We start from the raw sequence: 60948 nt of genomic DNA, 5'->3' as shown, positions 1-60948 counted from the left end.
TATTTTTATGTAATATTGGCGAGAGGTAAACGATGGTGATTGTTTCTTTTGTTTGGAGATTGATTACAATCCGTGAGTTAAGCTGGGTACTAAAGAAGAATCTGATTGTGATACGTGAATTGATTGTTGCCTTGTACGTTTGGTTTTGGTATTTGAAGATTGATTACCATCTGTTAGTTGGGTTACCAAAGAACAAATCAATCACCATATGTAGAAAAAGAAACTACATTGCACATGCTTACACCTCATCTACTTGTGAGAATATATAGAATTGGAGCAAACAAAATAAGTGTAGACGAGAGATAAAACATCAATGAGGATCCCTAATGTCTTGACTAATATGTTGTCCTCCAGCTTGAGAAGCACCTACAAGAAATTGGGAGGTGGGAGGGAGGACAAAAATAAATCCAAAATGGAGACTACCAACTAAGACATTAGGAGTAGAGACCATTTAGTTGATAAGAATAAATAGAAAACACTGTTAAAAAGGAGAAACAGATTAGAATACATTGAAAAACCAAAAGGACGATATAAAAGGGGATTCACCCTGCCCCCGGGGCCTTGCCACCGAACCGGCTCAACGGTCCAGTCCCCGCGCGGTCGTCTTCTCCTGTTCCTCGAGCCGCGTCGCTACAGAGCCGGGCTCCCGCCCGACCACGTCGCTGGCATCGAAGGGGAATGGATAAGGGTGACGCCCTGCCTTCCCTGCCCCCATGGCCTCACTCCTCCTCGATGCCCCCTCCCAAATCCACTTCTCCTCCTCGCTCGCTCGATCCCGTCGATCTGGACGAAGTCAGACGCCACGGCCAACATGACCGAGCCCGTCCACACGGCCACTGCCCTCCCTGCGGGCTAGGAGCTTGTCGAGGAGCTCCGAACGCCTTTGCTACTCCGTCTGCGCCAACAAGATCAAGTCTAGCACCCCCGCACCGACGTCGCTGCCGTCTTCCTCAACCTTGGGCCACCGTGACATTGTCGTTTGATCCGCGCCGCCCCGAGCTCCCATGTCTTCCCCTAGGGCGCCATTGACACCGCCATGATCTCCTCTTGCCTTTCCCCTGTTTCCCCTCTCGTTTGCTCTCATTAGGTATTTCGCCGTGGCCGAGAACCGCCGTCCACCATGGCCATTGCAGGGGTAACCACCGAGCTCATCAGATTGACCCCGTGGCACATGCCCACTCCTATGCACGCCCATGCATGAGCCTGCCGCTCTTCTTCCGCACCCGCGGGGCCACTCCCTCTCCATGCCCACGCCCGTGCTACACTGCGTCGGTCGCGTCCGCCGCTGCTGTCGCGCTCGCCACAGCCACCGCACCACTGTGCCCCGCACGACACACACCCTGGCCGCGCGCCACACTCTCGCTGGCTGCGCTCGCCCCATCTGCTGCCGCCTATCTCTTTGCTCGCCCCGCTGTCGCGCCCCTGCCTCGCGTCGCCTCCAGTCGTGGCCATCTTCTGCCGGCCGCCCCCTCAGCCACGCCGTCCGCATCTCTGCCCTCCACCGTCGGCTGCTCGCCTCGCCTGCTGCGTGCTGCTTCCTGCTGCTATGCGCTGCTCTACCGCTGGTACGCTGCTGCGCCATGCCCTCGACACCGCCGTGGACAAATGTGGCAGAGGGATTGTTAATGGAGTATGAGAAGGAGGTGGCGGAGAATGTGTGGAGAGGCAGGAGGTCTGGGGTGGTGTCACCTGGTTGTGATGGAGGTGTTTATGCGAGAAGGAGCCGGAGTGGAAGGAGAGGTCACAATTGAAAAGAATCGCAAAAAAAAAATCATAACCCGGAGATCTCATTCCAAAAAAAATGTTAATATCGATGGAGGGGTGATTTCCTTCAATAGGTGGAAAACATAGGAAATATTGGTTTTTATCAAGGAAAGGTAAACATTTGGGAAAGTTAGGATTTTTGAACTGATTTCTATGCAAATGAGGTTTTATTGTTTGGTAATGTGATATCAGTACCTGCCCGTTTGTAACGTGTCTGATTAGGAAAGTTTGCAAATGTTAAGAAACTATTTATTGGGAGAAAAATTGTGACGTGCCTGTTATTTGTTTCCTAAAACAAATTTCACTAATAAGAGAAATCGATTGATTTAGATAAGTTTGGAAAGTTAGATTAAAATATATTATTTATTTCCTAAAAATCTGTTATTTGTTTCCTAAGATAAATTGAACCAATAAAAGGAATCAATTGATTTGCATAATTTAAGGAAGTTAAATCCGTGATTTGTTATACGTTAGGAAAGTTCTGGTTGTAATAAAGAGTGAAGAGAAAAATAAACCGATGGACCAGGGTGGGAGGGGGTGGTGGGAGGAGAGACGGAAAAAAACCAGCGAAAATAAACCGCAGAGACTATTCACCAACTCGTCCATTAAGAATAGAGATTTATTGTTGCTCCAGACTCTTCCCGTCTCTCTATCTCACTCCGAAATTAATACAAAGAATTAGAAAGAACTGTGTGTGTGGTGCATGTATCATCTTGCCCTTGGTACTATTTGCTCTTTGGCCAAAAGATCCAAACAAATATAGGATTGGCTTGACTCCTGTCCACCTCGCTATCAATTCTATTTGATGTTTTCAATACTTACAGTCTTCAAGATGCCGACCACGTCGACTAGCCGATGGCACCTATTTTTCTTTGTGCATAAACTTAGTCACATGGCACCTATTTTTCTTACTTTGTGGAAATTTATATCAAATCTAACTATTATGCGAAGGGCTAGCCGACCGAATACGGGATTTGGCAAAACTATTGCAAAGCATAACAATATAAAACTTTGTCGGAGATTCCAATCCTCCAACTAACTTGTGAATAAATAAATTTAGGAGAGAGGTGAATGTGAGGATGACGGACTGACAGGTACATGCAAAAGACACCATTGGCAGCAAGCGTACCCAATAGGCCAATACTCTCTTCGCCCCAAAATACATTGTGTCTTAGATTTTTTTAAAGTCAAACTTTATTAACTTTGATTAAGTTTATAGAATTTCTTACCAACATCTAGAATACCAAATCGATACCAGCAGTAGTTTGGAGCATGCGTTCATGGTCTTCACACACGTGGTGGTCAGAAACTGCATGAATGGACGGGATACCATTTTACAGGAATTTAGCTTGTTGTTTATTTCTCAGGATTATCCACGTGATGGTAAAAGAAATAACCAAAATAAAGATGCAACACACATGTGAAGATTACCTCCATGAGAAATAACCATGGCAATCTAGAGATGAGAGAAATGTTTTATACCCATAGTTAGATGAAGAGACCATGAAGAGTTTTCTTGATATCTCGCTCGTTGTCTACTCTGCACACGATGCCAGGCTTGCCTTTGACGTTTTAGAGCCACCATTGTGTCGTACAGCTATAGTACACAGTGTTATATTTTGCGTGATTAAATTGCATGAAAAATAAATAGAAAGACGATATTTGTTAATGAGATTCAATGATCAATGCTTTATCTCTAAGATATGACTACATAGACTCATCGACTGTACTAAATCAACATAATACGGTCAACGTAAAAACTGGGCGAGACCATTAAACGCATCCCAACCATTTCACCATGAACAATTTGGTCAAAGATTTGACACTTCGATCTGTACTGGTGCGGCAGAACTCCCGCGAACCTCCTCAACTAGGGAGCGGGAGAACGTTCACAGTCAATTGGTGCTCCATATATGTACATGAAAGCCGAGGGTGTCAAGTAATATATACTGCATGTAGTCAATAAATGTAAATTTCATGAGATATTTTACAAGAATTGTTCATATAAATATTGCTCATTAATAATGCCATACAGCAAGACCACGTGCTATATATCTCTTTTATTTATTTATTGCTGGTCCCCACACTCTTCTAATCTCTCACTCTGTCTCTCTCTAATACTCCCTTCATTTCAAAATAGATGACCCAACTTTGTATTAACACAAAGTTAATACAAAGTTGAGTCATCTATTTTTGGAACGGAGGGAGTACGATGAAATGGTCTGTCTCTGTCTCTCTAATACGATGAAATGGACCGTAAATATTCTTTGTTCTTTGGCCAAATAATTCAAATGAATATAGGGTTGGCTTGACTCCTGACTACTCCCCGGGATTTAAAATAATGGATGTTTCAAACATTGACACGGTGTTCAAAATGTAATTTTGACCACTAATTTCTAGTATTATATATGTATATATAGTGATAAAAAAGTTATTAAATTAGAGAAACAATATTTGAGACACAACCTACACATAGGAATTCTAAGAAAAATTCCTCTAGAGTCATTTGGTTTATAGGAATGGATTCTTATTTCTATGTAGGACAGAAACCAATAGTTCACATTTCAAAGAAAAAAATTAGCTTAGACCCAGTGGAAAAATTTCTATCCTATGAATCATGTAACATCTCTTTTCCTATAGAAATTGAAATACATGCTATCTCACTTTTTTTTTATGATTTTACTATTCCTATCCTATAAATCAAAGGAGGCCTAAGGAAAATCCTTGAAGATTAAAAGTAGAAAACCCATCTTTCCAGCTTAAACTAGCTTCACTAGTTTGCTGAACTTCAATTTAGTTATAACCGCAGAGCCCACATTTAGACCCTTCTCGTACGTCTTGACTTCATCTATCAGAAACTACCAGCCTTGGGGAAATAGTTGGCTTCCTTAGAGCATCTACAATCGGACCCTTAAATCCGTCTCAAACGTCTAGGCAGGTCGCCCGGTCACTGCCCGGTCACGATTTTTTTTACCCAGGCAGACTTCTCAAACGGCTCTCAAACGCCCGGGCTGACCGGCACCCCCCATATCCGCCCGGCGCGCCCGCCACATCGGACCCAACAGCCCGACCCCACTTCAAATTGCATCAAATCAACCAAACCCTTTCTCCTCCTCCCGCCGCCGTCCAACCATTCCCGCGCCCGGACCCTCGCCGGCCTCCACCCTTGCTCCCAATCCTCACCTCCGGTCCTGATCCACCGTTGGAGATGTCGTCTAGCCCGAGCCACACCGCCGCGACAGAGACGCAGTCTGCCTCGTTTGTGGGAGGCGCAGTGTCGTCGGCGGTGACTTGCAAGGCGGAGAACGTCGCCCACAAGTTGCGGCGACGCCGGCAGCGAGAGAGGGAGGCGGTGGCGGCGGCGTCGCAGGGAGGTTCAGACGTGGTGGAGCAGCTGTCTCCTCGGCCGCGCCCGGATCCCTACACCCCTTCCCTCCGAGCGCCTACGCGGATTACGCTGTCCGCCCCTTTTGGGACACAGGATGATCCGAGCATCGACTGGGCCATTTCGGAGAGCTTTCCGCCCACGCAGATGCCGGTGGTCGATGTGTCTGACTCGCCGCAGCTCGTTCGGGCGAGGATGAGTAGGGGCTCCGGTAGTGCCCATGCTGCCCCCAACATGTTCGACGAAATGACCGAACAAGAGTCCGTACGTTTTCTTTACTCTTGTCCGATCATATTTTTGCATAGACCACTAGTTCATTTGATCATGATGAATGCTTGCAAATTTGAATCATATATGAGGCGTTCTTGTTGAACATGATCAATGACAATGAAGAACAACCGACCGAAATGGAGTATGAATTGGAGGCCAGCACCGCATTTGAAGTTGGGACAATATCCGATCCCAATCCGAGCAAGAAAGAAGAAGACCAAGACGCTGAAGGCAAGAGGTCCGGCATTCTCAAGATTTGAGGACATCTTGTTGGTCAAAGCTTAGTTGGACACAACGATGGATCCAATATGCGGCACCGAGCAAAAGGGGAACACCTATTGGACGAAGATTTGGAAGGAGTACCACGAGCAAAAGGAGTATGTGGTGCCGCATCCTATCGTGACCACTCGTAATGTGGCATCATTCCAACATCATTGGGGGATCATTCAAGGGGAAGTAAACAAGTACGTCGGCTACTACTCACAAGTGACCAAACACCCTCAAAGTGGGATGGGAGTCGCAACTCTCGTAAGCTCGATTGCAGGACCCGATCTAGTATTTGGAGGCCCGTCGTCGGGGAGGCTAGCTGGTGTCCCTGCACAGTGGTGGCATGCTTGTTGTGTGTGTGTGTGTGTGGGGGGGGGGGGGTGCGGTCCAGTGGAGGCACGGGTCGGCCTCAGCTTGCCGCGTGGGAGTGTCTGTCCCGGGTGAAAGCCTGGTCGGTGTTAGCCGGCCGGTGGCGACGGCGTCCCTGGGCGTCATTATCCTCCTTGGAGGCATCGTAGGGAATTTCATAGCCTCTATTCCCGGATCAATTTCTTTGGGTGAAAGCACAGATCCTGTTGCAGGGTCAGGCGGTGGCGTCGTCTTGAATGCCGTTCCCCTCTTTATGGCATCGTCTTGAAGACCTTGATCCCATTGGTGCTTCCTACGACTGGACTTGCACGATGACTTCTGTGGCTACAATGATGGTGGTGAGCATGTCGGAAGCGTGGCATTGGTCGTGGTAGTCGGCTCTTCTTCTCCGGCATGTCCATGGGTTCCCTCGACCGTTTGTTGCTGTGAAGTCGAAGCCACAGTGGCAGGCACCGATGATATACAATGACGCGTGAGAGGTGGTTCATTTGGCGATCCTTTGTGATGCCAACCTTGCCTACTCTCTTCGTAGTTTACCGCCGGTGTTGGAGTTGCGTTGTCTTGTGTGGTTTATCTGGTGTGTTGTGTTGTAGCTATTAGGGCTGCTGTTTTTTTTACCTTCTGGTCTTTTGGTTTTAGGACTTTCACCATCTTATTGTTTTCCATTGCTCTTTGCTATTATCAATGAAATGCCGGCAATGTTGGATCTTAAAAAAACAATATGGCAATCGCATGAACAATAAACTTGTCAACACTATGTCTCTAAAAGAAAGTTGCCATGACAGGAAAGGAACATGAGAGGCATTTTGTGCTTAGATTCAAATCAAGAGTAGTGCGAGTAAATCATATTTCCATACATTATGCCTTAGCCGAACGAGATTCCAGACCCCATTCTCTAGTCACAGAATGGTATTCCGTTGGCGAGGCGATCTTGCCAGTACAAGGTTCTCAATGTATACTAAGCGTTCGCTCCCGAATGTCTCCTACTCCTATTCTCAAGTTAGCATTGTTCTCTTCTTGCATTGTTTTGTTGCTAACAGCTTGTGACGGGAGAACTCTGTGAACCTCCTCAACTAGAGAGAGAGAGAGAGAGAGAGAGAGAGAGAGAGAACACGATCAATTGGTCCTCCATCATATATGTACACGAAGGCTCAGAGTGTTTGATATAATGTATCTTGTGGTTACTAATATAAGAATCAATTTCATGAATAGTTTACAGGAAATGCCTTCATAAATATTGCATTTATGCCATACATCAAGACCACATGGTATATATCTTTTATTTATTTGTTTACTGTTGGTTCAGATTCTTTCCTTAGGGCAACTCCAACACTGACCCTCAAACCACCCGCAACCTTCCGGACCGCGTTGTCCGGATGTGTTTTGCCATCTAACACGAGTCTGTATCGGTCCCCCCAAAACCCCTTTCCCGCGCCCGCATGCTTTTCCCTCTGAAAAGGTCACGCCGCTCCAGAGCACCAGTGCCGCATTCATGCCGGCTCAAAGTGACGCAACCTCTCACTGCGCTTCGGCATTCAAATGGTGCGCCGACCGAGAGTGCCGCCTTCATCGCTTTCTGGTGCATGCCGCTGCCCTATGTTGAAACGACAGCCCGTCCGTCCGCCTGCCTACATTAAACATGTGTGCGGCTGCCGAGGAACGGCGAGCCGACACCACTCGCCCGTCCATCTGCCACTCACCATTAATTGCGTCGCCAGGTACCTTGCCATCCGCCCGCTATATAAACCGTATGCCTGGCCATAACCGCATCCATCATCCTCCGCTCCCTTCATCCTCGCTGCATCACGCCCGCCATGGCCTCCTCGAGCTCCGAAGCCGTCTGGGACAGCATCTCGTCCGAGCAGAAACATGAGATCGCTGCCATAGTTGCTGGCAGGCAGGTCGGCAGGCAGACAAAGGTCGGCGTTGTGGACGTCCCGATGGAGGACATGACAGACGATTAGCCGGCTCCACCCTCCTCGCCGGCCAATGCCAACACCTGGGTGAGGCCCATTCTCACTACATGGACATGTTGCTGGAGGAGTGGGAGACCTTGTTTCGACAGGCGCAGGCCAAACAGGAGTACAATCTCTGTCTTCTCGATGAGTACCGGTACGTGGAGGAGCGACTCACCACCGGCACGACAATCGCGTGGAACGTGGACGTGGACGAGCAAGAGGCGCTCGTTTACTCCTACTATACCATTTGCGACATCCGCTGCGACCGCTGGCTGTACCGTCAGTGGTAGGCTACATGGAATTCGACGAGGCGGTGGATGAGGTATTCGGCAAGAGAGAGGATGAAGACGAGCTCTCCAGCTCGGTCGCGCCCTGTCGCCATGACCACTAAGCCTACACGTCCAAGGGCGCCGCTAGCAGGGAGGAAGAGTAGGACATGGGAGGTTGCCGGGCTCGGGTCCCAGGAAGGCCACCGCTCCTCCCCTCCCGTTGAAGCCAAGCTTGCGGGCTCAAAATTGTCGGCCGATTAGCCTCTTGGCGCTGATGTGGAGGCGGGTAGCTTCAGTTCCCGGGGCTCATGGCCGGGAGGAGGCGGAACCTCATTTTCCGGGTCTCATGGCCGGCCAGAGATAGGGAACAGGCGCCGACCGTCATTTTTGTGAAAGTAGTTTGGGAAGCGTAGAACCCTTTGTCTCGGGCCGCATTGTACATATTGGGCAAAAGCCTTGGTACACAAGTTACAGAGAGAGATCGACCAAAGGGGTCGTTACAGAGAGATACAGGAGAAGAGGAGATAGAATTTAGGTACAAGTTAAACAACCTCTCCTAACCTTATACATCTCCTACATAGTTATTCCCCCCCCCTCCCCCTCAATCTAAACCTCAAGAAGCTTTGCCAATGTTGAGATTGTATTTTATATTTATCTTTATCTTTACCTAATATTAAAGGACACAAGATTTCATAGTTCTCCATACACCACCTCTTTATATCCGTCGATTTTGTGTTAACCATAAATATCTGACGACTATAAGATTCAAAAGAAGATCTATGTACATTCTGTCTATTGTTTTTTATTGCATATCCAAGAGAGTTATCGGCCACGAGACTCCCTAGGGGCTTCCAGCTCCTGCGTAGTCTGGATGGGACTCCTCCTACGAAGGAGTAATAAAAAAACAGGTACGCGAGCAGGGTTAGATCTCCTCACCTTGAGAAGCTTTTCTTCGTCGCCCTTGGGTCTTGCAGCCCCGCCTGTGTCGTCGTGCACATCGCTATGACAAGTATGTTTCCCCCCAAGTTTGCATGCATGAACATACGACTAAACTATTACTCTTATATATTTTTTGTTATTTGCTCAGTCAATACATACGTACGTACGTACATACATACATACATACATACATACATACATACATACATACATGCTAATATAATTATTTGTGTATGATATTGGTACATATTCAACTATACCATTTACAATGTTCAAAAATATTTTGAGTTTGGTATATGCAAAATTGTTTACAACCTATTTAACGTGTAAGTGATAATTGATAAACATAGTTATGTGTAGATTCATCCATCTATTGCAACTATGCAATCATGCATGGCTAGAATTTGTTTTTTAAATTTCCAAACATTTTTGTGAACACTGGTCATATTTTTTCTCGGATGTGATATATTAATATTTTTGGAGATATTTAGATATATATTCATATATTTCTAATTGTTGAAAACACAAAACAATTCCTAGAAGAAAAGTTATTTTTTGTATTTAAAATTACTACCACTACCTCTCTTTTATACTTTTAAAGCATTGATCATGAGTGAGTCTATCACAAGAAAAGGAGACCCGATTTCGAGGATAACACTTATTCTCCCGTTGCAACGCACGAGCCCTTTTGCTAGTAGACAATAAGTAGTAAAGTTCATCTATTAAGAGCCTGTTCGGTAATCCACCGGCTTCATAAAATCCTACTCTCCGACTCCTCCAGGAGAGACATAACATGAACAAATGGGTACGCCACTTATCGGTGGCAGTCAGTGGCGAATCTAGACAGAAACTGGAGGGTGGGCTCAAAGCCTGTATCATGCCAATATCTGTTGGGTTGGGCTTGCAAGTGGCTGAATTGGGCCATGAAACTAGTAGTAAAAAAAATTCTTGCAGTGCTGGAGGGGGGGCTCAAGCCTGTTGAAGCCCCCCTAGTAGATTCGCCCCTGGTGGCAGTGTGCTATAAATTTGACGAACTCCTTCATTTCCAGGATCTACGGAGCAGCTCATTCCCAACTCTGCGATTTCCATCTACAGATCGCTCTGCTCCGCTCTGTCGACTCTAGGGAGTTGCAACGCTCGGGCCAGCTCTGCCGGCTCCCAGAGCAGAGTTGTGGAGTGGGGTGGATCCGAACAGGCCCTAAGCCGGCATTTATCTGTTTGATGACAGGTCACCACTGATGGTATTAGGAGTTCGCGTTACAAGATGAGTTTGGTCTTGTGACCTCTTCTAGGATGGCTGTCCAAAATCACACGATATAAGTGTTCACTGTTGTGCTCATCACTTTCATATTTCTACTTCTCACCATATCATCATTCAATTCCGAGTTCACTAAAATTGTAAATAATTTTGGACTGAAGTGTGTCCTGTATTACTGCCAAATAGGTAGTCTCCAAATTACCGAAAATATAGTAATCAGAATTAATTGTAAAATAATAGTCTAATATGCTTTTGCCAAGTATTAATCAAAATTAGTCCACAAAGAACAATGGTGGAAATTCTAAGTGAAATATACAGGCTCAAAATAGTCAAATGAAATATTCCTATCCATAAACCCCAATATAATCCACCTATGTGATTACAAAATTTTGATTAGACATTTTAATTTGATCAGAAGAAAGATAAATAAACATAAATAATTAAATAGCTTTATGGTGTTTGAGCTGAAACACCACACATGGTGGAGCCTGACCGAAACTGACACTCACTATACCAATGCCCAATTCCATTCACGTTCCCTCCCTACTCTATGCAGTGCTCTCCATCCCTAGTGAGCTTGTTGCCACAGTCATCGCTCTCCTGCGAGCAAATTACTGAAGATATGAGATTTCATGAAAATTTAGTTATTTCTGACTGAATGATAAAGTATTATTTCCAGTGCTTCTATAGATCAGAACAAACGCAGATGTCAAATACTCATGCATCTAGACATTCTATTGACAATCAATTGGCAATAACTACTCTTTAGAAGGCAAAATATATATGGAGAAATAAAGTTGTGGGATTTTGAGGTCCATCGATATTCTCACGGGCCGCCACAACTTTCTCTTGCTAGCGGGGTATGTATTCCTTCTTTAGATATTCTGCTTTCTTCTTATCAAATGGTCATGGCATATCCGTATATCATCCTTGACTACTCTGTAACTTCAGGTCAGATTGCGTTTCTGTGAACTGATGGTTAGTAATGCTCCGTTTGCGGCTCCAGATTTTAGCCTAACAATGGAGGAAATGAAGTTAGTTATGAGTATTAGATGGTTGGGACAAATAGCAGCACTACAAGGTTAGACCCTGCGAATTGACTGACCTTCTACCATGTGTTTATACATTTACATATCCTAGCTCTGGATAATACTAAAGATCTTGGGTTACTTTTATACTACCAAAATTACATAAACCCTTTCTAAAAACTTTTAGCACCAGGACATGTGTGCGGTCCCCTTTTAAGAAATTAATGTAAATCAATTTATTAACCAGCAATGCTCATGTTTGAAAAGAATATAGAACATATAGAAGTTTATTGGATTTTCAAATTGATTTGGATTAATAGTACATGGGAAGTTGAAGTGCGAATAATAAGTTATGTATTACGATGGATACTGTAAAACCAAAAAATCACAAACCACTTTATTGTATAATTTATCCAGTATATTAAGATCAGTGTGAAAGACACGATTCGACCAAAAATTAATTTAACTACGTACAACCATAGTAAATTAGAGCATAAGTTCCTACCCAACCTATCTATCACCCTATACGTACTACAAACTTCGTTCAAAATACATACTCCCGAATCACAACCATCCAATACTCCTAGTCTTATACATACTGCATATATTATCACTTGATTTTGTGAGGGATAACTAACCAGATAACGATGAGAAAATCAAGTAATCTCTGGTTATACATATAACTTACTAAAAGGGTCCACTCCCTAGCCCATTGAGCATTTTTCAATAGAAAGTAATGGAAGCACTAACAAAAAAAGTAAGATTGTGATCATCACGGCTGTAGTACAGACAACAGAGAAGCTTACACTTAATTAGATTTAGAAATTAGAACTGATTGCCATTAGTCCCCCTGTGTTGTAGGTACCATGTTACCTTGAAGGTAATATGAACAAAATAAAAGTCTTACTCTAAAGTCTCGATGAACATAATAAAGATCTATGTAGGGAATATAGAGTAACCAAACAAGGAGAACTGATCCAATTGAAAGGGGTCATGTGAGGAATGAAATAACTCCATTAACACGTCAGACCAAGATGAACCAATCTAACAACAGTCAAATAAATAGAGGAGAGGGTATACCTGAATTCCACTGCAGAAACAACACGTGATTACTTTTCATTCTTATTCCCCAATAGTTATTTTTATCAGATGGATCAAATGAACTCCGTTTTATTAATGATTGCTCACTACTGGGGCAGTTTAGTTGTGTTTCAGGCCAAAAGATGAGCTCGAAAGAGTTTATTAAATCTGTCTAGCACTCTAGCTAGGATGGGATTACACCACCCATCATTCTTCACATGGTTTGTGGAACAGGATGGCGCTGTCGCACTCCTGCAATTGACGTGTGGTTAAAGCATGACCAACAGTTGCATTCACCTCAAAAGAATAACAATAATTGGCAGAGACCTAGAGGAAATGGGGTGAGAGATAGCTCAGATTAAGCATCCGTATTTGGTTTTGCAATAATAATAACATGATTAGAACATAAATTACCTAAGACTCTGTTGTACGGAATTGTTCTAACTCCATCGACGAATTGGATCTGGGGAAAGTGTCTCCTAACACAGGAAGTCTGCCACAAGACTGAGCATCAATTTTATGCCAACAATGTATGAATAAAGTAATCCTTACTGAATACAATTAAGAAAAAAAGTAGTACATCAATTTTGCGTTTAAAATAGAGAGTCCTGCAAGTGATGTTCCAATGGGTAGCCAATGGATAAATCTACACCCATGAGGGCACCTCGTGTGCCAGACTTACTTCAGAAAACGCAAACAGTTTCAAGAATCGAGTGAAGGATAGACCAAGGTTGCAGCATCTGAAATAAAATGTGGGGAAAGAAAATTCGTTAGACGGCATAAGAACTGCAAAAACACGACACCATCATGTTTCTAATAGAATTTCAGATTCAAACAAAGGCGGTACATGACAGCTGCATTTGATTTTGATCCAATTATTAAATTCAGTTGTACTTTCTACAATACTAATAGGTGGCCTGTAATGACTTGCAGAAGTGTGAGCCGTTGAGGCAGCAGACAAATTATATTGCTAGCCTGCTAGGGGCAGGACGGATAGCAATACAAGCAGACTTTGCACAACTGGAATCAGACATGTCATGTCTCACGTGTTCACCAGCTCGTCATGGATGAGACTAATGGTGGTAGCGTGGTGGAGTGCCTGCCATGCATCCAGGAACAACAGGTTCTTCTCCATTAGCACTAACCGTGATTGGTTGGGGTCTGAAAACCACAAACCAGCGAGAATTGAAGAGCAGATCGGTCTGAACAAAAAAATAGTTTTCGAGCATTGGATAATTACATTGGGGCGGGGAGCAGCAGTAGCCGGCGCTTACAGGGACATGCTGAGCGTCATCCGCACAATCGCGCGACGGCCGAGACTGGCAGCGTCCGGCGCCACCAGGTTGGCCCGCGCCACCATTGAGACACGGTTGACCTGCCCGAACTAGAGCTCGGATTGGCTGCACCCATGGCAGTTCACTGTGGCTGCCGCCGCAGCTCGCCAGAATCCGAGGGAGGAGATGTGTGGGTGGACGGCAAGGCAAGACCGGCCCGCGGGCGCGTCGTGCCGGCGCATCGGGTGGAACATGGGGGCGACGGCAGAGCGATGGTGGGAAGGGGAGCAGGACGGATGGCGGACGAAGGTATGGGGCAGTGCAGCGGCGCTCTAACCCTAACTTCCATCGCTAACCATGGGTCCTGCGCGTTCGGATTGTATTTTCCTTCGGGAAGGGATGTTTTTTTAGGTAAGGGAAGCGATGTATTGGGCTGACGCGGGGCGCGGGACGTTTCGTTGGCAGAGTTTTCGTCCGCCCCTAACATGTTTGCTTGTTTAATCTCTACTCTTATATTTTTAATAAAACACTTGATAGTCTCGCTTTCAGGTTTTCTTTAGTCCCACCTCTCCTGATTTTTTTGATATCTCTTCCCACCTCTGACTTATCCATCAGAAATCGGAAAAACCTCCTCCTGAGGCCTCAACCCACACCCATCCACGTACCAAAAAAATAAACCTGCGAATCTCTACTCCTAATGAAGCAGTTGGTAGTCTCGCTTTCAGGTTTTCTTTAGTCCCACTTCTCCTGATTTTTTTGGTACCTCCTCCCACCTCTGACTTATTCACCAGAAACCGAAAAAACCTTCTCTTGAGGCCTCAACCCACACCCATCCACGTACCAAAAAAATAGACCTGCGAAGGTTAACCAACGAAAAAAGACCTAGAAGGTTAAGCAGAGCTACGAGTACGAGAACCACGCCCAGCCGCCATAGTGGAGTCCTACGCCGCCACCGAGATCCGAGAGGAGCCGCCGCCGCCGAGATCCGAGATGAGCTGGCCACCGGACACCATGACCTCCCTCCCCAGCCGGCCGCCACCACCCCCTCCCCCAGCAGCCATGTACAGCGGGGCAGCGATGGGTATCAGCCTCCCTCCTCCCTTCGCCCAAGGCTAGGAACTCCCCTCCCCTACCCGATCTCCTCCCTTCGTGCAAGGCCACGAGCTCCCCTCCCCTACTCGATCTGACGGAGAGAGGGCCAGGTCTTGCCACTCCGGTGTTTGATGTGGCCAGATCCGGCCGGGGGATTCGCCGCAGAGCCTCCATGTCGGTGGAGCAGCAGCAGCCCGACAGAAGGTGGGTGCCCAATCCATTTTTTGGTGATTTGTCTATAGTTAGATTAGCACAGGGAGGGAGCAGTGCAGCACGGATTAGAAGAACGGACATCAAACTCTCCATTAGATTAGTTCATATTATATTCCTACTATCATAGTTCATATCATAATGCTAATGCCTCTTTAGATCCAGCGCTCAAATAAGATTAGGAGGAAGGGCATCACACTCTCCGGGAGCAAACAAGATACCACATACCGATCCTGTCAGTGCATGTAATATCACTATGTTGTATTAACAAATCTGCCTAATGTTGTATTAACAAATCTATCTTTTCTTTTTTCACATTGTGTAGGATTCGGAATTATGACAGGGAGTCAGGGACACAATCAAATTTATACCATCCGTTGTGATTCAATTTGACCATTTCATTAAAATTTCCGGATGGATCTTAATTCCTCGGGAATGATGTGGTTCTGGAGTCTATTGTTAATCTCTTCTGTCGTAGATGTTTCACAAATCCAACTACCATGTTGATTTTCTGATCATTCTTTGGTCTGGAGTCTGGACTATACATGATATATGTATTATATCATCATCACAATATGATTATTTTTCTTCTTCTCACAAGGCGCTTCCGATGCACAGATGGCGGCAATGAAGCAGCAGGCTCCGGAGAGCGTGCAGGGGAGGAAGGAGTTCCTGGTGGAGGTGCTGATGCTGACGGTGCTCAGCCAGCCTAACTTTGTCAGCCTGGTCGGCTTCTGCGCGCAGGGGGACAAGCGCCTGCTATTGTACGAGTACATGCCCTTCGGCAACCTAGAGAGCCATCTCTTTGGAATACTTCGTCTCAACTTGCTCTCTGTTTGGTCCAGTTCATCTCTGCAATGCAGTTAATATGTATCTATCTCTGCTCTTAACATGTTATAACTAAGCATCCCTATTGAAATGCATTGGCTTTTCTTCATGATGCATGTGTTATGGTAGTAGTTCTGTTTGTGTGGTAAACCTTCACACGGCTGGTGTGTGTTCTAGAAAGTTGTTCGTGTGGATTTGGGAAATCAAAGGGGAAAAGAAATGGGTCATAGAAGAATCATCTATGGTTCTCCTTTCTCAGTTCTGGGAAAGAGTTCACTTCAAGAATTTGCTTTTCTTTTTGTTCACTTTCAATTCCCCTTTGTCAATCCCTCTCTCATTTGATTGCATGATACAGGCTTTCAAAGGTGGGGCATGGGCTCAGAGGTGAGGCCACTAGCGGTTCAACTTTGCACATGCAAGAAAATAAAATCAAGGTTCTACTGCTGAATAGATATTGTGTTATAAACTTTAATACACACACACATGGATAAGTCAGTTAACGATTGCCTTCTGTGATCAAATTGGCTTGCTATTGTGAAGGAAATGAGTTGTTTGCTTCTGCTTCTGTGATCATGGGTTAGCTGGAAATCAGAATGTACGATTAATTATTAGAGAATGTCGCTCACAGTTAATTTCTATAAATCTGCACTACAAGCTAAATGTGTGCAATTTCTGTTGGGTTCGATCCAATATAGAAATTTGGACAATATATAAGGATCAATACAAATCCTGCTGCCTTCCTATGAATAAATCTTTGAAAGGACATCTTCTAATACAGCAGCCACACATTGTTCTTACATATAAATCATATAAATGGATTCATTCAGATTTATTTTGTTTCATGTCCCTGAAAGTTCTCTCATCTTTTGATGTGTGTTTATTGTAGGGACTTACTTGGTGTGAAAATTATGCTCCTGCTTTAATAGCTGATATTAGGAACTATGTTTTAGTGTTTATTCCTTACCACTTCCAATATACTAATGTGCCTACTTTTGTACAATGTTCTTAACTGAAGTCGATTGTTCATGTAGGCACAAATTGGACGGACAAATGTTGATAGAGGTGGAGAACACCATGCAAGTACGTATGTGCCAAAATTGATAGATTTACCTCTAGGCATTGCATTATTTGCCGCAGTTTAGGTGTACTCTTTAAAGAATTTGTAGAAGATAGCAAAGGACTAGATGAAGGATCCATTCCTTTTAGAAACAGGTGGAAAGCATTCAGTTTAGTAAATATTGTATATACCCTTCTCCTGAAAAGTTAAATGTTGTTGCTTGGGAAAAAGGAAAATGCTCACAGATCAAATCCTTTGGTACAATGATTACTTTTTAGGGATGCAAATTTTAAACTTCAGTCATGCTTTATTGGTCGTTTTTCTCTAATAATTATCTTCCATGTAGTATAAATATCTGGAGGTATTATTAGTTTTTATTTTATTTTGTACTATAAGATAATAACAATGCATACAGTCGAGACTGAATTAGCTTAGGACATCAAAGGAAGTTCCTTTTGTAACTTGAAGAGGAAGTTCCTTTTGTAACTTGAAGAGTGTTCTTTCGTACGTGTTGATAACAGTGTGCCTCCAATTAGTTTCTAGACATCCTTTCCAAGTCTCATACCTTTTATATTCCTCTGTTTTCTCCTTTTAGTCCAATTATTTCTTGAGAACTAAAATAATCATATACTCCCTCCGTCCAGAATTACTTGATGCTGAAATGCACGTCTAGATACATCCATTTCAGTGTCAAGTAACTCTGGACGGTCATTTCTCTTGATTTTTGAACCAAGTGTTATCTTGTTTTCTCGATAGGCAAGAAAGGTCCAACTGGCAAAAGCATAAGAGGATGTTTCTGCACTTCTCTTCCTCTATTGAGTTTATAATGCATATAAAAAAATGTATACCTGTTTCTGTTCTTGCACCTACATTATTCATTTATGCTCCTTCGACTCCTTTTGAATGTCTTATACTCTCTGCAATCACCAAACTGGAAGACATGCGCTTTTTAGGACATCTTCAATGCAAGACTCTTATACACGCGCTTAAGAGAACTATTTTTTTTGTAAAATACAGTAAAAAGAAACACCCAAGCGCAGATCTGTTTCAACGCAGACGGTACCTGATGCTAATATAATTTGCCGGCGTAGCAGCGATCCATCCAACACGGCAAGAGATACCTAGGCACTCGGTGCTATTTCTCGCGTCAATGCACCCCCTATGCCGGGAATCGATGGCTCAACCGGCAATCGAGCAGGATGGATATCCTAGTGCCTCTATATTAGCACCCACAAGGAAAGTAAACATAGGCGCATATTCTGTTCAACGTGATGATACAAGCGAGAGTTGGCCTACGCCGCCAACTGATCTGCGGCAGCATGGAAGGAGTGTTCAAAAGCAGCATGAGCAGTTGTTCTACTGCTAGTCGGAGGGAGAGCTTGGCAAGGGAGATAGAGGGAGCTCTACAACCACGATCTTGGCATACAACCCGATGGCATCGTGCCCACGTAAGCTTCTTCCATGTTCCAATTCTTGCACTTGGTCTTTTACTGTCAAAGCTTACGAAATCTTAGATGTTGCTGACAAAAGACCGAGATACAATATTTCAATTACAGGCTATATATTATTCAGCAAGTACGTTCGCAAAAAAATTGATCTCAGCAGGTTGGTGTTCATGTACAGGTTGCCATATGATAATATACTGCGTATTGGTCAAATCTCAAAACAAATGGCCCATTCTGACCATAACTATTCCAAAAGCATTGATAGGCTTTTTAAAACATCAAGCTATCTGTATATTGATCTCAGCAGTGTCCAAAATCCAAATGGTTATGTTTGTTTAGATTTTCCTCATTTTTACGTTCTTTGAATTAAAGTAGTGCTTGAGGTTAATAATAAATGATTGTTGGTAACTTAACTAGCTCATGAGAATAATTTGTGATATAGCTTGCTCCTATATGTGTCATTGACAATGTTCTAATGTCACAACTTTTTTTATCATGCACTCTTACAAGGTCATTTCTTCTTGTTTGTTTTTGTGAGCAGAGCAACCTCCTTCTGGATGACAAAAGAATTAGGTCCAGATAATTCGTTCTTTGAGCAAAGCAACTTTGTTGGGGATGCCAAAAGAAGTTTCAGTTTTCTTACTAATTAATGCGGCAATTGGTAAGGATAGAACAATGTCAGTTTTCCTTATGTTGGTTTTGTACTAAACATAATCATTTATGAAAGACCTTGAAAGAATTCTATACAGTATGTCAATCAGGAAAACCATGTACTCCCTCTGTTCCTAAATATTTGTCTTTCTAGAGATCTCAAATGGACTATCACATACGGATGTATATAGACATATTTTAGAGTGTAGATTCACTCATTTCGCTCCGTATGTAGTCAGTTGTTGAAATATCTAGAAAGACAAATATTTAGGAACGGAGGGAGTAGCTTTTTGCGCGTTTTCTCTTAGTATTACAACCTTAATCCTTGTTGGGTTTGAAAGAAATTGTGTTAAACATGGTTATGAGCTTATTGGATCTTAAACAAACTACTCCCTCCGTTCCTAAATATAAGTCTTTTTAGAGATTCCACTACGAACTACATAGGATGTATATAGACATACTTTAGAGTGTACATTCACTCATTTTGCTCCGTATGTATTCCGTAGTGGAATCTCTAAAAAGACTTATATTTTGGAACGGAGGGAGTACATTACATGTGTAGTAATTTTAGTAGCTAGACATGCATACTCTGCTATGTTAGATTTAGGAGAAAGAGTTGTTTTATTCATTCATCTGGAATTTTTTGTCTATAATGCTGATCTATTTTTTCATCTTTTGATCTTCTTTGCTTCAGTTGTGCTCTTGTTACATTAACTCAGCATGACAGAATGTTTCGTGCTAACATGGTTCATGGTTGCAGGCTGCCGTGACAGAAAACTGGGAGCCCCCTAGGAACAAAATAAAAAAGGTCCCAACCTCCTGTCGATGCTTATCTTAATAACTTGGCATGAATTTTGTTTCTTACATATATTTGTCCATGGTTACCTTTTTCAAACAAGCTTTAGCTTCTACAATGGGATAAGGCCTCACATGAGTGACTGAAAAATCGTCCCTTTTTAAAATTTACCTGATAGTGTTGGGATTTAAATATTTCCTTTTCGGTAACACATTCATGATTCATGTGACATTCTAAAGTAATGCAAATTTGTAATGAATGAATTACACTTTTGTGCAATACAGAAAGATCCTGCCTTTGCCCTTAATACACCTGATGGGCAATGTCATCACCAGCATGAGTTTGGTCTCCTTAACGCACCCGATCGAGGCCATGGAGTCCATCTTCCCTATTCTACTATCTGTCTTGTTCCTCGGGCAGGTATTTGGTTTCAGACTTTATCAAGTGGTCTGTCCTGACAAATGAAATGTGATGAACACCCAGGGAATAATGTACCTATATAGGATTAGGAATCTTTTTGTATCAATGAAATTGTTGTGCATGCTCGTAGGTATATGTTCTCCTATCTTGACAAATGAAATGAGTGATTACAAAACTATTTTTGATCGATGAAATGGATGGATGTATGGACATCTTGTTATGCAGATGTCATGTGTGAAATTCTTTTCAGTTGTATTGTCTTGACCCGTTTAGGATGGCACAACCAGTTTCTACCACAACTATTGTGGTATCAAGTATCAAGGTGAGGCACTTATATGTGATTATCAGTCTACATGAGCTATAACAAGTTGAAGGTCTAGCTATCTCCAGGGGTTCACTACCACAGACCGATGGGTTTGAATTTTGATGTGTGTGTGATTGGGGTGTAAGAGGAAATTTGAGCTGACTGCATGATGCACAACTGCCAGAGGTGGCAAGTTTGGATAGATGGTGGAGAGACGAAAATAGTGGATGAAATAAGAAAAATAAAATAAGATGAAGAGTTATTTAATGGTCAAAGAATTGTCGATAACACCACCCTATTTGCATGAGTGTCCTAAAGGTTTATATTAAACTACAAAAATATGTATGCTCTGTAGCAACGGATGGGCAATTAACTTGCGATGGATTCAGGGAAAGACCATCCAGTTAACGTCTAGCGGGGGCAAGGAGCCAAGAACGTGGTTGCACAAGACACCAATTTACCCGGAGATCACCCTCGGCACCGAAAATCGACCTGGGAGGGCCAGGTCGATGACACGGATTGCCCGAGGTAGAAATCGTATAGTATGAAGCCCATGGCACCAGAAATCGCCATGGGATGGCCATATTGATGTCGTCGCTGAATCCGGCTACTCACCGTGACATATATGTGCTCACCGCAGCTCATCAGATCTGACCAAAACATATAACCGGGGAGGGGATGGGCGACATAGCGATTGATGGAGGGGAGGGGATGGTGAGCGTGGATGGGAAGGTGGCAGCGACATGCCACGATTGGGAGATATGGTGGCAGCAACGCCGTGGCAGAGAGAACGAGTGAGAGGGGTGGTTTCGGTGAGAGAATTGGTTGCGAGGGGGACACGAGGTCCATTATGCTAGAGTCAACACGAGGTTAGAAGTTTTGCGACAAGGAAACTATCCAAACATTGGCAACATTATTTGATAGCTGGCCTGGGATAGACAACGACATCTCATCGTGCAACATGATAAGTAAAGTATTTTGTCTATTGTTATCATGGTTTATTGTTGTTTCTAATAGCTCCACTTGTAGATTTATCTTCCCTATGCATCCATCGGCCGATACATTTTATACGTCATCGACAAAGAGGTACGCCGTCTATATATTATGGAGGCTATTCAAACATCATGATCGTTAGAGGATAAAAATTTAAGGCATGCACTGAAATTAAAAAGTTCTGCAAGAGACTTCAAAGAAGCACTCGAAATAAAGCTGCCTGGTTGAAATTCTGGTATATCTAAATGGCAACATTTATTTCCGTTTGGTATTTCAACGAGTATAGATGGGTAATGAATTCATAATAAAAACATTTATTTTTGTTACCACCATATTCTTTATATTATCAATTTAAAAAATTGCAGGAATGTGTCTAGCTATTTTGTTTTTAATTTTATGCTCTGGTGGGTAAAGAATTGGTAAGCCGGTGTGCGGGGTGAGTATTGTCCGTTACATGTTTTAAGACCTTCGGCGTGAAATTTTCATACCAACTACATATAATGTTTGTGCAAGATGGGTATGAGTTGAGGAAACAATTTTTATTATACTTGTTAAAACATCGTGGGAATGAAGCTAAAGGCAACTTTCCTGATATTGTGAAAGAATTTTTTAAACGCATCATCTAGATATTGATAGTTTTGTAATAGATGTTAAGGTCGAACATCGCTCAGTTTGTTACATGCACATGTCGTTAATCTTTCTTTTTGTTATCAATTTACATTGCAAAATTGGACTTCAATTATTCAATAATTGTGTTTGTGTTATATTGTTTGTATATGTGAAATTTAACATGTAAATCTTGCAAACTATTTCAAGAGCCCGTGGCAACGCACGGGCACTCTACTAGTAGTAAGTATAGATATGGCTCCCATCTCGCTTATCCAAAATCCTCAAATATGTGTGTGACCTTTTTTAGTTAAATACTTGTAGACTGCATCGATCCAATACTTGATGCCCTTTAATTTTGAAAGATAGATGAACCAATCTTAAATTTTCGGGTGGTTTCAAGAGAGAAGTGACATTTAGCCCACATACATGTTTTTCTATAACATTTGAAAGTACCTACAAAAATATGTCTATAAATTTAAGGCAATGGCTTTTCTCTTTTCCTCTCATTTCTAAATTATGCATTTGTCAATATATTTTTAATTAGCTAAATTATAATAAATACATTATGACTTATTGTTAACATGTTTATGTTGGGGAACGTAGTAATTTCAAAAAATTTCCTACGCACACTCAAGATCATGGTGATGCATAACAACGAGAGGGGAGAGTGTTGTCCACGTACCCTTATAGACCGAAAGCGGAAGCGTTATCACAACGCGGTTGATGTAGTCGTACATCTTCACGATCCGACCGATCAAGTACCGAACGCACAACACCTCCGAGTTCAGCACACATCCAGCCGAGTGTTGAGGGAGAGTTTCGTCAGCATGACGGCGTGGTGACGATGTTGATGTTCTACCGACGCAGGGCTTCGCCTAAGCACCGCTACAATATTATCGAGGACTATGGTGGAGGGGGGCACCGCACACGGCTAAGAGATCAAACAGATCAATTGTTGTGTCTCTGGGGTGCCCCTGCCCCTGTATATAAAGGAGCAAGGGAGGAGGAGGCCGGCCCTAGGAGGGGGCGCGCCAAGTGTGGAGTCCTACTAGGACTCCCTAGTCCTAGTAGGATTCCACCTCCCATATGGAATAGGAAAAGAGGAAGGGAAAAGGAGAAGGAAGGAAGGGGGCGCCCCCCCTTCCCTAGTCCAATTCGGACCAGACCAAGGGGAGGGGTGCGGCCACCCTTGAGGCCCTTTTCCTTCTTTCCCGTATGGCCCAATACGTATTCCCGTAACTCTCCGGTACTCCAAAAAATACCCGAATCACTCGGAACCTTTCCGATGTCCGAATATAGTCATCCAATATATCGATCTTTACGTCTCGATCATTTCGAGACTCCTCGTCATGTCCGCGATCTCATCCGGGACTCCGAACTCCTTCGGTACATCAAAACTCATAAACTCATAATATAACTGTCATCGAAACTTTAAGCGTGCGGACCCTACGGGTTCGAGAACTATGTAGACATGACCGAGACACGTCTCCGGTCAATAACCAATAGCGGAACCTGGATTCTCATATTGGCTCCCACATATTCTACGAAGATCTTTATCGGTCAGACCGCATAACAACATACGTTGTTCCCTTTTGTCATCGGTATGTTAGTTGCCCGAGATTCGATCGTCGGTATCTCAATACCTAGTTCAATCTCGTTACCGGCAAGTCTCTTTACTCGTTCTGTAATACATCATCTCGCAACTAACTCATTAGTTGCAATGCTTGCAAGGCTTAAGTGATGTGCATTACCGAGAGGGCCCAGAGATACCTCTCCGATAATCGGAGTGACAAATCCTAATCTTGAAATACGCCAACCCAACAAGTACCTTCGGAGACACCTGTAGAGCACCTTTATAATCACCCAGTTACTTGTGACGTTTGGTAGCACACACAGTGTTCCTCCGGTAAATGGGAGTTGCATAATCTCATAGTCATAGGAACATGTATAAGTCATGAAGAAAGCAATAGCAACAAACTAAACGATCAAGTGCTATGCTAACGGAATGGGTCAAGTCAATCACATCATTCTCCAATGATGTGATCCTGTTAATCAAATGACAACTCATGTCTATGGCTAGGAAACTTAACCATCTTTGATTCAACGAGCTAGTGAAGTAGAGGCATACTAGTGACATACTGTTTGTCTATATATTCACACATGTATTATGTTTCCAGTTAATACAATTCTAGCATGAATAATAAACATTTATCATGATATAAGGAAATAAATAATAACTTCATTATTGCCTCTAGGACATATTTCCTTCAGTTTATACAACCAACATTTAATTTAGGCTGCAAGAAATTTTACACGCCTTTTCTTTGCATCAAAAGCTCATTTCAGTTGGCTAGTTTACAACCTTTATTATTATGAAAGATTCTTCGGACCTTCTGTATGCATGATTTTTTGTGGTAGAGTGTTTCCGCATCATGTCTATGCAGCCTTTGTTGTTTCTTAAGTTGTTGATTTGATGTGTACTGCTAGTTTATTTGTTAGAAGTTCATACATGGTTTGGTTTGGTTGGATTAAATAGATGACATCAAAACATGTGGTTATGCAATTGAAGATGATGCCCATGCAACTGCTCAGCCATCGTGGTAGTTAATTAAAGGCTACATGTGTGTGTATGTAGAGAGAGAGAGAGATTTATCGTTAATACTCAATGGATGAAATTTATCATTAATCCTAATTTACCAGTGTAGGATTTAAACATATGATTCCCACCCCGCTTATGCGAAATCATTAAATATGTTTGCAATTATTTTTGTTAAATACCTATATACTGTACCAATCCAATACTTTATGCTCTTTAATTGAAGCGTAGATGAACCAATCATAAGATTTTTAGCTGGATTCAAGAGAGAAGTAGCATTTGGCCCACACACATGGTTTTTGCAACGTTTAAAAGTACATACAAGATATGTCTATAATTTAAGGTAGAGGATTTTGTCTTTTCCTCTCATTTTTCTAAATTATGACTCTTCTCTATATTTTTAGTTAGCTAAAGTAAAGATGTAAGAACAAATATGTTATGGTTTGTTGTTTACATGTTTGTACAGCCAAATTTCAATTAAGTGTGTTGCAATAAATTTTACACATATATATTATGCACACATTCTCTTTGCATCTGCACGTGGTGAAATAGATGGTTTGGGTTGGGTTTTACATTCTCATTTTCACGTGGTGAAATATGTTATGATTAATATATTTTTTGTGCTAGAGTGTTTTTGCATCATGTTTATCCAGACTAAATCGATGATTTGTTTTACATGCTTATTTGTAGAAGTGGATAAATGGTTTGGGTTGGGTTTGGTGAAATAGATGAGAAGTTCACATATATATTAATTTAACCAGCATTGTGGTTGTCAAACCCAACCCAAACCATCTAACCAGCATTGTGGTTTGGTGAAATAGATGGTTTGGGTTGGGTTTTACATTCTCATTTTTCTAAATCATTAAATGCAGTTAAAGATTCTGCTCGTGCAACTGCACAACCACAATGCTGGTTAAATTAATTAAATATTACTCTGAGAGAGAGAGGGGGGGGGAGGGAGAGAGATTGGCTCGTCCACAAGCTGACCAAAAGTCAAATTAAAGATAGCAAGATCTGAAGATCCTCCGTGCAAAACTATCTCATAAAAGTCAAATCCTAGTAATCACAAGGTACTCCCTCCGTAAACTAATATAAGAGCGTTTAGATCACTATTTTAGTGTTCTAAACACTCTTATATTAGTTTACAGAGGGAGTACATTGTTAGCGATCATTGCATATATATACTACCAAGCAGGCCCGATAGTGTGTATGTTTTTCCAAGAGCGTGGGAGGTCAGCTTTCTCTCGAACACCTACTGCTAGCACACGACAATGCAACAAGAAATCGATGCTACCTCGAGAGCATGGGACTGGGAGACATTTAGGAGTGAATGCTTAGCGGACTTTCACAACCACGTACTAAGGCTGGTCACAATGGGCAAGAACATAGTCTAGTAACTTACACACTTCCCTAGACTATGTTACTACCTCCACAGTGGGTAGGAACATCTATGTAGTGTCATGCAACAATGTATTTATTAGGTTATAGACTCATTGTTTCTTGGAGTGTGTGGTGTTCCGGTAACTTAGCTAGTTACCACAAGCATCTCTCTCTTCATTAAATATGTGACACATAAGCAAAGTTCCTCCCCATTGAAGGAAATATGCCCTAGAGGCAATAATAAAGTTATTATTTATTTCCTTATAATCATGATAAATGTTTATTATTCATGCTAGAATTGTATTAACCGGAAACATAATACATGTGTGAATACATAGACAAACAAATTGTCACTAGTATGCCTCTACTTGACTAGCTCGTCAATCAAAGATGGTTATGTTTCCTAACCATGAACAATGAGTTGTTATTTGATTAACGAGGTCACATCATTAGTTGAATGATCTGATTGACATGATCCATTCCATTAGCTTAGCACTAGATCGTTTAGTATGTTGCTACTGCTTTCTTCATGACTTATACATGTTCCTATGACTATGAGATTATGCAACTCCCGTTTGCCGGAGGAACACTTTGGGTGCTACCAAACGTCACAACGTAACTGAGTGATTATAAAGGAGCATTACAGGTGTCTCCAAAGGTAGATGTTGGGTTGGCGTATTTCGAGATTAGGATTTGTCACTCTGATTGTCGGAGAGGTATCTCTGGGCCCTCTCGGTAATACACATCACATAAGCCTTGCAAGCATTACAACTAATATGGTATTGTGAGATGATGTATTACGGAACGAGTAAAGAGACTTGCCGGTAACGAGATTGAACTAGGTATTGGATACCGACGATCAAATCTCGGGCAAGTAACATACCGATGACAAAGGGAACAACGTATGTTGTTATGCGGTCTGACCGATAAAGATCTTCGTAGAATATGTAGGAGCCAATATGGGCATCCAGGTCCCGCTATTGGTTATTGACCGGAGACGTGTCTCGGTCATGTCTACATTGTTCTCGAACCCGTGGGGTCCGCATGCTTAAGGTTACGATGACAGTTACATTATGAGTTTATGCATTTTGATGTACCGAAGGTTGTTCGGAGTCCCGGATGTGATCACGGACATGACGAGGAGTCTCGAAATGGTCGAGACGTAAAGATTGATATATTGGAAGCCTATATTTGGATATCGGAAGTGTTCCGGGTGAAATCGGGATTTTACCGGAATACCGGGAGGGTTACCGGAACCCCCCGGGAGCTAAATGGGCCATAGTGGGCCTTAGTGGAAAAGAGAAGGGGCTGCCCTAGATGGGCTGCGCGCCTCCCCCCTCCCCTAGTCCTATTAGGACTAGGAGAGGTGGCCGGCCCCCTCCTCCTCTTTTCCCCTCCGAGGAATCCTAGTTGGACTAGGATTGGAGGGGGAATCCGACTCCCAGAGGGAGTAGGACTCTCCTGCGCCTCCCTCTATGGCCGGCCAGCCTCCTCCCTCTACTCCTTTATATACGGAGGCAGGGGACACCTCTAGACACACAAGTTGATCCACGTGATCTATTCCTTAGCCGTGTGCGGTGCCCCCTGCCACCATATTCCTCGATAATACTGTAGCGGAGTTTAGGCGAAGCCCTGCTGCTGTAGTGCATCAAGATCGTCACCACGCCGTCGTGCTGACGGAACTCTTCCCCGACACTTTGCTGGATCGGAGTCCGGGGATCGTCATCGAGCTGAACGTGTGCTCGAATTCGGAGGTGCCGTAGTTTCGGTACTTGATCGGTTGGATCGTGAAGACGTACGACTACTTCCTCTACGTCGTGTCAGCGCTTCCGCAGTCGGTCTGCGTTGGGTACGTAGACATCACTCTCCCTCTCGTTGCTATGCATCACATGATCTTGCGTGTGCGTAGGAAATTTTTTGAAATTACTACGAAACCCAACAGTGGCATCCGAGCCTAGGTTATTTATGTTGATGTTATATGCACGAGTAGAACACAAGTGAGTTGTGGACGATACAAGTCATACTGCCTACCAGCATGTCATACTATGGTTCGGCGGTATTGTTGGACGAGACGACCCGGACCAACATTACGCGTACGCTTACGCGAGACCGGTTCCCTCGACGTGCTTTGCACATAGATGGCTTGCGGGCGACTGTCTCTCCAACTTTAGTTGAACCAAGTATGGCTACGCCCGGTCCTTGCGAAGGTTAAAACGGAGTCTATTTGACAAACTATCGTTGTGGTTTTGATGCGTAGGTGAGATTGGTTCTTACTTAAGCCCGTAGCAGCCACGTAAAACATGCAACAACAAAGTAGAGGACGTCTAACTTGTTTTTGCAGGGCATGTTGTGATGTGATATGGTCAAGGCATGATGCTGAATTTTATTGTATGAGATGATCATGTTTTGTAACCGAGTTATCGGCAACTGGCAGGAGCCATATGGTTGTCGTTTTATTGTATGCAATGCAATCGCGATGTAATATTACTAAACGGTAGTGATAGTCGTGGAAGCATAAGATTGGCGAGACGACAACGATGCTACGATGGAGATCAAGGTGTCGCGCCGGTGACGATGGTAATCATGACGGTGCTTCGGAGATGGAGATCACAAGCACAAGATGATGATGGCCATATCATATCACTTATATTGATTGCATGTGATGTTTATACTTTTATGCATCTTATCTTGCTTTGATTGACGGTAGCATTATAAGATGATCTCTCACTAAATTATCAAGAAGTGTTCTCCCTGAGTATGCACCATTGCCAAAGTTCGTCGTGCCCAGACACCACGTGATGATCGGGTGTGATAAGCTCTACGTTCAAATACAACGGGTGCAAAACAGTTGCACACGCGGAATACTCAGGTTATACTTGACGAGCCAAGCATATACAGATATGGCCTCGGAACATGGAGACCGAAAGGTCGAGCGTGAATCATATAGTAGATATGATCAACATAGTGATGTTCACCAATGAAACTACTCCATCTCACGTGATGATCGGACATGGATTAGTTGATTTGGATCACGTGATCACTTAGAGGATTAGAGGGATGTCTATCTAAGTGGGAGTTCTTAAGTAATATGATTAATTGAACTTTAATTTATCATGAACTTAGTCCTGGTAGTATTAGCATATCTATGTTGTAGACCAATAGCTCGCGTTGTTGCTTTCATATGTTTATTTTGATATGTTCCTAGAGAAAATTGTGTTGAAAGATGTTAGTAGCAATGATGCGGATTGGATCCGTGATTTGAGGTTTATCCTCATTGCTGCACAGAAGAATTATGTCCTTGATGCACCGCTAGGTGACAGACCTATTGCAGGAGCAGATGAAGACGTTGTGAACGTTTGGCTAGCTCAATATGATGACTACTTGATAGTTTAGTGCACCATGCTTAACGGCTTAGAATCGGGACTTCAAAGACGTTTTGAACGTCATGGACCATATGAGATGTTCCAGGAATTGAAGTTAATATTTCAATCAAATACCCGAGTTGAGAGATATGAAGTCTCCAACAAGTTCTATAGCTAAAAGATGGAGGAGAATCGCTCAACTAGTGAGCATGTGCTCAGATTGTCTGGGTACTACAATCGCTTGAATCAAGTGGGAGTTAATCTTCCAGATAAGATAGTGATTGACAGAATTCTCTAGTCACCATCACCAAGTTAGTAGAACTTCGTGATGAACTATAATATGCAAGGGATAACGGAAACAACTCCCAAGCTCTTCGTGATGCTGAAATCAACGAAGGTAGAAATCAAGAAAAACATCAAGTGTTGATGGTTGACAAGATCACTAGTTTCAAGAAAAGGGCAGAGGGAAGAAGGGGAACTTCAAGAAGAACAGCAAGCAAGTTGCTGCTCAAGTGAAGAAGCCCAAGTCTGGTCCTAAGCCTGAGACTAAGTGTTTCTACTGCAAAGGGACTGGTCACTGGAAGCGGAACTACCCCAAGTGATTGGCAGATAAGAAGGATGGCAAAGTGAACATAAGTATATTTGATATACATGTTATTGATGTGTACTTTACTAGTGTTTATAGCAACCCCTCAGTATTTGATACTAGTTCAGTTGCTAAGATTAGTAACTCGAAACGGGAGTTGCAGAATAAACAGAGACTAGTTAAGGATGAAGTGACGATGTGTGTTGGAAGTGGTTCCAAGATTGATATGATCATCATCGCACACTCCCTATACTTTCGGGATTAGTGTTGAAACCTGAATAAGTGTTATTTGGTGTTTGCATTGAGCATGAATATGATTTGATCATGTTTATTGTAATACGGTTATTCATTTAAGTAAGAGAATAAATTGTTGTTCTGTTTACATGAATAAAACCTTATATGGTTACACACCCAATGAAAATAGTTCGTTGGATCTCGATCGTAGTGATACACATAATCATAATATTGAAACCAAAAGATGCAAAGTTAATAATGATAGTGCAACTTATTTGTGGCACTGCCGTTTAGGTCATATTGGTGTAAAGCGCATGAAGAAACTCCATGCTGATGGGATTTTGGAATCACTTGATTATGAATCACTTGATGCTTGCGAACCATGCCTTTTGGGCAAGATGACTAAAACGCCGTTCTTCGGAACAATAGGAGCGAGCAACGGATTTGTGGGAAATCATACATACTGATGTATGCGGTCCGATGAATATTGAGGCTCGCGACAGGTATCATTATTTTCTGATCTTCACAGATGATTTGAGCAGATATGAGTATATCTACTTGATGAAACACAAGTCTGAAACATTTGAAAAGTTTAAAGAATTTCAGAGTGAAGTGAAAAATCATCGTAACAAGAAAATAAAGTTTCTACGATCTGATCGTAGAGAAGAGTATTTGAGTTACGAGTTTGGCCTTCAGTTAAAAACAATGTGAAATAGTTTCACTACTCATGCCACCTGAAACACCACAATGTAATGGTGTGTCCGAACGTCATAACCGTACTTTATTAGATATGGTGCGATCTATGATGTCTCTTACCGATCTACCACTATCGTTTTGGGTTTATGCATTAGAGACAGCTGCATTCACGTTAAATAGGGCACCATCTAAATCCGTTGAGACGACACCGTGTGAACTATGGTTTGGCAAGAAACCTAAGCTGTTGTTTCTTAAAGTTTGGGACTGCGATGCTTATGTGAAAAAGTTTCAACATGGTAAGCTCGAACCCAAATCGGAGAAATATGTCTTCATAGGATACCCAAAGGAGACTGTTGGGTACACCTTCTATCACAAATCCGAAGGCAAGACTTTTGTTGCTAAATTCGGAGTTTTTCTAGAGAAAGAGTTTCTCTCGAAAGAAGTGAGTGGGAGGAAAGTAGAACTTGACGAGGTAACTGTACCTTCTCCCTTATTGGAAAGTATTTCATCACAAAAATCTGTTCTTGTGACTACTACACCAATTAGTGAGGAAGCTAATGATGATGATCATGTAACTTTAGATCAAGTTACTACCGAATCTCGTAGGTAAACCAGAGTGAGATCCGCACCAGCATGGTACGGTAATCCTGTTCTGGAAGTCATGCTACTAGATCATGATGAACCTACGAACTATGAAGAAGCGATGGTGAGCCCAGATTCCGCAAAGTGGCTTGAAGCCATGAAATCTGAGATGGGATCCATGTATGAGAACAAAGTATGGACTTTGGTTGACTTGCCCGATGATCGGCAAGCAATTGAGAATAAATGGATCTTTAAGAAGAAGACTGACGCTGATGGTAATGTTACTGTCTACAAAGCTCGACTTGTCACAAAAGGTTTTCGGCAAGTTCAAGGGATTGACTACGATGAGACCTTCTCACCCGTAGCGATGCTTAAGTCCGTCCGAATCATGTTAGCGATTGCCGCATTTTATGATTATGAAATTTGGCAGATGGATGTCAAAACTGCATTCCTGAATGGATTTCTGGAAGAAGAGTTGTATATGATGCAACCGGAAGGTTTTGTCGATCCAAAGGGAGCTAACAAAGTGTGCAAGCTCCAGCGATCCATTTATGGACTGGTGCAAGCCTCTCGGAGTTGGAATAAACGCTTTGATAGTGTGATCAAAGCATATAGTTTTATACAGACTTGCAGTGAAGCCTGTATTTACGAGAAAGTGAGTGGGAGCACTACAGCATTTCTGATAAGTATATGTGAATGACATATTGTTGATCGGAAATAATGTAGAATTATTCTGTAAAGCATAAAGGAGTGTTTGAAAGGAGTTTTTCAAAGAAAGACTTCGGTAAAGCTGCTTACATATTGAGCTTCAAGATCTATAGAGATAGATCAAGACGCTTGATAAGTTTTTTTTCAATGAGTACATACCTTGACAAGATTTTGAAGTAGTTCAAAATGGAGCAGTCAAAGAAAGAGTTCTTGCCTATATTACAAGGTGTGAAGTTGAGTAAGACTCAAAGCCCGACCACGGCAGAAGATAGAAAGAGAATGAAAGTCATTCCCTATGCCTTGGCCATAGGTTCCATAAAGTATGTCATGCTGTATACCAGATCTATTGTATACCCTGCACTGATTTGGCAAGGGAGTACAATAGTGATCTAGGAGTAGATCACTGGACAGCGGTCAGAATTATCCTTAGTGGAATAAGGATATGTTTCTCGATTATGGAAGTGAAAAAAGGTTCGTCGTAAAGGGTTACGCCGATGCAAGTTTGACACTAATCTAGATGACTCTAAGTCTCGGTCTAGATACATATTGAAAGTGGGAGCAATTAGCTAGAGTAGCTCCATGCAGAGCATTGTTGACATAGAAATTTGCAAAATACATACGGATCTGAATGTTGCAGACCCGTTGACTAAGCCTCTTCCACGAGCAAAACATGATCAGCACCAAGGCTCCATGGGTGTTAGAATCATTACAGTGTAATCTAGATTATTGACTCTAGTGCAAGTGGGAGACTGAAGGAAATATGCCCTAGAGGCAATAATAAAGTTATTATTTATTTCCTTATAATCATGATAAATGTTTATTATTCATGCTAGAATTGTATTAACCGGAAACATAATACATGTGTGAATACATAGACAAACAAATTGTCACTAGTATGCCTCTACTTGACTAGCTCGTCAATCAAAGATGGTTATGTTTCCTAACCATGAACAATGAGTTGTTATTTGATTAACGAGGTCACATCATTAGTTGAATGATCTGATTGACATGATCCATTCCATTAGCTTAGCACCAGATCGTTTAGTATGTTGCTACTGCTTTCTTCATGACTTATACATGTTCCTATGACTATGAGATTATGCAACTCCCGTTTGCCGGAGGAACACTTTGGGTGCTACCAAACGTCACAACGTAACTGAGTGATTATAAAGGAGCATTACAGGTGTCTCCAAAGGTAGATGTTGGGTTGGCGTATTTCGAGATTAGGATTTGTCACTCTGATTGTCGGAGAGGTATCTCTGGGCCCTCTCGGTAATACACATCACATAAGCCTTGCAAGCATTACAACTAATATGGTATTGTGAGATGATGTATTACGGAACGAGTAAAGAGACTTGCCGGTAACGAGATTGAACTAGGTATTGGATACCGACGATCAAATCTCGGGCAAGTAACATACCGATGACAAAGGGAACAACGTATGTTGTTATGCGGTCTGACCGATAAAGATCTTCGTAGAATATGTAGGAGCCAATATGGGCATCCAGGTCCCGCTATTGGTTATTGACCGGAGACGTGTCTCGGTCATGTCTACATTGTTCTCGAACCCGTGGGGTCCGCATGCTTAAGGTTACGATGACAGTTACATTATGAGTTTATGCATTTTGATGTACCGAAGGTTGTTCGGAGTCCCGGATGTGATCACGGACATGACGAGGAGTCTCAAAATGGTCGAGACGTAAAGATTGATATATTGGAAGCCTATATTTGGATATCGAAAGTGTTCCGGGTGAAATCGGGATTTTACCGGAATACCGGGAGGGTTACCGGAACCCCCCGGGAGCTAAATGGGCCATAGTGGGCCTTAGTGGAAAAGAGAAGGGGCTGCCCTAGATGGGCTGCGCGCCTCCCCCCTCCCCTAGTCCTATTAGGACTAGGAGAGGTGGCCGGCCCCCTCCTCCTCTTTTCCCCTCCGAGGAATCCTAGTTGGACTAGGATTGGAGGGGGAATCCGACTCCTAGAGGGAGTAGGACTCTCCTGCGCCTCCCTCTATGGCCGGCCAGCCTCCCCCCTCTACTCCTTTATATACGGAGGCAGGGGACACCTCTAGACACACAAGTTGATCCACGTGATCTATTCCTTAGCCGTGTGCGGTGCCCCCTGCCACCATATTCCTCGATAATACTGTAGCGGAGTTTAGGCGAAGCCCTGCTGCTGTAGTGCATCAAGATCGTCACCACGCCGTCGTGCTGATGGAACTCTTCCCCGACACTTTGCTGGATCGGAGTCCGGGGATCGTCATCGAGCTGAACGTGTGCTCGAACTCGGAGGTGCCGTAGTTTCGGTACTTGATCGGTTGGATCGTGAAGACGTACGACTACTTCCTCTACGTCGTGTCAGCGCTTCCGCAGTCGGTCTGCGTTGGATACGTAGGCAGCACTCTCCCTCTCGTTGCTATGCATCACATGATCTTGCGTGTGCGTAGGAAATTTTTTGAAATTACTACGAACCCAACACCCATTGTGACCAGCCTAAGTTGTTTAAAGCTCCTTCACGTACGACTGTTTGCAATGGAAGGCTGAGCTGAATTGTTGTACAAAAATCGTACAAGGAGTGTTGTACGTGTAGCAATGTTCTATGTACACTGGTAGAAAAAGGGCCTGTTGTCCTGGTTCGTAAGGGCCTTTTGTCCCAGTTCCTGAACCGGGACTAAAGGGTCGGTACTAATGCCCTGCCCCTTTAGTCCCAGTTCAATCCAGAACTGGGATTGATGGGCCTGTGCGTGGAGCCCAGGCAGGAGACCATTTGGTCCCGGTTGGTGGCACCAACGGGACCAATAGGCATCCACGCGTCAGCATTTCTGTGGCTGGGGTTTTTGTTTTTTTTGAAAGGGGTTTTGGGGGTTTTGGGGGGTTAATTTAGGTGTTTCATATATTGTGTTAGCTAGCTATAATTAATAGAGAGAAGTGTCCTCTCTTATGTCCGTGCTTGGTCGACGCTACGTACTATACATACGTATAGAGAGGACTAGACACGCTAGCTAGCTAGTAAGCAAACGAAGGAAACAGAAGATCGTCATGAACATATATGCATACAGAGAGAAGTGATATCGACCACCTCTCCTTCTCTGAGAGATTGGTCGAACAACAAGTTCTCGTATATCTATCCGACACTACCGGCTACATATATACAATAATTATCTCTTACAAATATAATCATGCGGACTCATGGTCCACATAGTATTCTCCGTCTTCAGCGATCACGTGGTCAAGAAAGAATGCCACCAATTCCTCTTGAATTGCTCGCATGCGAGCTGGTGCTAGGAGTTCATCCCGCTTCCGAAACATCTAATTTGAAGAAGGGGGCCAATACATATATATATGAATGAATGAAACTCAACACAAATGATGGTAATAAAATAAAATTGTGAATGTTGTTATTTACGTACTTCATATTGTTCGTCAGTGTAGCCCTGCTCACAGGTCGTGTGGCGGATGGACTCGCAAACGTAGTATCCACAGAAATCATTCCCTTTTTCCTGCCACAACCACTTTACAAGAAATAGAGGTCAATCAAACTGATAAGCAAGAATGCCAAATCAATAGGAGATGCGCGGAACATGCTACTATAGTACTTACTTTCGGGTGTCTAAATTGCAGCTTCTTCGAGAGTCTTGGAGCTTTTTTGGAGAAATTTTTCCAAACCCTGCCAGACAAAGAGAACAATTACTTGATATATCGGAAAATGAACAAAGTTGCTGATACGGTGGATAATGATCGATTTAACTTACTTCTCGAGCATTTGAGTCATGTCCGCATAGTCCTGGGGATCTTTTCGTTTTGAGTCTAAGACAGTTACTAGTCCCTGCTCAAGCTTAATCTCTAGGAGAATATAGTGGTAACTGCACACACATGCATAACTCATCAATTACATTACTATAACCTTGACTAATATATATATATATATATATATATATAAGGGAAACCGAATACGCACAAGACAGTAACACTCACTTGAAGTTGTAAGGAAAGAGTATTATATCTTTGTTTTCATTTATTACCAACGATCGTAGCAAGTTGGCCTCGGTATCTGCGGCATGAAATTTAACCTGAGTTGCATCTATGAGATATGTGTTAATGAACCCAATATCACCGACTTGTCTTTTCTTCAATTCGGCGATCTTCAATCTGCATAATATAGTGAGGATGATTATAAATACATGCAATGAAAGAGCTGAGCTATATAGAGAGACTTAATGACAGAAGTAGTACTACTTACAGACAGTAGCAGGTGACCGTTGTTTTATCGAGGGCCAATTGATTGAAAAACTGAAAGAACTCCTCAAATGGAATAGGCAACAGTTCAATTCCAACGAGGTCATGCTCCTTTTTAACTTTCACATACAAAGTACTCCTCCCCCCAGAGTCTCTGCAGATTTTCAAGTACCAATCATGCAATCTTCGCATCATCGTTGATAGAGATCTTTCATCTTTGACGAGAGGATTCCCATACTCGTATCTTTGTATCTGCACCTCCATGGGTTCATAATGTACATCGTCGGGCAGGTAATCGACAAGATTGCTATAACTGGGCACCATCCTCGGATCATTAGCGACGTTGTCGCTAGGCACCTTGAGCGGGGGGCACGATTGCTTCGCTTGTTCGCCGAGCTGGGCAATTTGTTTCCCAGCTCGTCGTTCTTTCAGCCTTTGATCACTGACAGTACTTCCCGACCGCTCCGCTTCGGCAAATTCCTTTCCAATAATGCGCTCATAGTTTCCTTTTGGCGGAGACTTGGGTGGTTTTGTCAGGGCAGCCAGAGTGCACTTCGCTTTCACCGGATCTACCTTCTCCTCCGGAGGTGGATGTCTCTTTGCTTTCAACCCTTGAAACCAGTCATCCACTTCAGTTCGTGCGATCTCGGCGTTCTCCTCCGGGGTCCTCTCGTATGGTAACTTCTCTGGAGTCTTCAGAGAAGGACCGGATCTGTATGTCCTCCCGCCTCTGGCTGTACTGCTAGACGCCGGCCGAGCAGACGGAGTGGTTGTCTTCTTTACTTGCTTACGAGGCAGAGGAGAAGGACTACGACGCGCTGGAGCAGCCGGAGCGGCGGCAGGTCTCTTCCGCCCTTGCTGACGAGGCAGAGAAGGAGGAGGCTGGCTGCTCGGGCGCGTCGCCGCACGCGGAGAAGGAGGTGGAGTGCCGCCACGCGCTGGAGAAGGAGCCGGTCGAGTGCCCTGATCGTCACTCGCCAGAGGAGGAGGCGGTGGAGGAGGCGGAGTGCCCTGACTCGCCGGAGGAGGAGGCGGTGGAGGAGGCGGAGTGCCCTGACTTTCCGGAGGAGAAGGAGGAGGCGGAGGCGTCCAGTTCGGAAGGTTGATGAGCTCCTTCCGCCATAGGCATGGTGTCTTCAGAGCAGACCCCAGCCTAGTCTCCCCTTCATCGGTAGGGTGGTCAAGCTGGAGGTCCTCAAATCCCTCCGTTATTTCATCCACCATCACCCTAGGATATCCTTCTAGAATCGGCCAGCAGTGAAAAGTTGCGCCAGGTTCAGTAGGATAAACAGAGCCAACAGCCGCCTTGACCTTCAAATTCATCCATTGCGTCATAAGGTGGCAATTTTGAGACTCCGTGATAGCATCCACGGTATAGCTGGCAGGAGCCGTCAAGGCATGCTCCGGCTGAAGTAGCTCGGTGGAAGCCACGCTGCTTCTTCGCTGAGATGGCGGGGTAGCTTCGGCAATATGTTTGCTGCGATTTGCTTCTCGTTCCTCTATCGCTTGTACCCTTGCTTGCAGCGCCTGCATTTGGGTCTGCTGCACTTTTTTCCTCCTCTCATGGGATTTGTAACCGCCTGCGTCCGGAAACCCAACCTTCCACAGAATGGAGCCTGGCGTGCCTCGTGTCCGTCCAGGGTGCTCAGGATTCCCGAGGGCCATTGTGAGCTCGTCGTTCTCTCTGTCTGGAAAGAACGTCCCTTGCTGCGCTGCTTCGATATAGTGCTGAAGCTTCCTGACTGGTATGTCCATTTGATCGTTCGTCCAAATGCACTTCCCTGTTACAGGGTCCAAGGTTCCGCCAGCCCCGAAGAACCAAGTCCGGCAACGGTCTGGACAGTTAATTGTCTCTGGTTCGATCCCTTTATCAACCAGATCATTCTCAGTCTTGGCCCACTTAGGCCGGGCTACGAGGTAGGCACCTGACCCCGTGCGATGGTGATGCTTCTTCTTCGCAGCATTTTGCTTGTTTGTCGCCGACATCTTCTTACTCCTTTTCGATGTCTTGTGGGCCACAAATGCGGGCCAGTGAACTCTAATCTTCTCATATCTGCCCTTGAATTCTGGTGCGATGGTGATGCTTCTTCTTCGCAGCATTTTGCTTGTTTGTCGCCGACATCTTCTTACTCCTTTTCGATGTCTTGTGGGCCACAAATGCGGGCCAGTGATCTCTAATCTTCTCATATCTGCCCTTGAATTCTGTTGTCTCATTATTTTCGACAAACTTATTCAGCTCTTTCTTCCACCTCCTGAATAGTTCTGCCATCCTCTTAAGAGCAAAAGACTTGATTAATTGCTCTTTAACTGGCTTCTCTGGATTATCCTCTGACGGTAGGGTGAAATTTGACTTCAGCTCAGTCCAAAGATCATTTTTCTGCATATCATTGACATAAGACACCTCAGGGTCTTCTGTAGCCAGCTTAAACCATTGCTGGATGCTGATCGGGATCTTGTCCCTAACCAAAACCCCGCACTGAGCAACAAATGCGCTCTTTGTTCGGAGGGGTTCAATCGGTTGGCCGTCGGGCGCGATTGCTATGATCTCAAACTTTTCATCTGAGCTCAACTTTTTCTTTGGGCCTCGTCTCTTTACCGAAGTTGTGCTCGATCCGGAGGGCTAGAAAAAAGAACAAAGACTTAATTAATATGTGTACATACCAAAACAATGAATGCATCAATTAGCTAGTCAGCAGAAGCTTAACTAATATATATACCTGGCCGGACTCGGTTCGGTCACCGGAGACGTCATCACGGTCTCCTTCTTGCACCGGCATTGGGTCACCGGAGCCGTCCTCACGGTCTCCTTCTTGCACCGGCATTAGGTCACCGGAGCCATCATAATCATAGTCAGCTGCTTCCAGACGATCGGTGTCGTTGAGAAACAACGAGCAGACGGCATCACTTCCTCGTGCGATTATGTCCCCCAACAACTCTTCTTGTACTTCATCTCAGGCGGTGTCCATAGTTTCTACAAATATTGACAACATGGCAATTATTATTGAAACATGACAGATGGATATATTAGTGGCAAACGTAGAACTAATATTAATTAGTGGCCTCGACGCTGCTTCTCTAGGGTTTGGGGTGGCCTCGACGCTGCTTCTCTAGGGTTTGGGGTGGCCTCGACAACGCTTCAAGGATAAAAAAAGAAGAGGAAGAAGAAAAAGAGGAGAAGAAAGAATAGAGGAGTAAGAATTCCTCTATTCTTTCTTCTCCTCTTTTTTTTTCTTCTTCTTCCTCTTTTTTTATCGGGAACGAGGGTCGGCGAGGGTCACTGAGCGGTAGAGGAAACCCTAAATAGCAAGTATCGTGGGTGTGAGATACATGTGGCCGTTGGTATCGGACATTACATCCACGTCCCACAAGTGACGTGGGCGTTGAAGCCCGCACCACTTGTGGGACGTGGATGTAGTGTCCGACACCGACGGTACATGTATCTCACACCGACGATACTTTCTATTTAGGGTTTCTCCTCTACCGCTCGGCGACCCTCGACGACCCTCGTTCCCGATAAAATAAAGAGGAAGAAGAAGGAAAAAAAGAGAAGAAGAGAAGAAGAAGAAAAAAAGAGGAGAAGGTAGAGGTGAAAGTGCGTTATATCGACTAGAGGGGGGGTGAATAGGCGATTTTTATGAAAGTCTTCAAAACGTGGAAGTTATGAAGACAAACGATAGAAATAAACCTATTACCCTGCAGCGGAAGGTAGACTACACTAGGCAAGCCATAGTCAAGTATTCAATAGAGTGAAAGCACAATGACTAATAGCCGCAATGTAGTAAGGATCAGGTAGGAAGATATTGTGAAGCCACACAGAACATGCAGTCACTCAGTGAAGACAAAAGATAGTGCGAACATACAATGACCTCACAAGGAGTAACAGTAAGTAAAGGGAAGGGAAGATGAAACCAGTGACTCGCTGAAGACAATGATTTGTTGGACTAGTTCCAGTTGCTGTGACAACTGTACGTCTGGTTAGGGCGGCTAGGTATTTAAACCTTAGGACACACAGTCTCGGACACCCAGTCCTGAACACGCAGCTCAGGACACCCAGTCCTCACCGTATTCCCCTTGAGCTAAGGTCACACAGACCTCGCCCAATCACTCCGGTAAGTCTTCAAGGTAGACTCCCAAACCTTCACAGACTTCGTTCACCGGCAATCCACAATGTCTCTTGGATGCTCAGAACGCGACGCCTAACCGGCTGGAGGATGCACAGTCCTCAAGTGTAATAAGTCTTCAGATCACACAGACAAGAAGACTTAAGTGATGCCTAATTCTCTTTGGCTCTGGGTGGTTAGGGCTTTATCCTCGCAAGGAATTCTCTCTCAAAGGCTTCGAGGTGGGTTGCTCTCAAACGACAAAAGCCGTACTCTGAATCTGAGCAGCCAACCGTTTATGGTTGTAGGGGGTGGGCTATTTATAGCCACTTGGCAACCCGACCTAATTTGTCCGAAATGACCCTGGGTCACTAAGGAACTGACACGTGTTCCAACAGTCAGATTTCAAACTCACACGGCAACTTTACTTGGGCTTCAAGCAAAGCTGACTTGCCCGACTCTGGACAAGATTCGCTCTCAAAGTCTTCACTCGAAGACATAGGTTTTGTTTAAGCATCACTTCAGTCATTCTGACTGGTTCTCTTGGACCCCACTTAACAGTACGGTGGTTCCTATGAATCAACACAGAAGAAAGAGAACTACGAAAGATCTAAGTCTTCGAGCTCCATAGGCTTCATGTGGTGTATTCTCTTGTCATAGTCTTCAATGTGAATATCTTCATATACCACCTTTGACTTCAATGTCTTCAAACATTTTTAGGGATCATATCTGGTAGGAAAACTGAATCAATGAGGGACTTCTACCTGTGTTATCCTACAATTCTCACAAACACATTAGTCCCTCAACTAGGTTTGTCGTCAATACTCCAAAACCAACTAGGGGTGGCACTAGATGCACTTACAATCTCCCCCTTTTTGGTGATTGATGACAAACTAGTTGAAGTTTTCAACGGGGAATATAATCTGTGAAATTGTAAAGGATAAGGAATTGTCTTCATAAGTTGCAAGGGCTCCCCCTGTAGATGTGCATATAAGTAATTTGCTTTTGGAATGCAAATGCACATGGCAGGTTGTACTTGTGGAGATCCACTTCAACTTATGATGACAATCCACTATGCATGTGAAAGTATATGAAGATAATGACATGCATAATGGAAAATGGACGTCTGTGAAGGAAATATGCCCTAGAGGCAATAATAAAGTTATTATTTATTTCCTTATGATCATGATAAATGTTTATTATTCATGCTAGAATTGTATTAACCGGAAACATAATACATGTGTGAATACATAGACAAACAAAGTGTCACTAGTATGCCTCTACTTGACTAGCTCGTTAATCAAAGATGGTTATGTTTCTTGACCATGAACAATGAGTTGTTATTTGATTAACGAGGTCACATCATTAGTTGAATGATCTGATTGACATGACCCATTCCATTAGCTTAGCACCCGATCGTTTAGTATGTTGCTATTGCTTTCTTCATGACTTATACATGTTCCTATGACTATGAGATTATGCAACTCCCGTTTGCCGGAGGAACACTTTGGGTGCTACCAAACGTCACAACGTAACTGGGTGATTATAAAGGAGCATTATAGGTGTCTCCAAAGGTAGATGTTGGGTTGGCGTATTTCGAGATTAGGATTTGTCACTCCGATTGTCGGAGAGGTATCTCTGGGCCCTCTCGGTAATGCACATCACATAAGCCTTGCAAGCATTACAACTAATATGTTAGTTGTGAGATGATGTATTACGGAACGAGTAAAGAGACTTGCCGGTAACGAGATTGAACTAGGTATTGGATACCGACGATCGAATCTCGGGCAAGTAACATACCGATGACAAAGGGAACAACGTATGTTGTTATGCGGTCTGACCGATAAAGATCTTCGTAGAATATGTAGGAGCCAATATGGGCATCCAGGTCCCGCTATTGGTTATTGACCGGAGACGTGTCTCGGTCATGTCTACATTGTTCTCGAACCCGTAGGGTCCGCACACTTAAGGTTACGATGACAGTTACATTATGAGTTTATGCATTTTGATGTACCGAAGGTTGTTCGGAGTCCCGGATGTGATCTCGGACATGACGAGGAGTCTCGAAATGGTCGAGACGTAAAGATTGATATATTGGAAGCCTATGTTTGGATATCGGAAGTGTTCCGGGTGAAATCGGGATTTTACCGGGTTACCGGGAGGTTACCGGAACCCCCCGGGAGCCATATGGGCCTTCATGGGCCTTAGTGGAAAGGAGAAAGGGGCAGCCCAAGGTGGCTGCGCCACTTCCCCCTCCCCTAGTCCTATTAGGACTAGGAGAAGGTGGCCGGCCCCCCTCTCTCTCTTCCCCCCCCTTGGGGAATCCTAGTTGGAATAGGATTGGGGGGGGGAGTCCTACTCCCGGAAGGAGTAGGACTACTCCTGCGCCTCTCTCCCTGGCCGGCGCCCCCCTCCCCCCCTGGCTCCTTTATATACTGAGGTAGAGGCACCCTAGAACACACAAGTTGATCCACGTGATCTATTCCTTAGCCGTGTGCGGTGCCCCCTGCCACCATATACCTCGATAATACTGTAGCGGAGTTTAGGCGAAGCCCTGCTGCTGTAGTACATCAAGATCGTCACCACGCCGTCATGCTGAGGAACTCTTCCCTGACACTTTGCTGGATCGGAGTCCGGGGATCGTCATCGAGCTGAACGTGTGCTCGAACTCGGAGGTGCCGTAGTTTCGGTACTTGATCGGTTGGATCGTGAAGACGTACGACTACTTCCTCTACGTCGTGTCATCGCTTCCGCAGTCGGTCTGCATTGGGTACGTAGACAACACTCTCCCCCTCGTTGCTATGCATCACATGATCTTGCGTGTGCGTAGGAATTTTTTTGAAATTACTACGAAACCCAACAGTGGCATCCGAGCCAGGTTATTTATGTTGATGTTATATGCACGAGTAGAACACAAGTGAGTTGTGGACGATACAAGTCATACTGCCTACCAGCATGTCATACTTTGGTTCGGCGGTATTGTTGGACGAGACGACCCGGACCAACCTTACGCGTACGCTTACGCGAGACCGGTTCCCTCGACGTGCTTTGCACAGAGATGGCTTGCGGGCGACTGTCTCTCCAACTTTAGTTGAACCAAGTATGGCTACGCCCGGTCCTTGCGAAGGTTAAAACGGAGTCTATTTGACAAACTATCGTTGTGGTTTTGATGCGTAGGTGAGATTGGTTCTTACTTAAGCCCGTAGCAGCCACGTAAAACTTGCAACAACAAAGTAGAGGACGTCTAACTTGTTTTTGCAGGGCATGTTGTGATGTGATATGGTCAAGGCATGATGCTGAATTTTATTGTATGAGATGATCATGTTTTGTAACCGAGTTATCGGCAACTGGCAGGAGCCATATGGTTGTCGTTTTATTGTATGCAATGCAATCACGATGTAATATTACTAAACGGTAGTGATAGTCGTGGAAGCATAAGATTGGCGAGACGACAACGATGCTACGATGGAGATCAAGGTGTCGCGCCGGTGACGATGGTGATCATGACGGTGCTTCGGAGATGGAGATCACAAGCACAAGATGATGATGGCCATATCATATCACTTATATTGATTGCATGTGATGTTTATCTTTTTATGCATCTTATCTTGCTTTGATTGACGGTAGCATTATAAGATGATCTCTCACTAAATTATCAAGAAGTGTTCTCCCTGAGTATGCACCGTTGCTAAAGTTCGTCGTGCCCAGACACCACGTGATGATCGGGTGTGATAAGCTCTACGTCCATCTACAACGGGTGCAAGCCAGTTTTGCACACGCAGAATACTCAGGTTAAACTTGACGAGCCTAGCATATGCAGATATGGCCTCGGAACACGGAGACCGAAAGGTCGAGCGTGAATCATATAGTAGATATGATCAACATAAACGATGTTCACCATTGAAAACTACTCCATCTCACGTGATGATCGGTTATGGTTTAGTTGATTTGGATCACGTAATCACTTAGAAGATTAGAGGGATGCCTATCTAAGTGGGAGTTCTTAAGTAATATGATTAATTGAACTTAAATTTATCATGAACTTAGTACCTGATAGTATCTTGCTTGTTTATGTTGATTGTAGATAGATGGCTCGTGCTGTTGTTCCGTTGAATTTTAATGCGTTCCTTGAGAAAGCAAAGTTGAAAGATGATGGTAGCAATTACACGGACTGGGTCCGTAACTTGAGGATTATCCTCATTGCTGCACAGAAGAATTACGTCCTGGAAGCACCGCTGGGTGCCAGGTCTGCTGCTGGAGCAACACCAGACGTTATGAACGTCTGGCAGAGCAAAGCTGATGACTACTCGATAGTTCAGTGTGCCATGCTTTACGGCTTAGAATCGGGACTTCAACGACGTTTTGAACGTCATGGAGCATATGAGATGTTCCAGGAGTTGAAGTTAATATTTCAAGCAAATGCCCGAATTGAGAGATATGAAGTCTCCAATAAGTTCTATAGCTGCAAGATGGAGGAGAACAGTTCTGTTAGTGAGCATATACTCAAAATGTCTGGGTATAATAATCACTTGATTCAATTGGGAGTTAATCTTCCGGATGATTGCGTCATTGACAGAATTCTCCAATCACTGCCACCAAGCTACAAGAGCTTCGTGATGAACTATAATATGCAAGGGATGAACAAGACTATTCCCGAGCTCTTCGCAATGCTGAAAGCTGCGGAGGTAGAAATCAAAAAGGAGCATCAAGTGTTGATGGTTAACAAAACCACTAGTTTCAAGAAAAAGGGCAAAGGGAAGAAGAAGGGGAACTTCAAGAAGAACGGCAAACAAGTTGCTGCTCAGGAGAAGAAACCCAAGTCTGGACCTAAGCCTGAAACTGAGTGCTTCTACTGCAAGCAGACTGGTCACTGGAAGCGGAACTGCCCCAAGTATTTGGCGGATAAGAAGGATGGCAAGGTGAACAAAGGTATATGTGATATACATGTTATTGATGTGTACCTTACTAGAGCTCACAGTAGCACCTGGGTATTTGATACTGGTTCTGTTGCTAATATTTGCAACTCGAAACAGGGACTACGGAATAAGCGGGCACTGGCAAAGGACGAGGTGACGATGCGCGTAGGAAACGGTTCCAAAGTCGATGTGATCACGGTCGGCACACTACCTCTACATCTACCTTCGGGATTAATATTAGACCTAAATAATTGTTATTTGGTGCCAGCGTTGAGCATGAACATTATATCTGGATCTTGTTTAGTGTGAGACGGTTATTCATTTAAATCAGAGAATAATGGTTGTTCTATTTATATGAGTAATATCTTTTATGGTCATGCACCCTTGAAGAGTGGTCTATTCTTATTGAATCTCGATAGTAGTAATACACATATTCATAATGTTGAAGCCAAAAGATGCAGAGTTGATAATGAAAGTGCAACTTATTTGTGGCACTGTCGTTTAGGTCATATCGGTATAAAGCGCATGAAGAAACTCCATACTGATGGACTTTTGGAACCACTTGATTATGAATCACTTGGTACTTGCGAACCGTGCCTCATGGGCAAGATGACTAAAACACCGTTCTCCGGTACTATGGAGAGAGCAACAGATTTGTTGGAAATCATACATACCGATGTATGTGGTCCGATGAATATTGAGGCTCGTGGCGGATATCGTTATTTTCTCACCTTCACAGATGATTTAAGCAGATATGGGTATATCTACTTAATGAAACATAAATCTGAAACATTTGAAAAGTTCAAAGAATTTCAGAGTGAAGTTGAAAATCATCGTAACAAGAAAATAAAGTTTCTACGATCTGATCGTGGAGGAGAATATTTGAGTTACGAGTTTGGTGTACATTTGAAAAACTGTGGAATAGTTTCGCAACTCACGCCACCCGGAACACCACAGCGTAATGGTGTGTCCGAACGTCGTAATCGTACTTTACTGGATATGGTGCGATCTATGATGTCTCTTACTGATTTACCGCTATCGTTTTGGGGTTATGCTCTAGAGACGGCCGCATTCACGTTAAATAGGGCACCATCAAAATCCGTTGAGACGACGCCTTATGAACTGTGGTTTGGCAAGAAACCAAAGTTGTCGTTTCTTAAAGTTTGGGGCTGCGATGCTTATGTGAAAAAGCTTCAACCTGATAAGCTCGAACCCAAATCGGAGAAATGTGTCTTCATAGGATACCCAAAGGAAACTGTTGGGTACACCTTCTATCACAGATCCGATGGCAAGACATTCGTTGCTAAGAATGGATCCTTTCTAGAGAAGGAGTTTCTCTCGAAAGAAGTGAGTGGGAGGAAAGTAGAACTTGATGAGGTAACTGTACCTGCTCCCTTACTGGAAAGTAGTACATCACAGAAAACTGTTTCAGTGACACCTACACCAGTTAGTGAGGAAGCCAATGATAAAGATCATGAAACTTCAGATCAAGATACTACTGAACCTCGTAGATCAACCAGAGTAAGATCCGCACCAGAGTGGTACGGTAATCCTGTTCTGCAAGTCATGCTGCTAGATCATGATGAACCTATGAACTATGAAGAAGCGATGGTGAGCCCAGATTCCGCAAAGTGGCTTGAAGCCATGAAATCTGAGATGGGATCCATGTATGAGAACAAAGTATGGACTTTGGTTTACTTGCCCGATGATCGGCAAGCAATTGAAAATAAATGGATCTTTAAGAAGAAGACTGACGCTGATGGTAATGTTACTGTCTACAAAGCTCGACTTGTCGCAAAAGGTTTTCGGCAAGTTCAAGGGATTGACTACGATGAGACCTTCTCACCCGTAGCGATGCTTAAGTCCGTCCGAATCATGTTAGCGATTGCCGCATTTTATGATTATGAAATTTGGCAGATGGATGTCAAAACTGCATTCTGGAATGAATTTCTGGAAGAAGAGTTGTATCTGATGCAACCGGAAGGTTTTGTCGATCCAAAGGGAGCTAACAAAGTGTGCAAGCTCCAGCGATCCATTTATGGACTGGTGAAAGCCTCTCGGAGTTGGAATAAACGTTTTGATAGTGTGATCAAAGCATTTGGTTTTATACAGACTTTCGGAGAAGCCTGTATTTACAAGAAAGTGAGTGGGAGCTCTGTAGCATTTCTGATATTATATGTGGATGACATATTGCTGATTGGAAATGATATAGAAGTTCTGGATAGCATAAAGGGATACTTGAATAAAAGTTTTTCAATGAAAGACCTCGGTGAAGCTGCTTACATATTAGGCATTAAGATCTATAGAGATAGATCAAGACGCTTAATTGGACTTTCACAAAGCACATACCTTGACAAAATTTTGAAGAAGTTCAAAATGGATCAAGCAAAGAAAGGGTTCTTGCCTGTGTTACAAGGTGTGAAGTTGAGTAAGACTCAATGCCCGACCACTGCAGAAGGTAGAGAGAATATGAAAGATGTTCCCTATGCATCAGCCATAGGATCTATCATGTATGCAATGCTGTGTACCAGACCTGATGTGTGCCTTGCTATAAGTTTAGCAGGGAGGTACCAAAGGAATCCAGGAGTGGATCACTGGACAGCGGTCAAGAACATCCTGAAATACCTGAAAAGGACTAAGGATATGTTTCTCGTATATGGAGGTGACAAAGAGCTCACCGTAAAAGGTTACGTTGATGCAAGCTTTGACACTGATCCGGACGATTCTAAATCGCAAACCGGATACGTGTTTACATTAAACGGTGGAGCTGTCAGTTGGTGCAGTTCTAAACAAAGCGTCGTAGCGGGATCTACATGTGAAGCAGAGTACATAGCTGCTTCGGAAGCAGCGAACGAAGGAGTCTGGATGAAGGAGTTCATATCCGATCTAGGTGTTATACCTAATGCATCGGGTCCAATGAAAATCTTTTGTGACAATATTGGTGCAATTGCCTTGGCAAAGGAATCCAGATTTCACAAAAGGACCAAACACATCAAGAGACGCTTCAACTCCATCTAGGATCTAGTCCAGGTGGGAGACATAGAGATTTGCAAGATACATACGGATCTGAATGTTGCAGACCCGTTGACTAAGCCTCTTCCACGAGCAAAACATGATCAGCACCAAGGCTCCATGGGTGTTAGAATCATTACAGTGTAATCTAGATTATTGACTCTAGTGCAAGTGGGAGACTGAAGGAAATATGCCCTAGAGGCAATAATAAATTTATTATTTATTTCCTTATGATCATGATAAATGTTTATTATTCATGCTAGAATTGTATTAACCGGAAACATAATACATGTGTGAATACATAGACAAACAAAGTGTCACTAGTATGCCTCTACTTGACTAGCTCGTTAATCAAAGATGGTTATGTTTCCTGACCATGAACAATGAGTTGTTATTTGATTAACGAGGTCACATCATTAGTTGAATGATCTGATTGACATGACCCATTCCATTAGCTTAGCACCCGATCGTTTAGTATGTTGCTATTGCTTTCTTCATGACTTATACATGTTCCTATGACTATGAGATTATGCAACTCCCGTTTGCCGGAGGAACACTTTGGGTGCTACCAAACGTCACAACGTAACTGGGTGATTATAAAGGAGCATTACAGGTGTCTCCAAAGGTAGATGTTGGGTTGGCGTATTTCAAGATTAGGATTTGTCACTCCGATTGTCGGAGAGGTATCTCTGGGCCCTCTCGGTAATGCACATCACATAAGCCTTGCAAGCATTACAACTAATATGTTAGTTGTGAGATGATGTATTACGGAACGAGTAAAGAGACTTGCTGGTAACGAGATTGAACTAGGTATTGGATACCGACGATCGAATCTCGGGCAAGTAACATACCGATGACAAAGGGAACAACGTATGTTGTTATGCGGTCTGACCGATAAAGATCTTCGTAGAATATGTAGGAGCCAATATAGGCATCCAGGTCCCGCTATTGGTTATTGACCGGAGACGTGTCTCGGTCATGTCTACATTGTTCTCGAACCCGTAGGGTCCGCACGCTTAAGGTTACGATGACAGTTACATTATGAGTTTATGCATTTTGATGTACCAAAGGTTGTGATCTCGGACATGACGAGGAGTCTCGAAATGGTCGAGACGTAAAGATTGATATATTGGAAGCCTATGTTTGGATATCGGAAGTGTTCCGGGTGAAATCGGGATTTTACCGGGTTACCGGGAGGTTACCGGAACCCCCCGGGAGCCATATGGGCCTTCATGGGCCTTAGTGGAAAGGAGAAAGGGGCAGCCCAAGGTGGCTGCGCCACTTCCCCCTCCCCTAGTCCTATTAGGACTAGGAGAAGGTGGCCGGCCCCCCTCTCTCTCTTTCCCCCCCTTGGGGAATCCTAGTTGGAATAGGATTGGGGGGGAGTCCTACTCCCGGAAGGAGTAGGACTCCTCCTGCGCCTGTCTCCCTGGCCGGCGCCCCCCTCCCCCCTTGGCTCCTTTATATACTGAGGTAGAGGCACCCTAGAACACACAAGTTGATCCACGTGATCTATTCCTTAGCCGTGTGCGGTGCCCCCTGCCACCATATACCTCGATAATACTGTAGCGGAGTTTAGGCGAAGCCCTGCTGCTGTAGTACATCAAGATCGTCACCACGCTGTCATGCTGACGGAACTCTTCCCCAACACTTTGCTGGATCGGAGTCCGGGGATCGTCATCGAGCTGAACGTGTGCTCGAACTCGGAGGTGCCGTAGTTTCGGTACTTGATCGGTTGGATCGTGAAGACGTACGACTACTTCCTCTACGTCGTGTCATCGCTTCCGCAGTCGGTCTGCGTTGGGTACGTAGACAACACTCTCCCCCTCGTTGCTATGCATCACATGATCTTGCGTGTGCGTAGGAAATTTTTTGAAATTACTACGAAACCCAACAGTCTGCAGAATGATCTAAGTGCGGAATTTATCGTCGCAACACAAGGTGGCAGATAAGTAGCAGACGACCATCGAGTTTAAGTGTTACAACTCAAAGAACCAAATGTAGCAAAACGAGAGTTGTAAGCATGAAGCAAAATATAAAGCACCCGCCCATATGGACCTGCTTGAAGACTATCAACCTCATATGCTTCTCCCCCTTTTGTCAGTAAGGACCAAAAAGGTTTGAAGACATAGAGCATCTACTCGTTCCCATGAGGAGTAGGTGAAGTAGCAGGGTCGTTGGTGGTGTTTGGCGGTGCTGAAGAGCTTGGAGCAGAGTCAAAGCGTGCTGAAGGAGCTGGCGGTGAAGTAGCATCATCTTCATCCTCGATCACTCTGGCATTCACAGTTGCAGTAGAGGAAGAGAACTCAGAGTCTTCAAGGGATGGAGTTCGTCGCAGCACTGCCCTTCGAGGAGGTGTGGAGTCAAACTTGAATCGCTCAGTGAAGCCATCCTCTTGAAGATCATCTTCAGAACACATCAGCGTTAGCCCTTTCCATGTGTGGAGAGAGGTTTCATGGGCAACAAAAGCATTCTTGGTGGCAAGATTGCGAATGCGATTAACATCCACCAAGAGGCTTTGCATCTGACGCTTCAGCCAGTCATGATGCCTATCCTGTTTCTGATGAAGAGCCACAAGAAGCTCTCGGTCGTTGAGAACACGAGTGCGCTTCTTGGGTCGTGGAGCAGTTGTACTGTCGGTGGCTTCAGTGAGAGCAGGATGCGGTGCACGTGTAGTGCCAGCCAAAGGATACACACGAGTTACGGCTTCCACGCCTTCAATGTTCTGAGTGAAACTTTGATGCTCTGCATTCTGAAGACTGAGAGGTTCCTTGGCAGGCTCAGGATAGATGGCTTTAATAGACATATCCACATCAGGCAAAAAGATCCGATGGTTGCGGGCCGAGGGCTGATATGAGATAGCGGAGTGAAGTTTGATCAGCCGCATCACCCAAGGGGCATAGAACTTCAAACCAAACAGATCAGAGCCAGATGCAGCAAGTTGGCGAAGGAAGAAATCCTGTGTATTGAAGCATTTTTCATGAATAATGTAGAAGACCAAAGTCTTCATTGCACCTTCCAGCTTGGCATGGGGAGAATGTCCTTTGATTGGCCAGAGAGTTCGCCTTATGATGTGATAAATGGTTCTTGGCAGATACTCAAGGTCTTCAATGAAGAACTCCGTGGGATAAGTAGCATCTTGGGGCAATGGCTTCATCATACTGAGCATCTGACTCATATTAGGTTCAGTCTTCTGAAAGATGCTCTCAATAGCTTCACTATGAAGCTGACAGCCATGCTCGTAGAGATCGCCAGGAGTGGGCAAACTAGTGAGCTCAATGATGTCAAAGGCTTTGGCTTCGTGATGAACGTTTCCTGTCATCCACTCCAGGACCCAAGTCTTTGGATCTCTGCTATACCCGCGGATGTGAAGTGTGGCATAGAATTGGAGCAGCAACTCTTCATTCCAATGCTCTTGGTCAGTGACGAACGGTAGCAGTCCAACCTCTTTGAAGCAATCCAGAGCCTCTTCCAGACAGGGCAGACCAGCTATTGCTTCAATGTCAAGGCGCTTGTGTGGGAAGATGCAACCTTGGTTGTAAAGAACGCATGAGTAATATCTTCGCTGCGGATAACTCCAGAACCGATCAGATGATATTCTTTCCCTGGAGTAGGGGTTCCTGGAGCTGTTGAAGAATGTGTTGTCTGCTCTGAAGCCATTGATATTGAAGGAGCCAGGTGCTGATGCAGGACCTGGGAACCTGGGCAATCTTGGGATTGGCTTCTGTACCTGAGGCCTGTGCTCAACATGATAGTCGAACTGGGGACCGGCAGCAGACTCAGGAACAGAAGTGGCGGGATCAGTGGCTTCGCTGACTTCTGGTGCTTTTGTTGGTGAGGGCTCCACATTAGCTTCAGCCATGACAGCGTCAGTGGCTTCAGTGGTGTTGTTGGTGGCAGCCTCAAGATGTTCAACCTCCACTTGACGAGCAGGAGGATCGGTCACAATCACGTTCTCCTCGAGAACTGCTTCTTGGTGGGACAGGGGAGTGGCAACTTGTGGGACTTCTTCTTCCGCGGCTGATGCAGCCGGATTGTCTTCAGCAGAGACTTGAGGCCTTGGACCTTTGCGAAGCCTGCGCAATGCGGGTGACGCCTATGGAGTTGCTGTTGGCTGGGCCTCAAGGTATTCATTCTCTTGTGGGCGATCCGCCCATGAAGCATCCTATGCAATTGGCGTCAGTGGACGACCAATGCTGATGAGTTCGCTGTGCGTTAGCACATGCGATGATACCTGTTGGTGTTCTAGCTGAGGAAGGGCTGCATCATCCTCAACATGGTCATGATGACCAATGTCTTCAGCAGTGATGGGATCAGCTGCTGGAAAGTCTTCAGCTTCATGAGCCTCTGTGAAAGCAGGCTCATGGACAGTCAGTTGACGTTCCTGTGGATCGGCGTCGGGGTGAACCATGGAAATGGGTTCAACAATCAAGGGCTCTGTGGGAGCAGCCCGTTCCTTCTTGGTCATTCTTTTCTTCTTGGCGGGGGCAGTAGCAGAGGCTTCAGGATGTTTTCTCTTCCTTGCTTCAGCCTCAGTAGTCCTGGTCTTCTTCAGTTCTGAAGCGGTTGACCTGACCTTTGGCTTCGGGCCAGTCATGCTAGTTGGGAAGACAAGGGGATCTGCCTCCTGCCTTGGTGCTTCAGGTTCAGCCATAGCGGGCTTCTTCTGCTTCTTGGCAGCCATCCCGGGGTCGATGCCAGGACGCCCAAGGGCCTTGCGCTTCTCAGCCTCATTGTAGGCTTGCACACACCTATCAGCTAGGACCTTCATGCGCTCACGAGAACCCTGAGCTTCTGCACGTTTCTTTAGAAAGGCTTCCTTGAGCTTGTGCAGCATAATCTTGAAATTCTTCACGTCTTGCATGCTGAGCTTGGCCATATGCTTCTTGAACTGAGATTTCTCAAAGTCAATCTTCTGCTTCAGTTCAACAATGCACTGGGCGATAGCTAACTCTGAAGCAATGGCGCCATGGAAGGCGACACTGAGGCCAATGGGTAGTTGGAGATCGTCGAAGCTGATGTTTGGCGTGTCAAACCATTCATCAATGAAGTTGTGGATGATTGTTACATCAAAGAGAGGCAGATCATTGAAGATTTCTGCTTCTTCTTTGCTCTTGATGAGTTGCTCAAGAGCGTCATCTGCAAGATCTTCATCACTTGACAGATCAATGGCATCATTGCGCAGAATGGCAGCAGCTGTTAGCTCTTGGCCGGTGTGTGGAAGAGGCATCTTGACCTTCTGGGGCTTGGAGATGCGTGATAAATCTTCGGACTGCACACTATCTTCAGGAGGTGCAGTTGCCAGTGGCTTCGCCCGTGAGATTTTTGGTGAAGGGGCAGGCTTTAAAGCTTTAGGCTTCTTCAACTTCTTTGGCTTCGGCGCTGCAGGCGCTTCATCTGATTCAGCGTCAGCTGCAGGCTCATTCACTGCAGTCCCTTGAACCAAGATATGGGTGATGAGGCCTTCAAGGTTGTAGAAAGGACCGACGACATTGGGTTCTGCATCTCGTGTGCCATCAGCCCTTGGAGCTGAGGGACCAGGGTTGAAGTCTAGTCCCAATGTCTTCTTGTTTTGCTTCGCTGAGTTCTGGGCAAACTGGAAGTTGCACTTGAACAGAATGTCGTCACAACACAATAGTAGTGACGATGGGTGTGCATCAACAGGCTGTGGCCCACGGACCATGCAGGGATAGAAGCCTTGTTCAATGGCTTCATCTCTGGACCTGGGTTGAAGATTCTTGTATAGGATGTCTCCCCACGATCTCTTGATGGCATTTTTCTCAGCATATTCCTGGGTTACAAATCGGTATTTGAACCATTGTTCTGCCCAATATCTTCGAATCCATTGGATTCGGGTCTTGAGCTGATTGTAATCCTCTTCAGGATCTGTCTTGTACAGTTCTGAGAGGTCATCTGGCAGATCTCTAGATGTTTCTCCATGACGCTTTCTGCCACCCTTCCTTGCTGATTTCTCTGAAGCCATGAACTTTAAACTGAAAGGCTTCAACACGTTCAAAGGCTTCAAAGATTTTCGCTTGCTGGACAAACAGGAACTTGCTTCGGGAGAATTTATATGATGTTGTAAGAATTCTACAAATGAATGCAGACTATGAGAACCAAGGGATTCTCCCACGGACATGTACCTATGACAGCATTAAGGTGCGAGGGAAGGGGAAGAGGTCATATGCATTCTCAGAAGATTTTGAATATAAATCAGTTTAGAAGACATTGACCTCATCGTGCGAAGACATTCACTCATAGATAAGGAGTTGGTTCCAGATTTGTATGAATCCAGAGATCAGTACAAGTGAGGAATCTAACTACTTTGTGAAGCATAAGTGAATATACTAGGCATGTTATGAGATGCAGTATGAGAGAGATCTAACTTGTGTGAATGGAAACTGCTTGTGGTAGAAAGTGACAAATGCCATAGGATCAACGGTGCCGTAAAAAGGAAGTTTTATTTACCACACTAAGAACTGCTAGACGGAGTGGAAGATGAGGCCGAGCAATTCGATCTTCCGTGCCCTAACTTGGCGACGGAGGACACCTACGGCGACGGCGGAGAGGACGATGTCCGTGCTCGGCGTGAAGACGGCGTCGAAGAGGTTGCGGCAGCGAAGCGCTTCGTCGCCGGCGTCGTCGAGGGCTAGCGGTGGCGCTAGGGTTCGTGCGAGAGTGGAAGAAGAGATAATGACCGCCGTGAAGTGTGTATTTATAGGTACAGGGGCGGCACTGCGTTATTACACAGGTGCCCCTGGCGATTCGCATCTGAGGAACACGTGGCCATCGTGCAGAATTTTGGGGTTTGTTCCACGTCCCACGCACGCCTGGATTGTCGGGTGGTCGTTCCTACTTCTCCGGGTTTCATGTGGAGGAATGAGCATTGAAGGTGGACTTAAGGTTTGTCTTTGTATCTTCTGCTGACAAGGACGCAGAGAAGACATTCGACAGTTTCAATAGAATGCATATGATTTGGAGAGATAGAGTTTGAGATAGATAGCATAGAGAGGTTAGGGTCCGATCACATTCACTTAGTTCAAAAGATTCAACAAGAAGACATAGCTATAAGTGAATGCTGTAGAGGACAGAACACTAGTATATATATATAATCAACATAATGAAGATAATCATGAAGACATGTTGAGATTGAAGCCAAACCAAATGTGAAGACATAGCAAGGTAACGCCATGAGTGAAACACTTCAAAATAGAACATTTGGTGGTGGCGTTACCCACCGTATAGGAAGTATTAGACCCAGACACGGCGCACAATTATCGTGGCGCTCCGAAGTCAAATTCCACATTAATGTATTCACACTTAGAATGTATGTCTTCATTGATTGAAGATATACTTTACTTCGTGTGTTGCACATCTAAGTCATCAATATGCATAAGGGTTAGGATGTGTGCCTGATCACAGGACATTTGAGGATTCCAGGATATTTAGCTCACACCGTAACTTGCAAAATCTCTTCTCATCCAAGGGCTTGGTGAAGATATCTGCCAATTGCTCTTCAGTGTTGACGTGTATGATATCAATATCTTCCTTCACAACATGATCTCTGAGAAAGTGATGACGAATTTCAATGTGCTTTGTCTTCGAGTGCTGAACTGGGTTGTTGGCAATCTTGATGGCGCTTTCGTTGTCGCAGTAGAGTGGCACTTGCTTCAGATGAATGCCATAGTCTTTGAGCATTTGCTTCATCCACAGAAGCTGAGCGCAGCAAGATCCAGCAGCAATGTATTCAGATTCAGCAGTGGAGAGAGATACACAGTTTTGCTTCTTTGAAGACCAACATACAAGTGATCGTCCCAGAAAGTGACATGTGCCTGATGTAGACTTGTGATCAACTTTGTCACCAGCATAATCAGCATCCGAGAATCCAACCAGATCAAACTCTGAGCCCTTTGGATACCATAATCCTAGAGTTGGGGTGTGAGCCAAATATCGAAGAATTCGCTTCACAACTAAGTGATGCGACTCCTTTGGTGCCGCTTGAAATCGAGCACACATGCAAACACTAAGCATAATATCTGGCCTAGATGCACATAGATAAAGTAAAGAACCAATCATGGAGCGGTATACCTTTTGATCAAACTCTTTACCATTGTCGCCAGGACCCAGATGATGCTTGGCTGGCATTCGCGTCGTGAAGCCTTTGCAGTCTTGCATACCGAACTTCTTCAGGCAATCTTTGAGATACTTCTCTTGAGATATGAAGATGCCGTTGCGTTGCTGTCATATTTGAAGACCGAGAAAGAACTTCAGCTCTCCCATCATAGACATTTGATATTGCTCTTGCATCATATATCCAAACTCTTCACTGTACTTCTGATTGGTGCAGCCGAAGATAATGTCATCCACATATATTTGGCACACAAACAGTTCACCATCATATGTCTTCGTGAAGAGAGTGGGATCGAGAGAACCAGGTATGCAGCCTTTGCTCTTCAGGAAGTATTTGAGTGTGTCATACCAGGCCCGAGGGGCTTGTTTGAGGCCATACAGTGCCTTGTTGAGCTTGTATACCATGTCAGGATGTTTTGGATCTTCAAAGCCAGGAGGTTGTGCAACATACACTTCTTCTTCAATCTTGCCATTGAGGAAGGCGCTCTTCACATCCATTTGATAAAGAAGTATGTTGTGATGATTTGCATAGGCCAGCAGTATGCGTATGGCTTCAAGTCTAGCCACAGGAGCAAATGTTTCATCGAAGGCAATGCCTTCCACTTGAGTATATCCTTGAGCAACGAGACGAGCTTTGTTTCTGACAACTTGACCATACTCATCTTGCTTGTTGCGGTATATCCATTTGGTGCCTATTATGTTGTGCTTCCGAGGATCGGGACGCTTGACCAGTTCCCATACATTATTCATCTCAAACTGTTGAAGCTCGTCTTGCATAGCTTGAATCCATTCAGGTTCCATGAAGGCTTCTTCAACTTTCTTGGGTTCTGTTATTGAGACGAATGCGAAGTGCCCACAGAAATTTGCTAGCTGAGTTGCCCTTGAATGAGTGAGTGGACCGGGTGCATTGATGCTATCAATTATTTTTTCAATCTGCACTTCATTGGCAACACGAGGATGTACAGGGCGAAGATTTTGCTCTTGCTGATCATTGTTGTTGTTAGAAGGAATGTCTTCAGGCTGAGCATTGTCTTCATGTTGATCAGGTGCTGAGATGATAAGTTCTTCTTCAGGATGAGCTTCAGAAGGTATAATTTCTCCAGTTCCCATTAGCTTGATTGATTCACTGGATGGAACTTCATCTAGCACATTTGACAGTTGCTCTCTTTGTGAACCGTTGGTCTCATCAAACCGCACATCCACTGTTTCAACCACTTTGTAATGAAAGAGATTGAAGACTCTGTAGGAGTGCGAATCCTTTCCATATCCAAGCATAAAACCCTCATGTGCTTTTGGTGCAAACTTTGAGGTGTGATGTGGGTCCTTGATCCAGCACCTGGCGCCAAATACTCTGAAGTAACTCACATTTGGCTTCTTGCCAGTAAGGAGCTCATAAGATGTCTTGTTCAGAAGCTTGTGAAGATAAACACGATTGATTGTATGGCATGCAGTATCAATGGCTTCAGGCCAGAATTTTCTTGGAGTCTTGTATTCATCTAGCATCGTTCTGGCCATCTCAATGAGTGTTCTGTTCTTGCGTTCGACGGCCCCATTCTGCTGTGGCGTGTACGGGGCTGAGAATTCATGTGTGATTCCCAAGGTATCAAGATATGTATCAAGGCCAATGTTCTTGAATTCAGTGCCATTGTCACTTCTGATATGCTTTATCTTGGCGCCATAGTTGTTCATTGCTCGATGGGCGAAGCGTCTGAAGACATCCTGCACTTCAGTCTTGTAAAGGATTATGTGCACCCAAGTATATCTAGAATAATCATCAACAATGACAAAGCCATAGAGACAAGCAGTAGTAGTAAGAGTTGAGTAATGAGTGGGACCGAAAAGATCCATGTGAAGCAGTTCGAAGGGTCGAGTAGTGGTCATGATTGTCTTCGAGGGATGTTTGGCCCTCGTCATCTTTCCTGCCTCACAGGCACCGCATAAGTGATCTTTCTTGAACTTGACGCCCTCGATGCCTATGACATGCTTCTTCTTTGCCAGGGTGTGGAGGTTCCTCATGCCAGCATGCCCAAGCCTCCGATGCCAGAGCCAGCATTCTGAAGCTTTTGCTAGAAGACATACGGCAAGCTATGGTCCTGCTGAGAAATCTACCACGTACAAATCATCTTTTCGATACCCTTCAAATACTAGAGACTTGTCAGATTCCATTAGAACAAGGCAACGATATTTTCCAAATATTACGATCATGTTTAAATCGCAAAGCATTGAGACAGACATTAAGTTGAAGCCAAGGGATTCAACAAGCATGACTTTATCCATGTGTTGATCCCTTGAGATTGCAACTCTACCTAGACCCAATACCTTACTTTTACCAGTGTCAGCAAATGTGATGTGGCTCTTGTCGGATGGACGTAAGGTTGAGTCCATAAGAAGGCTTCTTTTGCCAGTCATGTGATTTGTACACCCACTATCAATAATCCATTCTGAAGACGCTGGTGTCGTACCCTACAGTGCAGTTAGGGGGATAGGCTTCACGAAGAGCATTGTGAAGCAAAAACATTTGACGAACCAGTGGGTTCTGAAAGCTTAGATCCAGATTAGGACTAATAGGGAGAGTAGCAAGCGATTCAGGAACGAAGTACATAGTAAGACCATTCGGGCATTTGATCTTGCGCCCTACAAGATGTTTAAGGTCCCCAGCAATAGCGTCAGACGATTTTGGTTTTCTGCTGGAGACCTTTCCCTGCAAAAGAGAGTTAAGCTTTCTTAGCCACCCACATCTTCAAGGGTGGCTTAGAAGCAATAAGTCTAAGTGCAGCATCTGAGAACTTTGGCTTTGGAGCCCTAGCAAACAGTCTTGCAGGCGGACAATAGTACTCATAAGAATAAGCAGAATAGTTCTTGGTCTTATGAACATGGTGGTTTGATGAACCGCTCTCATATTCATATGCCTGAGTATGGTTTCCCTGCAAAACATTTGCGTTAGTGCGACTCAGGTGAGTCCTCTGTCTGTATGAAGCCTTTGGACCATATGAAGCCTTTGGTCTAAGGTTTGTCTTCTTCACATGAGGTGTCATGATGACATTCACAGGAAGATTCTCCAGACACCTTTTCGGAACCCAGATCTTCTTCATAGGCGGTCCATTCCTGCAATTAGTACCTATGTACCTGGCAAACACTTCACCATTCTGATTCTTAAACAGTTTATAGTTTGCATCAAGGGATTCATCAATGATAATGGGGTTAGCACAAGTGAAGCCAGATAGATTGGATGGATCTACTGAAGGTTCCTTTGCAGCAACCCACGTGGTTTTGGGGTACTGCTCAGGTTTCCAGTAAGAGCCATCAGCATTCATTTTCCTTACGAACCCAACACCCTCTTTCCTCGGGTTTCGGTTCAGAATCTGCTTTTTGAGGACATCACATAGTGTCTGATGCCCTTTAAGACTTTTGTACATCCCTATTTCAAGCAATGTCTTCAACCTAGCATTCTCATCAGCAATAGCAGTGGTATCCTCAGCAGAGGGGTTAGTTACCACATCAACAGTTGAAGATATTGCAACAGTAGTAGCAGTAGAACATTCAGCAACAGAAGTAGCATTATCACGCTCAATGCATTTAAGACATGGTGGTTCAAATCCTTCCTGAGCGGAACTGATCTGTTTGGCGCGAAGTGACTCATTTTCCTTTTGAAGATCTTCATGAGCCGCTCTCAATTTCTCAAGATCTTGCTTCCTTTGAAGATAATCATAGGAAAGCTTTTCATGAGTTGTTGAGAGAGTTTCATGACGACTTTCAAGTTCCTCATACTTAATGCGAAGATTTTTTATGTCTTCAATTAAGGATTCAGATCGAGTCATTTCAGCACCTAACAGATCATCGCTTCTGTCTAACAGTTTTTGAATATGTTCCATAGCTTTCTGTTGTTCAGTTGCAATTTTAGCAAGTGTTTTGTAGCTGGGTTTTGAACCACAATCAGAGTCATCGTCACTAGATATTTGATAGTGAGTATTGCGTGTGTTTACCTTGGCACCGCGTGCCATGAAGCAGTAGGTAGAAGCGGAGTAGTCCTTGTCATTTGCATCGGTGTCGGTGATGAAGTCATTGTCTTCAGTGTTGAAGATGGACTTGGCAATGTATGCTGTAGCCAGACTTGCGACGCCTGAATCGGAATCCTCCTCAGACTC

General features: G+C 44.1%; 2 protein-coding genes across 2 annotated transcripts; one reads left to right on the top strand and one right to left on the bottom strand.

Annotated features, from left to right (window-relative positions):
- Nucleotides 1–10780: 10780 nt before the first annotated feature.
- LOC147958550 (uncharacterized) lies at nt 10781–14310 on the bottom strand. Its single transcript, XM_087535997.1, has 3 exons — nt 13862–14310; nt 13270–13327; nt 10781–13080 (listed from the first exon to the last, which is right to left on the bottom strand). The coding sequence occupies exons 1-3, from the start codon at nt 13945–13947 to the stop codon at nt 12946–12948; spliced, it is 279 nt and encodes a 92-aa protein (XP_087392123.1). The 5' UTR covers nt 13948–14310; the 3' UTR covers nt 10781–12945.
- Nucleotides 14311–15781: 1471 nt separating this feature from the next.
- On the top strand, nt 15782–18115 carry LOC147958549 (putative serine/threonine-protein kinase PBL5). The gene is made up of 4 exons (XM_087538034.1): nt 15782–15927; nt 16347–16425; nt 17023–17071; nt 18066–18115. The coding sequence occupies exons 1-4, from the start codon at nt 15782–15784 to the stop codon at nt 18113–18115; spliced, it is 324 nt and encodes a 107-aa protein (XP_087394160.1).
- The last annotated feature ends 42833 nt before the right edge of the window (nt 18116–60948 follow it).

The sequence above is a fragment of the Triticum urartu genome, chromosome 7A, assembly GCF_056163025.1.
Source record: "Triticum urartu cultivar PI428250 chromosome 7A, HENAU_Tu73, whole genome shotgun sequence".
Taxonomy (NCBI): domain Eukaryota; kingdom Viridiplantae; phylum Streptophyta; class Magnoliopsida; order Poales; family Poaceae; genus Triticum; species Triticum urartu.
The sequence above is the reverse complement of the archived record's forward strand: the minus strand, read 5'-3'. Positions and strand labels throughout refer to the sequence as shown.

Coding starts and splice junctions, on each gene's coding strand:
- LOC147958549 (XM_087538034.1), top strand. CDS start 15,782: ATGGCGGCAATGAAGCAGCAGGCTCCGGAGAGCGTGCAGGGGAGGAAG. Junction 15,928..16,346: donor GGGGACAAGCGCCTGCTATT/GTACGAGTACAT, acceptor TGCATGATACAG/GCTTTCAAAGGTGGGGCATG. Junction 16,426..17,022: donor TGCAAGAAAATAAAATCAAG/GTTCTACTGCTG, acceptor TTGTTCATGTAG/GCACAAATTGGACGGACAAA.
- LOC147958550 (XM_087535997.1), bottom strand. CDS start 13,947: ATGGTGGCGCGGGCCAACCTGGTGGCGCCGGACGCTGCCAGTCTCGGC. Junction 13,328..13,861: donor ATGACGCTCAGCATGTCCCT/GTAAGCGCCGGC, acceptor ATTTTATTTCAG/ATGCTGCAACCTTGGTCTAT. Junction 13,081..13,269: donor AACTGTTTGCGTTTTCTGAA/GTAAGTCTGGCA, acceptor GTCTTGTGGCAG/ACTTCCTGTGTTAGGAGACA.